Source organism: Crocuta crocuta, unplaced genomic scaffold (genome assembly GCF_008692635.1).
Source record: "Crocuta crocuta isolate KB4526 unplaced genomic scaffold, BGI_CrCroc_1.0 scaffold140, whole genome shotgun sequence".
NCBI lineage: Eukaryota > Metazoa > Chordata > Mammalia > Carnivora > Hyaenidae > Crocuta > Crocuta crocuta.
The window spans coordinates 7,790,889-7,862,977 of NW_027527775.1; the positions used below are offsets into that span (position 1 = coordinate 7,790,889).

General features: G+C 42.5%; 1 long non-coding RNA gene across 7 annotated transcripts; it reads right to left on the bottom strand.

Moving 5' to 3' along the window:
- Positions 1–28,545: 28,545 nt before the first annotated feature.
- LOC144238865 (uncharacterized) lies at positions 28,546–53,063 on the bottom strand. 7 transcript variants are annotated; one of them, XR_013337242.1, is made up of 5 exons: positions 52,949–53,063; positions 35,791–36,107; positions 34,999–35,163; positions 34,556–34,638; positions 28,546–29,575 (listed from the first exon to the last, which is right to left on the bottom strand). It is a non-coding gene; the product is annotated as an uncharacterized LOC144238865 (long non-coding RNA). The 7 variants fall into 7 exon arrangements; XR_013337235.1 differs by lacking the exons at positions 34,999–35,163; positions 35,791–36,107 and adding exons at positions 34,187–34,223; positions 52,430–52,556; XR_013337243.1 differs by lacking the exon at positions 52,949–53,063 and adding an exon at positions 44,292–44,359.
- Positions 53,064–72,089: the final 19,026 nt, after the last annotated feature.

The window sequence follows — 72,089 nt, forward strand, 5'->3', positions numbered from 1 at the left end:
CCCTTAGGAGTGCAGCAGGACTGTGGTCTGAGTGCAGGATTCAAGCAGATACTGGCATTCCTGTCGGCTGCCTGCTCAAGGGAGCACTGTGCTTGGAGTTTAGGCTATAATTGCCAAGTTCCTGGTAACCCACAGTGATGCTTTATCTCGAGAAATAAAAATAATTAGATTTTGAGAAGTAGTTAACAATTACATGTTGTCTCTGCGGATAAAATTTCACTTCATTTTCCAAACCTATCTTAAGAGAGCAATAAGCACCTTATCTCTAAGATGCATTCGATCAGCCATATGCAGTATGCATTTTGTTTTCCACAGTTGAACTGGGGGAACATTGGAAAAGCTTTTTTAAAAAATCCCCAAATGCATGTGGCTGCTGATGTTGGGAAAACGTATGTCAACAACATCTTCTGCCTTCTATATCCAAGACATTTGCCATAAAACACATAAGACAAAATCAGGGAAGGCCTGAGAAGGAAATGGATGTTATAAGGGATTCAGTTGCAGAAGTCATCCTGGTTCTGGCTCTAACTTGGGTTTGACCTTGAGCAAGTTGCTTAACTTCTGTAGTCCTTTGTTTCTTCACCTGGAAAATGAGAGTCCACTGGCACTCTAGTTGAAAGAAAGTCTATGATTCATCTGTGGCCACCCCACCTTTACCCCCACACTCATCAGGGAAGCCCTCATCAATAATGAATATTCACTTGCAGGTCAGCTCTGTGTAGAATCACGTGTCCCCTCGTTGGTCTGCTTCCAGTTGAATTAAAATGCCACTGCCATCTAATGATACACCCAAAGTCTGGAGAGGTCAGAGTTGATGACATCCAAGGTGCTTTCAAAGCTCAACATTTCTAGGAAGGGACCCATCAATATTAATTAAGTGCTGGCAGATCTCAGGATTCCTTAGTTCTTCTAAAAAATGTGCAAGCTCACTCATCCTGTGTGCCCACAAGGAATTTGGATCTACCTGCAGATCTGGTTACTGTATCAGTTGGGCCACATCCAAAGGCCACTACACTCTGCTTCCTGAATTTCAAGTGTGTTCTTACTGAACTTTCTGATGAGTGCCTAAAGAATTAAGTGAGCTCCTGACCAAAACCATTACAGCCATTGGCTAAACTGGAAAAAAGTAACATGGTATTGCATTATTACTACCCCTGAGTGGTAAAGCAGCAATCAGGGCGTCCTGCAGGCCCACACATTTCTTTGAATGTTGTGCAGTGAAGATCTGTGAAAGGACCCACAGAAGCTTCTGGACTCCATCCAGAGATGAACACCCCTCATAGATGATATTTTTGCATCAGGGAGGGGTGAGCTCTCAGCTCTTTGGTCCCTGGACTTGTCTTCTGCTTCTCTGCTTTCTTTCCATTCTCATTTCCAGGGCCTTCTTCCTCTGTCCATCTGTCAAAGGCCGGTATTTCTCAGGGTTCTGTCCTTCCTCTTTCTTTATGGCTAGGGTATTTACCCTTCCAAGGCTCGCCCATTTTCTGGACCTGGAAATGCTTCTGTTGCTGATCAGACCTGCACATCCTCCTGGCCTGTGAGCATCCTCACTGGGAGCACAGAGATGAGGCAGCGCTGGGGGGTGGGGATGAGGCCACTTGCAATCAAAACTTAGCAAGCAGCCCATCAGCCACCTTGTTCTCCAAGCTCGAAACCTGGATGCGCTTCATACTTCTTCCCTCTTCCCTCTAACCGGTGACCAAATCCTTTCTGAGCCACTCTCTTTTCCCTGCTGCCACCTTCTGTCCCTCTCAACTGCTGCTGCCTTACCTCTGATGTTGTCACCTCCACCTGGCCCTCTCCACCGCCGCCAGCATGATCTTTCTCAAGTGAAAATCAGATCACGGATTCTTTTTGCCATGACCTTCCTTGGCTTTATAAGCTGAGTCTTTTATTTCTACCCCCAGAACCTCCTGCATCTTCCTGTGACTATTTCACACCCTGCTCTTTATCTGCGGCTACCCCTGCCTGGATAACCTCTTTCATTGTCTGTCTGGTGGCCTGTTATTTGTGCTTCAAGACCCAACTCAATTTGTGCAGTCTTTGTGAAGGCAACCTTCACTCCAACCCACCCTCTTCTACACACACGATTGTTCTTGCATCCAGTACTCACAGGGGTTCAGCTGGGTGCAGTTGCGGTGGCTGGGAATGCAGTTACCTGAAGACTCACTCACATGTTTGGTGCCTAGGCTGGGAAGACTCTCACACCTGGGGCCAGTCAAGAGGCATCTCTCTCTCTTTCTATGCCTCTCAAAGTGAGAATAGCCTGACTTCCCACACAGCAGTTCAGAGCTCCAGAGGCACAGGGAAGAAGAGAGGAAGGGAGGCAGCCAGAAGCCATATAGCCTTTTATGACCCACCCTCAGAAGTCTTGCAACACTATTGGTCTAGGCCATTGCAAAGGCCCATCCAGGTAAAGAGGAAAGGACGTAGACTTCACCTCTTGATGAGAGAATTGCAAGGTCCTAGAAGAGCATGAGGGTCTTGGAAATGTTGTTGTGAGCATTTTTGGAATATACCATCTGCCACTCCCTCTCTGTTAACAAGGTTTCATCTTACCATAAGTTGTTGGTTATCATCATTCCACTGAAGAAGCACCCTGGTAAATGATACCCTGACATACCTATGACAGACGGGCTTTGATGATGGAAGAGGTCATCTAGAGTCGCTGTGAGGAACGCAAGCACCCACTGAGATTTTTCAGACTCACCCATGGATGACATTCAGTTGCTTTCCACTTGGAACTGAAGGAGCCGGGGAGGCGTTCAGGCTCCCCAGTCTGTTCTGACACAAACTAGCTTTGTGGCCTTGGGCCACCCGTGGGTTGCTGATGTCCATATAAAAACCAGGGATGGACCTAAATCGTACATGGCACCATTCTGTGGTTAACCAGACCGGTATAAACCTGACGTTGCCATGTCCCAATAGTTACCATTAGAGATATTTTCCACTGGTGGCTCTTAACGTGGATTGTCTGTGGCCAATCTCCTCTTGGTGGGAACCAAAGGACCGTACGACTATCAACCATAGACACCTGGCCTCCCAAGACAGCAGCACCACTGGAGCAAGAAAAGTCTGAGGAGAGTAAAAACAGAGAAAAGACAGAGAAAAGGCAGACTGATCAAAGGTGTCGAAGTTGGCATTGGCTCAGCGTCACCAGTGCCAGTGACCTTGGCTGGTCTCCCTGGCGAGATCAGAAAACTTTAATAAACCCTACTTTCACTTTTCTCTCTCTCCTTTCCTCCCCCAAACAGCTGCTTCCCCACTTCTAGGTTACAATAGTTAATATAAATACACAAGGTTTGCCGGTCTAATGTATCCCATGGAGGGGGCCCTCGGGTGGTCAAAATTAAATCAGATTTTTTTTTTCTGACTTGGCTTGCGTTGATACTTGCCCCATCTGGTTGAAACAACGGGCATATTTTTCTGTTGTGCAAATGACTACTAATAAAAAAAGCTGAAGAATAAAAATCAACTTTGCATAAGCCCTTTGGTGGTTCAGAATTTTAGGGAAAAGAAGTACTTTGCTTACTGTCATCACTTAAAGCAGCAACATCGTGTGTACTTCGCGTCTTTACTTTTCTGCTGGACCCATACCAATGGAGAGGAAAATAATTGTATAGAGGAAAAGCCTAATGAAAATAGCTGAAGAGGGGCGCCTGGGTGGCTTAGTCGGTTAAGCCTCCGACTTCGCTTAGGTCNCTGAAGAGTAACAGCAGTCTCTACCAAGACAGCCTTGCAACGTCCATGATTTCTGCTCAGTGCTGTTGACAAGCCTGGCCATCCTCATCTCTCCCTGTGGATTACTCAAACAGGTTATCTTGTGCGCTTTCCAGTCGGCCATGTACTGGGAACAGAACCGCTAATAAAATGTTCTCCCCTACCCAGTTTATTGTGACCCTTTTATATTATAAAGTAATACATATATATTAAAGAAAATTGGTGGGGGGGAATCTAATATAACTGCTGGTAGCATTTTGATGTATTTTCTTCTAGGGCGCATAAAATATGTATGTGGTTGTAATAAGGCTGAATATAAAAAACTTTATCCTGCTTTTTTTCTGAATGAGGCCATTTTATTAAAGGCTAGCAGCTAGGATGCAAAAAAGGCAGAAGGAGGAGTTGTTCTGGAACATTCCAAAGTCCGGAGCAGGTTGATAAATCATTGCAAAGGAGGGCCATGAATGCTTTAAGAAATCACCTTGAAGGTTTTGTTTGGCTGTTATTCTGAGAGGTTCACCACCTCCCCTCCCTCATTCCTCACAACACAAAGCCACCGCAGAGCTGTCCAGGGGGCTATGAGCTAAGGATATGCTAACTATTCAGTCTTACCACCACCCACTTAGACGCAATTTCTAAGGAGTCAGCTGCTAAGCAAGCTGTCCACTCGCCTCCTCCCAAGGACACAGGTGGTATTACTGGGTTACAGGCAGAGTCCCTGGCAATTGGAGGCACTGGTTTTCTCTCAGTCCCTCTCTCCCTCTCTCTTTTTCTTTTTAAAGGCTCTAGTGCTTCCTCGGGAATGGTGGTTCTTGGAGGCTCTAGTCCTGCTCTGTTATGCCATTCAGGAGTGCCCGAAGGAGTTCTCCGTCTGACACTCAAAGAAGCACTTTTCCACTTTGTTCAGATAGCAGTTGTCAGCACATGAAATAATAGAAGCCCACAAATAACTCCTTGCTGTTGGGCTGTAGGCGACCCAGTCCAAACCCTTAAAACAATGCCAGGCCCTTGAAGCAGAGTTCAGAGCCTGTGAGGAGATGGCCTCCAGCGTTTCCGCCTGCACTTGGTCTTCCTCTGTAGTTCGCATTGGATTTACCTGGGTTCCAGTTACGTCCAGGTGTGTGACGCCCAGAACTTATGCAGTTCTGGGAAACCTCTATACCAAGAAGCAAATAAATGAATAAACAGGGTTCTGGAAGGGTCCCGGGCAAGTGAGAGGACCCTTTCCTTGATAAGCAAAATGCCAGGAGGACTTAGAGAAAACAAAGGTGATGTGAAAGCTCTCCAGGTTGCAGGGTGAAGTGTCTGAGTCCGTAGAGAGGAGTAAGAACACCAAAGGCATTTCCATGTTAGCCTTGAAACCTCTTAAAGGGCACAAGCTACATTATGGCCCCAAAGAGCTTATCTTTTTATAAGTCTCCGGGGCTCCCTGCTTCCATATGATGGGTACCCGCTGTGTTCCTGGTCTGAGGAGGGTCTGGACTGCTTTTGTTCTCCGCTGATATCACTGCAAACTTCCCTTCTGTCAGAGCTCCAAACGTTTGTGAGGTCAAACCTCACAGAGATGCTGTCCCCTGTGCATGGTTTCCTGCTGAGATCCTCACGGGCGGTACCAGTAAGGTGTTTATAATGGTGCCTAGCCTCTTGTAAGTGCTGTGTGTTTGTCATTATTATTCAAATAGTCCAAGAGTGGCTGACTTTGGTGATTTAATAAAAAGGGCTTTCAGTGGAAGCCCAGATTCATCCATCAGCCCTGAGTTCCCTTTCCCACATGGTGGAGATTGTGGTTTTCAATGTCCATCCACGAAGGGTACAGAGCCCAGGGGCTGACACCATATATTAACTAAACACGTGACAAGTCATCCAAACATATAGTCCAGAGTNGCTTGCAAACACAGTCTAGGCTCCAACAAGGCAATTCTTACAAAGCTTACCCTCCACTGAACATTTGCAATTTCCTCTCTGAGACTATCTGGGATCTCCTAGATCTAATGCGGCACAGTGATCGTAACATTTATTGGGTTCCTAGTATGTATTAAGGCTGTGGGCTAGGGAGGGTAAGGTGTATGAGATCATTACAGTGAGACCTAAATGATTGTATACCTATTAAGTACCAGGCACCATGCGATGTGCTTTAGGTCCACAAGCTTATTTTATGCTCAGAGTAGTCTTTAAGGTAGAAATGATTAACCCCATCGTATAAAAGGAGAAACAGAATTAAACAGGTATAATAGTTTTTCCAAGGTCATAGTCTAATGGCTATTGGAGATCAAATTCAAACTCTCTTCCCCTGCCTTAAACTATACTTCTCTTCTTTTTAAAACCACTCTGGAGTCTTTTCCCATCCTTAAAAAATTTTTTTTAATGTTTTAATTTTTGGGGGGGAGAGAGAGTCAGAGCATGAGCAAGAGAGGGGCAGAGAGAGAAGGAGACACAGAATCTGAAGAAGACAGCAGGCTCTGAGCTGTAAGCACAGACCCTGACAGGGGGCTTGAACTCATGAACTGTGAGATCATGACATGAGCTGAAGTTGGTCACTCAACTGACTGAGCCACCCAGGTGCCCCTACTTTTTTGTCTTTTTCTTAAGAATAGCCTACCTGACAGGTGTGAGATGATATCTCATTGTAGTTTTGACTTGCATTTCTCTGATGCTTAGTGGTGTTGAGCATCTTTTCATGTGCCTCTTTGTCATCTGTATGTCTTCTTTGGCAAAATGTCTATTCAAGTCATCTGCCCATTTTTCTATTAGGTTGTTTTAAGTATATATTTACCTGTGTAAGTTATCTATACATTTTGGATATCAACCTCTTATTAGCTGTATGATTTACAAATATCTTCTTGCATTCAGTAGGTTGCTTATTTGTTTTGTTGATTATTTCCTTCACTGTGTGGAAGCATTTTTAGTTTGATGTAATTTCCTTTGTTTATTTTAGCTTTTGTTGCCCTTGCCTGAGGAAATTGCTCCATGAAAATATTGCTAAGAGCTTACTGCCTATGTTTTCTTCTAGGAGTTTTATGGTTTCAGCTCGTACATTCAAGTCTTTGATCCATTTTTAAATTAATTTTGTATATGGTGTAAGATCATGGTCCCAGTTTCATTCTTTTATATATGGCTGTCCATTATTCCCAAGACCAATTATTGAAGAGTCTTTTTCCCCATTGTATATTTTTGCCTCCTTTGTCATAGATTAATTGACAGTATACACATGGGCTGATTTCAGGGCCCTCTGTTTTGTTCCATTGATCTATGTGCCTTTCTGCTTTTATGACAGTACTGTACTGTTTTTTTTTTTAATTTAATGTTTTATTTATTTCTGAGAGACAGAAAGACAGCTTGAGCAGGGGAGGGTCAGAGAGAGAAGGAGACAGAATCTGAAGCAGGCTCCAGGCTCTGAGCTGTCAGCACAGAGCCCAAGGCAGAGGCTTTAACTTGTGAACCACAAGATCACCTAACCGGCTGAGCCACCCAGCGCCCCAGTACTATACTGTTTTGATTACTATAGCTTTGTATTACAGTTTGAAATCAGACAGATGATACCTCCAGTTTTGTTCTTTTATCTTAACATTGCTTTGGCTATTTGGGGTCTTTCTGCATCCATTAAGATAATTACATGATTTTTTCCTTTGTTTTGATAATGTGGTGTTTCGTGTCGATTATTTGTAGATATTGATTCATCCTTGAATTCCTAGAATAAAGCCCACTTAATCATGGTGTATGATCCTTTTGATATATTGTTGAATTTGGCTTGCTAATATTTCTTTGAGGATTTTTTCATCTATGTTCATCAGGGATATTGTCTTGTAATTTTCTCTTTTGGTGGTGTCTCTGTCTGATTTTAGCCATTTATTTTTTTTTATTACGAATTTTACCGCACCATTAAAAAAAAAGAGTTATCATTACTCAGAATCAGATATGCCGGGAATGAGAGTTTTTTCCATTTCCCTTTTATTTCCACAATGTAATTTCATGCGTATTTTAAATGTGGTAAATATATACAATCATTAAAGATCATTTTTAGCAATGACAATTATTACTGATACTAACACAGTATCATAGTTTAGGATACTAGTATGATAGCTCTAGTATATTAACAGAGCCTACACAATATGCCAAATTTTTAGGTTTATGTAATTCCAGGCAGTTCAAAGGACTTTTGTGCATTTGAGAGATACGATTGTAATGCTGAGCAGTGCTGAGCTCTTGCTAAACTGGTATCGGCAGGGACAGGTTGTCACAGTTTTATAGTGTCCTGCTCCATTAGAGGTGATAATGCAGAATTATAAAGGGGAAAACGAGTAGGGGTTATGCTGATTCTCTTTAGATTAAGAATTAAAATGCCATTTATTTTGGAAGTGTTTCTCTGCCTTTGCCACAGGAAACCTGTTGGACTATAAATTGCTTAATACATTTTGCATGTCCCTGAGTGTTGGCTAATGTGCCAATCTGTTTATGTGAACATCCATTTACATGATAGAAATCTGCTCTGAGCACAGCTCAGAGACCAGACTCCCTGGTTTGGAATTACTGCTGAGATCCAAACAGCATCTGGGGGAAGATCTCGAAGGGACTGCATCTGGCTGTTTTAATCCTCTGCTTTGGACAGAGAGACTCCAGATGTAAAGACCAGTGTTTGGTGCTTGTGGAGGGTCAGACTTTCATGTTCTGCCTTTTTTATTTTTTTAATTCCAGTATCGTTAACATGTAGTGTTATATTAATTTTAGGTATACAATATATCAGATTTTTCATTTTCCACCACGAAGTGCTGGGGACATAGAGATGAACCATGACTTAATAGAAATGTTCAAGGATGGATACTTGCCCGCGGTCTGCAATAACAATAGCAACTTCATCCTATTTTTCCACTAAGGAGTGTGAGTTTTAGACATTCCTAAAAGCTAAAGAAACACATGGCAGTAACAATAGTCCATGAGTCAGGGTGGGATCATGTAGTTCTTTGAAGGATCTCACTTCAATTTCAATTCACTTTGCACTGTAATAATAAATGTTGGCCTTCGTGCAGAAAACTGATCTAAGACAAGCATTCTAAGTACTGTTCAATTGTTTTAACAGTTAAGTGAATGTGTGTGTGTGTGTGTGTGTGTGTGTGTGTGTGTGTATGATGGGTCAGCCTCACTACAGCTTGTCAGGAGTAGGTATATGAAGCTTTCCGTTTCTTTTTTTTCTTTGTTTTTTTAAATCTCTGTAAGATTTGCATGTCTGTAGTGAGTGAGCTGTTTGAAATATTGGACATAGAAGAGAAGGAACAGTGAAGCAGAATTTAGAGTCACGTATGAGCTGGGTAACTTTGGTGAGTGGCCTCAGCTCTCGGATCCTCAGTTTCTGATCTGCAGAATAAGGATGCAGGTTATCAGGAGGATACCATATCAAACTCCTAAGGCGGTGTTGATCACCATTTACCGAGGCACAGGAGCACATGGCTACTACCACCATGACACAAGCTAGAGATTTTCTTGCCCCCACCCCAACCAAACCTAGAGCAGGGAAACCTGGGCTCTGTTGCTTAGTTACCTCCTGTGAAGACTGTAAGAAAGTTGTAGAAACCCCAAAACTTACTTAGGGCTCAGCTTTCTCAGTAATAAAATTAGGCAGAGGGACTGGAAACTGTTCATGGTCCTTTGGGAGATAAATGTGTATGAGTCCAGAAGTAAACACCAGGAGATAACGGATGGGATCCGGCTTCCGCACCTTTGGGGATCAGAAGAGATAATGACTTAGCACTTAGCACTTTGGCCAATTGCTGGCTTTTCCCCAGCTAGTTTTCTTCTCCTCTCTGATTTTGACCTTCTGATATTGAGCTGTCAGGAAGGTGATCAATGATACACTTTGGAAGGCTTGTTTTGTCGATATAAGGTGCTAAAGAGCTACTTTTCCTTTTCCCGTAAACAAGTGCTTGCTTATGAGCCCAAAGGGGATTGAGAGAAAGTAATGTGCTCTCTGTTAACACACACACACACACACACACACACACACACACACACGGTGATGATACACTTTGAGACCGGAGAAAGGAGTTGCAGAGTGACTACTTGCGGCGCTGTACCTTACTCTTACTCCTTTTTCCTGATAACATTTAAATTCTCTTTCAAACTTTTTGTTTTTAACGACACCTCAGGGACCTATGCAAAGCTTCAGTAGTGCGACCTTTCCAGTACTTTGTCCTGGGTGCCTACAGTGGCTGAGTTTCCCATGCCTGGCCTTTCTAGGGATGGAAGGCAAGCATTGTGAGCATAATTAAATCGTTTCAACAGTGAAGTGTGCGCGTCCGCCTGTGCACGCATGTGTGTTTCCAATAACAATAAGTAGAGAGCAAATAATTCACCTTGAGCTCATCCTAAAGCGAAGGTTTACTCATGATTTCAGGAAGCAGATAATCCTTTGTCTAATTTTCTCCTGTGTCCATGGACAATGTGACCATCTGTTAGGTCATTTCAGCTGCGGTGGGGTCTAAAGAGCTGTTTTTGCTCTAACTCTGTCCCATCTACTCAGGGATATAGGAAAGCAAACTCATATGCCTTAAGAGCCACCTGGCCCAATGTCCTGTGTAGAGCCTGCCTTCTGACCGTGTGAGTCTGATGACAATCTCTCTCTAATGCCTCTAGAAGCTAAGACACCACAATCTTTCCTCATCACCTGCTGAAATGTTGAGTGGGAACTTGTGTTTTTGAAGTGAAAATCTGGAAGAGAAGTTGGGGTTTTTCCTAATACCAAAAAAATACACCTGACCATTCCTAAGCAAGTCGAGGTAAATGTGTGGATGGGTATTAGTATAAATATTGTGTCTCTGATAAGTAAAAAATAAGGACAGGGGAATAAAAGTTGTGGGAGCTTCCCAAGTAATAACCATTTTTAACTAAAACTAAAAGCTGTTGGGGGAAAAATGTAAAAGGCAAGACTCAACTGCCTTATTGTAAATCTTACATTTGAGCTGGAAAATCAATGGTAAAATTTCCCAGCAATCTTAAATCAGCCTCTTTAATAAAACCCTTTAATCTAAAATGCTCCCCACCCCTGCCCCTGACTATAGCATTTACAATAAGACCTTTTATTACAATTATGAACATAGGACACTGGAAAGGATCTTATGTTTGGCAAGAAAAACCGTTGTACTGTGCCCAAGAATTCTCTTATTAAAATGCACACACGCGCTCATACTTGGGATTTATTGGTCTTTTGTCTTGTTGCATTAAGTTCCTAAGCTGGTTTTTGATATTACTCCTGTGGCATTTTAAAGCTTTTGTGCTTAAACTGCACATTCTTCTCCAAGCACAGATATTTCAAGATGAAGTAGACAGCATTTTATAGAATTTCAAAGAGACACACTGGCTAAATGATGAATGAATGTATTTACTGTGTAACAGAGCAATAAAATGGGCCAAGATTTTTCTCCTGCAATCAGGTTTTATTTTTTACACTTCAATAATATATTTTAATATTTTCTTCTCTTGGGGACAGTGTATATGGAACGGGCTGCCTTTCCCCCTTACTTCTCTTGCCTGAGGGTCAGAATGACAGCTTGATGCCAGCAGGGTGGCACACCCTGGCTACTTTGCTCTCTGTGCCCTTGCCTGGTGGCTGGCACGTGTGTTACCGTACTTGCGAGGGCAGCTTGGTGGCTTTCCTTGAAGCTCTTCCTCTCTCTCCTTTATGTTTGAATTCCGTCCTTCAGCATCCATGCGGTAGTGGCTTTGAAACCCCAGCCTAATTCGTTCTGATCCCCTGAACGGCCCGCAGTGTTTCAGGAGGTAATCCTATGAATTGGTGTGAATAGCTCTAACGGGGATGATTGAGGCCTCTCATTAAAACACTCCATACAGTCAGGGAGGAGACAGGTGTCAGAACACATTGGGGCCACTAGAATTAGAATCACTGGGTATTAAGTATGAGCATTTTCAGCACTCCAGCAAGAATATAGAACGAGAATGCACTTTGCTCTGTCCGGCAACCTTGGGGTGGGGAGCGCTCAGTTTATTGCTTTGCTGTTACTCACCTTGGAAAGAGGAAGGATCGTCTGTGCTTTGCCTGGTACAGCAAAATCAAAGTAATATTGGCTTGAACCCCTACTCCAGACTGGGGTGAGGCTGAGGGGACCGGAGAGTATTAGCCACGGGTAGGGGAGGTTTCAACAGTAAGTGGAGTCCACAGTGGGATTTCTAGCGCAAAGTGGCCTGCCTTCAATTACCTGGTGACTGCTTTAGGCCTTGACAGACCCCCTGAGGCAGTCTGAGCAAAGAGGGGACGGGAACTGGGCCCCTGAGGATGGATGGGAGAGTTTAGATGGTGAGGAGCATCACTGAGGCATTCTAGGTAAGAAAGTGGCAACAACACAGTGGAAAGAGCCCCTCCCCTCCCCCCAGGAGTCAGGAAATCCGGCTTTTCTGTGTGTGCTCCAGCTTCTGTATCTGTGTATCTGTGCTCCAGCGTCCTGTGTGGCCTAGAGCAAGCTACATAACCTTTCTTATTTTTTAAAATTATTTTATCTTAGGGGCGCCTGGGTGGCTCAGTCGGTTAAGCGTCCGACTTCGGCTCAGGTCATGTTCTCACCGTGGGTTCGAGCCCCACATCGGGCTCTGTGCTAACAGCTCAGAACCTGAACCCTCTTTCAGATTCTGTGTCTCCCTCTCTCTGACCCTCCCCTGCTCAACCTGTCTTTATCTCTCTCTCAGAAACAAACAAAAAAAAACAACATTAAAAAATTCTTTTATGTTATTTACTTTTTAATTGTATTGATTTACTTATTTTAAGAGAGAGGAAGCACGGGTGGGGGAGGGGCAGAGAGAGAAGGAGAGAGAGTTCCTGGCAGACTCCGCACTGTCAGCACAGAGCCCAGCAGCAGGGCCTGAACTCATGAACCATGAGATAATGACTGAGCTGAGATTAAGAGTTGGACACTTAACCGACTGAGCCACTCAGGAGCCCCAGCTACATAACCTTTCTGAATTTTTATTTCCTCAGCAGTAAATGAAGCACTTAGAGGACTCATCCGTTCCAGAATTATGTTTTGAGCAGCTACTGTGCATCAGACACCATGTGCAGCACCGTGTAGCAGAGACGAGACTAATGCCTTCAAAGAGGGTAGTCTTCTGGGGGGAAATCCTAAGTCATCAGGAGCTCACAGCACTGAGAGTTCAGGTCTATAACAGGAAGGGCAGGGGCCATGAGAATACCTAGGAACAGAAGCTTCCCTGAAGCGAACTCATTTGAGCGAGACTAGAGAGGTAAGTAGAAGTCAGCTCGCAAAGGTAAATGGGGCCAAGCGTTTCTGAGCAGGGAGGCGACACTCCTGCTTGACTGGAACATAAAGTTTAACATGGTAGACCTCATACTAGGAAGCTCCAGAAAGTTCTATCATGAACATAAGTGCTACTAACCAGCTGTGTGACCTTGAGCAACTTTCTTTACCTCACAAAACCTAGTTTCTTAATCTGTCAAGTGAGGATAATAATGGCATGTACCGCACTGGATACTGTGTGGATCATATGGGATAATGTATGTCAGGCCCTTAGCCTAGTGCCTGGGAGGTAGTACATGCTTGAAAAACATTAATCACTGAATTATCATCGTTATTATTATATCTCCCGAGCCTCAGGGACCCTGTGAGTCAGCAGACTCCTCGCCACCTTCCCCATCACCGTGGCTCTCTCTGAGGAGCTGCAAGTCTCCATAATGCCAGCTTTCTAAGAAATTACCGTGGATTAATTTGTGAGCCGTTGTTTGCACTGGCTTAGCTTTTCTCCCTATTTCTAGGGTTACTGCTGTAGGTTGATTTCTCCCTAGTACTTTGCTGCATATTGCTCTACCTAGGAACTTGCTGTGTGGAATCCAGATAAAACATTGGTATATGCAGCTCTATCTCTGTGAATAATATGGGTTTCTTTCTCTATTATTTTGACACAATAACCGGTGGATAATCGGGACTACTGAGAAGCCCTGGAAAAATAATGTACTTCCTGCTGCTTACAATTATTTTGGTCATCGTGTTTCTCTTTGGCACTCACGGTGGAGCTATACCCTTATCCTCTCTCTCCCCTGGGTACAAATCTTCAGGAGGTTTGAAAGATCAATGTAGCCTTTGAATGTGTTCCTCTAAATCTTTAGTTATAGCAGAAGTCATTTCTAAGATCGCCCTACCCAAGAGATGAAACACTCAAAAAATCTACTTTTTCTGTAGAATGCATATTTGCTGAAAATTTGGCACAGTTTTTACTCAAGTACATGTATTTTAAGGAATTGCAAACGTGTGTTATGTTTGGGCAGTTTTGAGAACTGAATCTTATTAAAAACTTGTGGACCCTCATAGACATATATTCTGTTCTTCTCATATTTCCAGTCCTCCCTTCCCTGCCTCACCCACCATCCTCTGACCTTGAGCAATTCTTCCTTTACTACTGAACCACAATCCAGCAGCAACAGCAGCAGATCTGTGAAACACTGCACTGCAATAGCAAAAGGGATTTATAAGTGTTTGTGCTTTTTTCATCAGTGACTTGAATAACATTCATTTAGAATGATGTGCTATGGTTCAGTAATGCAGATCTGAAGGAAGTGGGGATTGGAACAGACTGATTTATCTGAGGCCACATGCTTTTGTCTAGAATCTAGATGTATGTGGAATTTCTTTAACCACGGACTACATGGTTTTAATACAGTCCTCACTTTCTCCTCCACCCACACCACTGCCTTCTAAATGACTTTGGTTAGACACAATCTATTAATCCTTCAACAACAGAAAGGAAAGCAATGGAAAACCTGGCAAAGTGAACTGTATATGAGTCAATGCTTAAACTATTGGAGGTGGTGGACATGTACAGGTATAAGGAAAACCCACTTTTCCACAAATTCATAACATTGAGTTTGCAAAGAAGTGTTTCTTAGTTTTCTTCTCTGATGTAAATTGAAATAAATATATTTAAGATATTGGATTGAAACATTGCCATAAAGAGAAGTATTGAAATAAAGAGAATAAATCAGTAACACAGAGCAGGGAATCACTGCCGTGGACAGTGGAATTAAAACTTCTTACTTGTACCCGAGCACATCAGAATCAGGTTAGAAGCTAATGAGGGGTGGTTCTCTTAGAACCCATCCTAGTGGGGGCCTCCGACTCAGAGCCAGAGCTCACTTCCTCTTGCGATCTCCTTTTCCATCTCTGTCCCTACTGACACCCCCAAGATCTTCCATTTTTATCACCGTCATGGCTCACGGGAGGTCCTGCTCTTGAAACTAGAAGCTCCAGGTGATATAGACAGGTCTCTCTAAAAGGTAGTACATAGCTTTTCTTTGTTTTCAGTTTCCACTGTGATGAAAAATTGGTGATGTTTTTGTGTCAAAGAACAAATAGAGCCATGGGTATTAAACTGGGTCTAGGTTCAGGGCATCTGGGTGGCTCAGTCAGTTAAGCATCTGACTCTTGATTTTGGCTCAGGGCATATCTCAACGTTCATGGGATCAAGCCCCATGTCAGGCTCCATGCTAACAGTGCACAGTCTGCTTGGGATCCTCTTTCTCTCTCTCTCTCTGCCCCTCCCCTACTCATGCCTGTGTGCCTTCTCTCTCAAAATAAATAAACTTAAAAGAAAAAAACTGGTTCCATGTTCTATGATGTTGTGAAAAGTTATACGTTTTTCTTTTAGAAGTTGGAAGAGGTGCTGTGACATGGATATGGATAAGCCTTTCCCCCTCCCCCATGTTATATGTATGACCTGTTCCCTTAGTTCAGTTCTACCCAATCCTACAGGCACCATGTCTCTGATTCTGTTCCAAGTGTCCCTAACAGTGTCCCCTAACAATTAGCCTCATTTGCAACTAATTGAGCATCTGTGCTTGGAATAAACATTGAGCTCACCTTTCATAGTCAAACAGATTGGAACTACCAACTGGATTAGTTGTTTTATGTTGTAATCAGTGTTACCAGGAAGCTTTTGTGAAAGATGGACATGTACTTGGACACAGATCTCTTACCCTCTAGAAGACTGTTGTTTTAAAACTTTACATCTGGAATCCAACTTGGAGATTCTGATTCAGGGGATCTGGGTCGGAGCCCAGGAATTTGTAGTTTTAACAAGTATCTCGGATGATTCTTATCATCAGAGAAGCCTGAAAAACACTGCTTTATTGTACACTCAACTTTCCTCTTTTCTTTTCCACCCCAATCACATAGGCCTGTGAAATGTTTGCCCCACAAGGATGCTATCTTTGTAATGAAGGTATACATTTCTACTGGCAGTTTGAATATAATATGGCAATTTTAAACCCATATAATGTTTGGGTTTTTAAAAATGTTCATTTATTTATTTTGAGAGAGAAAGAGAGCATGTGTGCAAGTGGAGGAGGGACAGAGGGAGAGAGAGAGAATCCTAAGCAGGCTCCATGCTTAGCACAGAGCCCAATGTGGGCTCAATCTCACCACCATAAGGTCATGACGTGACCCAAAATCAAGAGTCCAATGCATAACTGACTGAACCACCCAGGTGCCCCAACTCTTGTAATGTTTTTCAAATGGACTTTTACCAGTTCAGTCTTTCCATACACTTTAACTTACCACACGTTCCTTCATGAACTGCTAATTGTTGAACAACTTATGATGTCTTCTGTTTTTCAAATTGGATTTGAGTTCATTAGATAAACTTGATTCTTAGTACCTGTTCACTGTAGTGGTTGAAGTTCTTACTTTTTGATTTGTTCTTTTTCAGTTAAAAAGTTTTGAGGAAGGGGGAAATGGGGACTTATTTATGGTATAGAAGTTCAGTTTTGCAAGATGAAAAGAGTTTTAGAGGGGCTCCTGGGTGGCTTAGTCGGCTAAGCGTCTGACTTTCACTTAGGTCATGATCTCACGGTTCGTGGGTTCGAGCCCCGCGTCGGGCTCTGTGCTGACTGCCAGCTCAGAGCCTGGAGCCTGTTTCAGAGTCTGTGTCTCCCTCTCTCTCTGACCCTTCCCTGCTCACGCTGTCTCTCTCTCCTAGAAATAAATAAAAATATTTTTTAAAAATTATAAAAAAAAAAGAAAAGAAAAGAGTTTTAGAGATTGGTTGCACGATGTGAGTGCAAGCCTTAAGACTACTGAACTGTACATTTAAAAGGGTTGGGATGGTAAATTTTACATGTGTATCTACCATGTGGCCAGGCGCTATGTTAAGACCGATTTTACTTTTTTAGTTTATCAGATTATTGAGTCCTTAAATTACCCTGTTCCTATTACACAGATAAGGAAAAAGGAGGTCATTGAACTTAAAGGCCAGGATGGTCACTTATTGTAGAACTTAGGGTTCTGACCCAGCTCTGCCCAACCCCCACACTCGTGCTCTTTCTGGTTGTAAACTGCTGCCCTGACAGGTTTCCCTGACTCCTTTTTTTTTTTTTTAAGTTTGTTTATTTATTGATAGTGAGACAGAGAGAGAAGAGAACATGAGAGAGGAAGAGACAGAATCCCAAGCAGGCTCTGCACTGTCAGTGCTGAGACTGACTTGGGGCTTGAACTTACCAACCATGAGATATGACCTAAGCCGAAATCAAGAGTCACACTTAAACAGCTGAGCCACCCAGAGGCCCCTCCCTGACTCTTCCTAGAGCCTCAGAGAAGCATGAGTCATGTGCAGTATGCTCAGGCTGGATCACCCTTCCTCAGACACATCCCTGTTTAGTGTGCTTCTCCTTTGGAATGTCCCATCTAAGTCCCCCAATCTTGTAAGTTGGTAAGATTTAATGTTGACAAACTGGGAAAATTTAATTCTTACCTTTACCGAAATTTTTCAGGCATCAGGGACCCACTAAAGGGACTAGTTGAGAACAACAAAAACCTGGTAGAAATGACGTCTACACAGTTTACCAGTGCCCTAGCCAATACTATGTGCATAACCAATGTTTGTCAAAGTACCCTGGGACCCACTGACATGCAGGTGACAGATCTAGACATTGGGCATCACTGTGAAACCCTGAGCCTGCAGTGGCTGACAGCAATGTCTCTGTCATGTCCATGTGGACCTTCCTCTTGATTGTCATGGTTTTCTGTCACTGCTACACCTCCTGTCTGTTCCCTGCAGGTTGGAGTCAGAATGCTCTCATTGACATTATCAGAGCATTCCCCCTGACTGCAAAAACATCCCTGCATCTGAGTACAGTTGAATCAAGTTTAGAATGGAATGTCCTTGGTTTCATTAACTATATTTCAAATACTCTAGGGATGGCTTTCCATAATTTACTCCCTCTCCGATCTGTGCAAACGCCAGAACTTGTCCTACATACTTGCTGCAGTGCTATTTTCTTTTTGTCTCCTTTCTGTTTGTGCTGCAGTAGCGAAAGGGGTAGCCTGTTCCATAAAGAGAACAACTTTTAGAGTAAGAGCTTCCTGGACAATCTCCACTGGACAGAAAGATTCGACAAGTCTGTTTCCCTATAATCAAACATGACCTTTGGTTTCTATCCTCTTATTTTTTAAGTGTTTATTTATTTATTTTTGAGAGAGAGAGAGAACACACACAAGTGGGGGAGGGGTCGAGAGAGAGAGGGAGGCAGACAATCCAGAAACAGGCTCCAGGCTCTGAGCTGTCAGTGCAGAACCCCACACGGAGTATGAACCCACGAACCGCAAGATCATGACCTGGGCCAAATTCTGATGCTTAACTGACTGAGCCACCCCATGTTTCTATCTTCTTAGGATCTGTATCCTGCCTGCTAACTATTTTTCTACCCTGATTTCATCTTATACAAGCCCCTTTACCTCTCTGGGTCCCAGTTACTCCTTTATTAAATGAAGGTCCTTTCTAGCCTCAGCAGTCCAGCACTGCACAAAATTTCCTCTCTATTCCCAAGTGCATCAGCCCTGGTAATGCTTCTCTTTACTTTGGAACCCTTGACACTCCCTGCAGTGTTGACACAGATCCTTCCACGGCCTTTCCTACCAGGGCCCTGAACACATTCTGGCACCTTCCAGCTTTTTGGGGCCAAGATGACTGTAGCCTTCTTGATGGCGGTCGAGGTTAGAGCTTCATTTTAGGAAGCGGCTCAGAGTGACCAAATCTGAACTAGGGATAGACTGGGACTTGCCTCAGAGCGACTGATGTCTCAGGCGCCCTCACTACACAAGCTATCCCGATGTCCTCACTCAAATCCCTTGTCAAGTTCCTACTTGTAAAAAGAGGTTACAATAATCCATAAAAACCTAAACTTCCGTCATATAACTTCTGTCTTTTGCTGACAACCCATACTTTGCTTAGACAACTTTCTCTTCAGTTCCAGCTGGCTGCTGAGGAGTAATTTTTCCCCCACAGATTTTTAAGAAATGCTTCCTCAGCTAACTGAGAACAAGAAGGTATGTGAAATGCTCTCGTTTGCTATCTCAGTGAGTCAGTCCAAAATGTTAACTTAGGAGCCTTAATCATTCTGATGGAAACTTCAGAAAAATGATAGCCTATAAAGCCTACAGACCATTCCAGAGTAGGCAAGACTGAAAACAGAACCAACAGTCCTTAAAGACTTGTGTTGGTGATGGGTATACTTATGTCATAGGTACCATGATCTATGGGAGACATTCAAGATGGCGTCACTTAGTTACAGAACATTAGAGGTCACTTGGCCTTCATATGCTAGGAATGCCTGCAATAAATGAGCATTAAATTTTAAAAATCAAGTCTTATTTTCTATTGATGTACTTACTTATTGATTCCTTGTTGATTCTGCATTGGTTTATTGATTATGAATTTCCTTCATTCACATACTTATTTATTTGTTAAAAGGCATCTCTGAGCCATGCCTAGGCTCTGGGTGAAGCTCTGGCTTTAGAGCACTGAACACAGCTTGCATCTGAGAGAAGGGTAATAAGCTGACTAATAAATGAATTGAATGGTTACAGATTGTGATAAGTGCCATGAAGCAAACACATAACATGGCATAATATTAAAAGTCGAGCTAGAAATCATTGAAATACAAATTTGCCTACCCTTTTGGTTTTCCAGTGCTTTGGAATGCTTTGGTTTTCCAATGCTCTTTCCCATTGTGCCTCCAGACTAATAGTTCCCCAACTCAAGTTCAAATAACTAATTGTAAGAAAACAACCAAAAAAATGTCTAAGAGAGCTGCTTTTGTGATTGCTGATAAACAGGTCCCCTCACTAACCTACCTTAGCTTGTACTGTCCTTGCATTTTGAGATTCCTCAAAGTAGGTCGTATTTTTATTTTATCCACAGGATCCTTATTTTTTATTTATGTTTTTGATATATGTATAAATTATGGCTCCAGTGAAAAAGGGGGCTTACATTTGAATTTCCATTCAAATTCACAATGTTAGTTCCCTAAAATAACATTACCAGGAGAGATGAGAAACAGAATCAATCCACATCTAAACTATGGACTATCAGAGGATTTTTATGATCTCACCATGGCAAAGAAAGAACATCTTGTTCCACTGCCCCCTACCTTTCTGTTCTTTGTTCTAGCCTAGTTTTCCAGAACTTCCAGTTCTTTTTTTTTTTTCTTTAAGTTTATTTATTTATTTTGAGAGAAAGCACACGTGAGCGGGAGAGGGGCAAAAAGAAAGGGAGAGAGAGACAATCCCAAGCAGGCTGTACACTGTCAGCACAGAGCTGACTCACGAACAGTGAGATCATGATCTGAGCCAAAATTAAGAGGTGCGTGCTTAGCCAACTGAGCCACCCAGGTGCTCCCAGAACTTCCAGTTCTAATTTGGGGTTTCCTACTGATTGGTGGCTATTGAGCAAAGCAGTTACCTTTCTACTGATTGGTGAACACCAAGCAAAGCAATTGTATCTCTCCTTCACCTCATTTATATGAATTCTGCCTGGTTTAGATGGTCAAGACTTTAAAAATGCTATTTCTATGGCTTTCTGTTATTTTTCTGTATCAGAATATAAATTAGAATTGCTTGTGTATTTTAGTGCTGTCTTCAGTTTTTGGTTTTGCTGCAAGATAATTAAACAGTAATGAGAATTATATGAATAAAATTCAACAGTAAGGCTCTCCCCACTCCCCCCCCCNGCTGGTATTGAGGAAACCGAGTGGCTCCTTCCAAGTGGAAGAAAGACGGGAGATGTTTTCTATATTAACGAGCAGCCCTGCTCTCTAATTCTATTGGGAGGGATGCCCGTGGCATATGAGGCTGCATTATATTGGGTTGCAACATCTGTCACTGGCTTACAGAGCTGTTAATCTTTCATTTTGTATTCAGGCTTATCAGTATTCATTAAAAACTCTCCATTTGCGCAAGTCCTTTTGGGAAAAAGTACCCTATCTTAGTGTCTTACATTTTTTTTTCTTATAAAAAAAAGGTTCCATTTTAAACACATTTTTCACTCAGCAGCAAAGCAACATCTGGCAGCAGGAGTTGGGAACTTGTCGTGCATGCAGATGACCAAGCAGCTTGTCTCTAGAGGAAGTTTAGTGTGGGTGGAAGAGGGGTTCGAATTAAAATTTAAATTGACCGATTGCCATTTTGATTCCCCACCTGCAGGAAAACTCAGAAGCTGGTACAAATGGCATCCCATCAGCACCACTCAGGAGTCTTGCATATTTTTCTTTAGAGGTTGTACAAAGCCTCGAGTTGGAGCGCCTGGATCATTAGGGCAACATCACATCTATTTGAGAGTCCAGGCACACACACGGTGTCTGAAGGTCTAAACAGAAAGATAGGATGTCCTGCCCCAGCACAAATCTAATGATTTTCCATATCTGTAGCAGAAAACGAATACAGCAGTGACCCCTTCCACCGGCCCCACTTTGCAGCGCTGGTTATATTAAAAATGCAAGAAATGTGTAAGGGGACCCATGGCTGCTTATTTCACATTGATAAAACATAACTATTCCTAATGTTACCTATAGAGTAGCTACCATGTATTATCATACCTATAGCCTCTCAATGATTCGGAGAAGAATTGGTATATGCTGGATTCTTCCATGTAGGCAAGGAGATTAGAAGAAATCCAACAGATTTCTTACGAATTGAACCCAAAGCCAAAACCACCTTTGTAAGGAAATGTCACATATTGGGGCTAAATTAAAGCAATTTTCATTTAGAGGGACTGGAATGACTGGGCGTTCAAGGAATGAGAACACACAGAATAAACTCCTGGAACCTCTAAACTGCAGGAGAGAAGCAGTCTTGCAGGAGAAGTGGACTGGGGAGAGATGATGCCTGGGGAGAGAGAAGGTCCACGCTTGGCTCTTGGGCTCTCCCTGCCAGGACTCCTTCTGGTACTTGGAGGCTCTGTGAGACCGAGCAGTTGCCTGGGAACTAGAGTCAGGTTCATCCTTTACTAAAGCCTGGATTCTTGGGCTCCTTTCAGAGAGCGCTTGAGAGTTTGTCTGCCCCGCGACAGATTTTGGCCAGCAGAGTTTCCCCAAGTTGGGGATGAGACCCTGTAAGCCATATCCTGTCCCCTCCCCAAACCCCTGTCCCTCAGCATTCTCAGAAGCTTTCACTAGAGGCCTGAATCTAGTACCAGAAACATGTCTTCTTTGGTCAGCCTGTATTTTGAAGAGACTGGACCCCACCTAGGGTTTAGTTCAATGTGGCCAGAAAGCAAAAAGAAAACACACTAAGGAAAAAAGATAAGGATTTTGCTTGTCCCTTTGTATATGCTTCTAACTTTCCTTTTCCTCATGGCTTCACTAGTACAGGAACTTCTGACTTCATTTAATTGCCCCATGGCTATGACTGTGACCGTGACCATGCCCGTGGTGTGTATCACCTTGTCTGGACTCTTGGTCTCTTGAAGCCTCAACTACTGTCATACATGCTACAAGGTTTGGGGGTGTCACAGCCCAGCAAACTCTCGGGCTCAAAACCACAAGGAGAGGGCAACAGTGCATGAACACACTGTCTATCTCAAGAAAGTATTGCCTGGGGCATTGCTTTCTCTTTTTTTAAATTTCTTTTTTGAAATAGTTTGAGATTTAAAAAAATACAGAAAAATACCATATACCACTTTAACATCTTACGTGGTCACAGTGATCAAGATCAGGCAATTAACATTGATAGGATGTCATTACCTAATCTTTAGACATTCACATTTTGCTAGTTGGCCCATTAATGTTCTTCTTCCGGGGCCCAGGATCCGATCAGGAATCTCACCTGGCATTTAATTTTCCTCTCCTTGGTTTCCTTTAATCTGAAGTGGTTCCTCAACTTTTTCTGTTTTGTCTTTCATGACCTTGACACTTTCGAAGATGACAGGCTAGTTATTTTGTAGAATCCCCCTCAGTGTGGGATAGTCTGACGATCCTTCATGACTAGATTCAAGTTGTGCATTTCTGTGCATATATCAGGATGTTGGTATGTCCCATTACTGGTAAGGCTCACTTTGATTACTTGGTTAAGAGGACATCTGCCAGGCTCCTTCAGTGTGATTACTTTCTCTCTATTTTTTCCCTTATGGGGAGATACTTTGATATTAGCTTCCTTACGATGCTTACCTAAAGCAATTATTACAGGGATGTTTTAAAAGTTTTTTTAATGTTTAAAATTAAAAAAAATTTTTTTTTAATGTCTTATTTATTTCTAGGAGAGAGACAGCGTGAGCAGGGGAGGGTCAGAGAGAGAGGGAGTCACAGACTCTGAAATAAGCTCCAGGCTCTGAGCTGGCAGTCAGCACAGAGCCCGACGCGGGGCTCGAACCCACGAACCGCGAGATCATGACCTAAGCGAAAGTCGGACGCTTAACCGACTAAGCCACCCAGGCGCCCCTTAAATTTATTTTTGAGAGAGACAGACAGATGGTGAGTGGGGGAGGGGCAGAGAGAAGGAGACACAGAATCAGAAGCAGGCTACAGGCTCTGAGCTGTCAGCACAGAGCCCGACATGGCTCGAACCCATGAACTGAGAGATCATGACCTGAGCTGAAGTCAGCCGCCTCACCAGCAGAGCCATGCAGACGCCCAGGATGTTTTTAAGTTTATCATTCTTTCTATGTTTATTACTTGAAATTATACAGTAAGGAAGAGCTTCCTCTTCTCCCTTATTTATGTATTGTAAAATTGTTTATTTATAACAGTATAGGCTCATGAGTCTTATTTTCTTCCATGATTTATATAATTCGTTACCATTGTGGTTTATTTTCTTGTTCGGGTTACCCCCAGATTTGGCCTCCGGGAACCCTGTCAGAGAGGTTCCTGTGTTTTATTGACATGTTCCTGTCATTCTTTGGACACTTGCTTACTTCCTGACATATTTTGTCCTTTTGCTGCCTCAGCCCTGGAATAAGTTAGTTATTCAAGGAAACCTGTTCTTTCCTTGGAGAATATTTAGAATCTATGATCTTGGAGCTGATTGTTCTCATTGCTTTTGGGGTGTCATTCCATTTGGGCTCTCACAGCAGGCAGAGATAAGAAACATCTATATTATGAACACACATCTATTTCTGTTTCTTTTCTTAAAAATATTTATTTTAGGACAGATAGTGCATGTGCACACACACAAGCAGGGGAGGGACAGAGAGAGAAGGAGAGAGAGAATCCCAAGCAGGCTCCATGCTCAGCACAGAGCCCAACCCAGGGCTCCTTCTCCTGAACCACGAGATCATGACCTGTGCCGAAATCAAGTGTTGGATGCTCAACTGACTGAGCCACCCAGGCGCCCCTCTTTTTCTGTTTCTATCTGTGCACATATTAAAAACCATAAGTATATACTACCTCCAATTCCAATCCACACTCCTCCTTTCTTATTTGTAACTCTCTCCTCTGACAGTGAGAACCTAGTCCTCATGTATTTACATACCTGTCCAATTCTAGAATATACATAAAATCGTTTAACACCTCACCTTTGTAAGTGCCTGGATGTAGTTACAAAAGCAGAAATTATGTATGAACTTAAAAATATCATTTTAAAACTCACCTTTCCTTCCCACATTATCACCCTTAGTAACTCTCTCCAGTATAGCAAACTTTACCTTTTATTCTTCCAGAGACATTGCAAGGCTGTCTTATTTCTTACTTAGGATTCTGCATTTATTAGAAGTTTCTTTCAAGTAATTTTTACAGAGGCAGAGTTGGGCGTGGGATAACAATATGTCATTTTTTTTCTTTCTCTGATTTTATTTAGCATCCCCCAGGCAGACTGAAAGAGGACTGTTATCCAATCCATCTAATTTCTTTTAATACAGTCACCTTGTCTTTCATCCTGTTCAACTTCTTATATTAACAGCATAGGGAAACACCTGAGCTTCCAACGTGCAAAGCAAGGACTTCAGTCCAATTTCTAAAGAAGTTAGGGCAATGAAGAATGCAAAAGAGACCTGGAGATTTGTTGAGATTAACTTCTAGGATACTATCCCGAGAGCAAGAATGCTATCTCCATGTTAAAGGAAAAACAGAACTGACAAATGCAGCTTTCTCAGTATTCCTCTGAACTCCAGGACAGTGTTGCTACAGGACACACATTCCCGTATGGGCAACATTGCTGCCAATTTCATCATCACTGCAAAAGATATGATATGTACTAATATATTGTCAGTGTAGGTTTTGCAATGTAGCAAACAGCCCCCTGACCTCTGCTCTTTGTCTCCATTTCATTTAAGCATACGATGCCAGTAATAGATCTAAGCTGAGGCACATAACAATCCAGTTTTGTTGCCTCAAGAAATTCACCAAGGTCCTATGTTTCTTCAGTACAGACTTGATCATTTTCTGCAAGATCAGCTCTAGATAAAATAGGAACCAGTGAGAAAGACTTGATGGAATATACAAGCCCACCACCTCGTGTGTCTAACACATTCGTACTATATTTCTAACAGCATAAGGAAGTAAAATCAGTCAGCATGAATAGGTTTAGGGCTGTCAAAACAAACACTCTTCGATTGTTTCAAAAACAATTTAGCTGCATATCTGTTATAGGACTGACTAAAAAAATAAGTCATACGAAGGTATAAAATAAAGGGATGGGCAAAGATATACTAGAACAATAAAAATAAAACAGAATGGCAAGATTATCACACAAAGTAAAACTAAGAACAAAAGGATCTAAATGGGCCAATGATAATTAAAAATAATAAAAGATATAACCACACAAAACCCATAACAATCATAAAGCTTTATGCACTAACATAGCAAAAATGTATATTTTTGTATGTTTGTATATAATGTATATTTATTTTATGCAATGAAACTATTAGAAAGCTCATGAGAATTTAATAGATTTTAGTATTAGTGGAAGATATTACTATTACTCTTCCAGTGTTAAACTGATTAAGTAGTTTAAAAATAAATAAGACCATAAATGTTTTGAATACATAGTAAACATAATTGTAACATATAAAATTTTGGCCTTTACAGAGTTTTTCCAAATCTCTAAGTGAATATTTGCAAAAGTTGATCACGTACTAAGCCACAACGAGAATGTAAATAAAACCCCCAAATTAGTACTTTTCCAGGATACATTATTTGATTATAACACCATAAACTGGAACTTGACTGTTAGAAGATGACAAAAGTGGCCTAATAACTTACAAATTGAGGCAAAACTCTTTTTATCACACCTCTTGAGTAAATAAGGAAATCAAATCTAAAATTCAAATGACTCAGAAATCATAAAAGTGAAATAGCACACATCAGAATCTGCAGGATGGCTACGTCCAAAGTCAGACTCCCAGAAAATTCAGACTCAATTATCTTACGATCAAACAAGAAAAATGGAAAATTAACCAAAACTTAACTCAGAAAGTTATAAAAAATGACCAAAATAAAGTTGGAAAAATATGTTAATAAAGAATTAGAAGACAAAACCACACAGAGAGTTCTTTTAAATGTCAAGAGAAAAAGAAAAATAAAGTAAAATGTCAAGAGAGACTAATTGCTGGTAAATCTGGCCAAGAAAACACTTCAGAAGACATATGTATACAATGTTAAGAATGAGAAATCCAGATACCAAACCCTCTAAATTGGCAAAAATTGTAGATCAAATACATTATAAATATTTATGTAAATATCCTCTATACAATACTAGCAATTTAATCTGGCAGTCAAAGGAATAACATTTCATGATTCAAGCAACTTCTCCTTCAGGAGTTTGAGGATAGTTCAAAATTAAGAAATATATTAGTTATGTCTTAATTAATAGATGCCTCTGCTAGGCAACATCCCAGATCCCCCCGCCCCCCTCCCTCCCCGGTTCCCTGCCTTCTGGTGTTCACTTGGTGTCCCCTCCCCTGGAGTAATTTGCTTCTAACAACCCTTTAGCAGCATTGAGGGGGATGTCATTTATTTGATTAAATTATAAGATTCTCACTTCCCTCTTAGTAGCAGACTCACTCCCTTGCTGACTTTGATGAAACAGGTTACCATCTTGGGGAGGTCCATATGGCAAGGAACTGAGGGTGGCCTCTGGCCAAGAGCCAGCTAGGAATTGAGGCCCTCAGTTCAACAGTCCCAAATAACCCAATTCCTGCCAGCAGCCACGTAAGTGAGCTTGGAAGAAAATTTTTCCCCTGTTAAGCCTTCACATGAGACCCTAACCCTGACTGATGCCTTGATTGCATAAGAGACCCTTAACAGAGGACCCAGCTAAGCCATGCCTAGATTCCTGATTCGCAGAAACTGGGAGACAATAAATGTGTGTTGTGTTAAGTGGTTAAATTGGTGGTAATTTGTTATGTTGCAAGTGATAACTAATACCGAGGCCTAGTGATCTATGGATAAAATCGACTAGCCATCTTTGTGAAGGGGTGCTCTATTCAGTGGGCCTCATGTTTCCATAAAGGAATTTCTAACAGTATTGTGTCTGTCCTCTGTCTGTATTTCCTTTCCATGGAAATGTCTGGTGAGTGTTGAAGAAAAGACAGATCTCTTGCCTCTGCCCCTTCAGATCCTTCTGTCTTAGATGGGCTTACTTGCCAGGGAGGTTCCTTTCTGGAATGTTTTCCTCCATGTGGTATTATATTTACCAGGGCAGCTATACCTCTGTGGGGGAGGCTTGCCTTTATCTACCTTTGCCTGGGTGAGTTTATTTCTAGGTGAATAATTAGGGAGCCACCTGAGTCCTCAGATCTATGCCACATTCTCCAATGAATCCTGCTAATTAAACTGGTGTTAAGATCTGCATCAGTCTGATTCTTGTGTTCAGAACTAGTTCTAGACTTGAAGTGGAGAACAAGTAGAGTGATATTTGTTGGTGCTCTAAAACCCTTGGAACACCTAGGTGGTTCAGTCAGTTAAGCATCTGACTTCAGCTCAGGTCATGATCTCACAGTTGGTGGGTTCAAGCCCTGTGTCAGGCTCTGCATTGACAGCTCAGAGCCTGGAGCTTGCTTCTGAATCTGTGTGTGTCTCTCTCTCTACCCATCTCCTGCTCATGCTCTGTCTCTCTAAAAAATAAATAAACTTTAAAACTTTTTTTAAAAATAAAAAATAAAACCCCAATTAATGCTAATAAATTCTTATCATACTAGAAATCAAAAGAAGCTTTTTTGGTATGGCAATGAGTATATGGCAGAAACCAACAGTAACCATTGTATTAAATGGTGAATTAATAAAGGAATTCTATAAAAGTTAGAAACAAGGCAGGAATGCCCCCTGTTACTATAGCATCTAATCTTGTTATAGAGACTGTAGTCAATGAAATATGAGAGAAAATGGAGTACATAAAATAGATTGGAAAGGAAGACATAAACATGATTATTTTCCAATGATATATTTTCATTCAGGAAAAAAAAAATCCAAGATAATCAGCTGAAAAAAAATTGAAACCTGTAAGTATGGTCATTAAAATGTCAAGAAAAAATATGTACAAAACCAGTTTGTTTTTCTTCACACCACAATCTTCTGTTAACAATTTTAATGGAAAACAGATCCATTCACAATAGCAATGAAACCATCAAATACTCACAATATATTTAAAAAGCGATGTGAAGGGGCACCTGGGTGGCTCTGTCAGTTAAGTGTCCGACTCTTGATTTCAGCTCAGGTCATGATCTTGTGGTTCGTGAGTTCAAGCCCCCCAACAGGTTCTGTGCTGACAGTGCTGAGCCTGCTTGAGATTCCCTCTCCCTCTCTCTCTGCCCCTCCCTGAGTCTCACTCTAAATAAATAAATAAATAATAAATAAATAAATTTTTTAAAATGTGAAAAATGTTTTTGAAGAAATCTATAAAACATCTCTGATGGAAATAAAAAAGAAGAAAGACAAATGAATAGACAAGCAGCAGTGTCAGTGTCTTAAGCAACTCTAGTAGGACAATGTTTACCATATTATCTCAGTAGCTAAATGGAAAATCAAATAATAGCACCGTCAGGTTCTATAGGAAGTGCTCAGAAAATATCATTAATGTGGCATCCAAGTTCTAGATTAAATAAGTTGCTGAATTATTCAGCATTATTCAATACTCCTTATAGTTTCGGGGTTTGGCCCAGGCATATGTCATACCCAACCATTTGACAATGTTCAGTCTTCAGTGATCTCCCCTCAACCCTAAATGTCAAGACAGACTCGTCATTGCTGAAATCCTGGCACAAGGCAGAAATCATCTACTCTACGTACCTTCTTTTGCTGGAGAGTGGCTGTATAGAATTACAGGTGCAGTCAAAAGGAGGTTAACCAGATTCAGCAGACAGCATTTCCTCCCAAAGAATGTTTCCATCTGCAACCAGAGAGCTGACGAAGCACCTGTCCTTTGACGCATAGCACTTGTATAAATTAGCAACAGCTTGGGACTGCCTTGAACTGTCTGTAGAGCCTGTACCAGTTATGATTCCAGACTTTAGAAAGATGCCGAAAGTGTGTTATTCCTCATTTGGTAGGTCTTTGGGTTCCTTTAGGTGAAAATGTTTTGTTCACATCAACAGAGAGTGTGCCAGGATCTAAACTTCAAGCAGTCGAGACCCATGATGTGTAAAGGCTCTGTGGAAACCAAACATATAATAAATCAGGGGTTCCAAACACATTCCCCCGGAGTCATCATGACTCTGTTCTTTCTCTCTCTTTCCAATGAAATCTTTAAATACATCATGTAGCCTCTACCTTTAAAACATACTCTGAGTTCCAGCACTTCATCACTACCACTGTCCCAGCCTAAGCCGCCATTATTTCTTGCCTCGTTTAAACTGCAGGAGCCTCTAGCTGATCTCTCTTTTTCTACCAAAGCCCTATTCCTTTTAAATAAAAGTCAGAACACGTTGTTTCTTTGCTTTAAACCCTCTAGTGACCTATCCCTCTGCTTAGAACAAAAGCCAAAACCCATACAATGGTCCATAAGTAGAGTGATCATATAATTCATCCTACAAACAGGGACAGTTTGAGAGTAAAAGGGAGAGTTACCATGAATTATCCCGAACAATAGGCATAAAAAAGGCTATTTTAGGCAGATAAGATGTATGGTCACGCTGCCTACAAAGCCACTCCCTACTACCTGTCAGCCCTCATCATTCAGTAGTATCACTCTTAATCTTTCTCAAATAGGCCTTCTTGATGTTCTTTGAATATGCTAAGCACGCTCCCACCTTAGGGCCTCCGCACTTGCTCTTTCCTCTAATTAGAATATTCTTCCCTTGAATAAGTGCATGTCTTATCCTTTGCTCAAATACCCTCTTATTAGTGAGACCCTCCTTGACCATCCTGTAAATTACAGCCATCTCATTTCCACACTCCACTCCTATTGTTATTTATCCCCCTCACCCTGCTGAATTTTTCTTGTTTTATTTATCACCATCTATCATGTCAGACATTTATCTTTTATTGTTTATGATCTGTTTTCTCCCACAAGAATATAAGCTCTGTGAGAATGGGAACTTTGTTTTGCTCATGATTATATCCCCAGCTCAGAACAGCAAGTAGCATGTAAGGAACACTATATGAATATCTGTGGAAGGAAAGAATGTGTGGTTGAAGTGAAAAGACATGAAGAAATCATGACACACCTGTGAAATAGCATAAAATATTTATATTTAATCCCATCATATCAAGTAGGAACAACTTATTGGCAGAAAGTATAGACATATGATCTTTGTAACATCAAATTTTATAAACACATATGTCCATAAGCAACATCATCAACAAAAATCCAGAAAACTATTGAACTAAGAAAGATGGACTGCTTCAAGGGTTTCATGATCATGTTTGTCTGCATCTTGTTATTTGATTTTGTTCTACTTTAACTCCTGCAAGGATGGGTGTAGGGGGGAGGGGAGGATGGGCACGGAGGGGGGCACTTGTGGGGATGAGCACTGGGTGTTATATGGAAACCAACTTGACAATAAACTATTTGTAAAAAAATAAAAATTAAAAAAGATATTGGAGAAAAGTGTATCATTTTGGGCATCCTTTCCATTAGCTTGACTGAAGACAGCTGTTGCTAGACTTCAGTCACAGAACACCTTGAAATGTTCTGTTGACTTGGAGCTTAAGAACTGGTGTAATAGGAGTGCCTGGGTGGCTCAGTCGGTTGAGCATCCGACTTCGGCTCAGGTCATGATCTCACAGTTCGTGGGTTCAAGCCCCACATCGGGCTCTGTGCTGGCAGCTAGCTCAGAGCCTGGAGCCTGTTTCAGATTCTGTGTCTCCCTCTCTCTCTAACACCCCCCCCACCAACCGTCCCTACACAACANCAGTTCTATGTAAATAGTTCTTTGAGATCTCCTTGATTACACAGACAAGGAAATTAGGATCCAGAGTGGCTGTGACTTGCCTGAGCAGGTGACCTCCAATCAGGATGTACCAATTTGCCATTTTACAGTAAGTATCAGAGATTGCCCACATCACCACACTCTTGCTTATGTTGAGATTTGTGTAAATATTAGTTAGCCTAAAAAAGGCAATTGGCATCTCATTTGAATAACATTGTTATAATGTTAATTAATTTATTTACTAAAGAGACTGAACTTTTTTCCATACAAGCTTATAATTTGTGTTTTTTCTCTTGCGAATTTCTACTCATCTCTTGTGTCAATTTGGCTACTGTGTTAGTCTCTTTATTCTTGAGTTATCAGAGCCCTTCTATGTATAAGAGCTCTTATTATGTTGCTGGTGATCATTTGCCCTGAACTTGTGTTTCTGATTACTTTTTGATAACAGAAGAGGAGTACAGAATTTTTTGCCTTTGATTGTATATTTACAAATCTTCCCATACCTATGTGTGTGCGTGGTGAGGAGAAGTTTTCTAAATGTGTGTATGCATATCTTTGTTGCTCTTGTTGACATTAAGTGAGGCAAAAGTCATGTGGGTAATCATTTCTTACACACAACCACCTTGTGTCACTCAGTCAGGGAGCAGATCACACTGGCTTCCCTTGTGTGTGTGAAATGAGTGCTGTGGATCAGTAGGTATCCCACCATGGTCGCCCTAGTCTTTCGTGCTGGGAGGTAGCCAATCCCAGAAACAGGAGTGACGGGGCTTCTCCCTGCATGTTTTCTTATCTCCCTTATCATTGCCCCTTATCTTTCCATTATCCCATGCCAATTTCCTCTCCTTATCAAAATTTGGAACAAGTTTGTAGGAATTGGGATTGATTTGTCCTGACAAAAGGTGGCTATATACAATAGTGTAAGCTTCCCGAAGGTGGGACTGTATTTTATTTACTTTCGAATCCTCAAAACCTAAAATATGCTACATAAACTCTACATTATTGAATAAAGTGACATAATTTTGAACTTGAAGCAAATAAGGAATATCTTTGAGAGTACTGATAAGTACACACATAAGTATACTCGACAAATTTTAATCAAAGTTGAGAGTTTTGAGTCAGACATAAAATAAAAGTAGAAAATAAACAGTAGACTCAGATACAGAGGGAAATTTTGGAAACTTTCCTTAAAACAAATCAAAGAAAATAGTAGGACTTTTGGAGTGCTTCTGCTTTCTTTACTGGTCTTTAGATGGGACGGAGACCAGCTCATCCTGCAGGCTTTTTCTGGATGTCTGATGCTATCGAATTTTGTAGGAAAAGACTGAATGAGGCAAGATGCATTACAAGTTGATTGTTTCATCTCTGCAATGTCCTTTTTCTGTTTGAACATGAGGCTTCCACTTGTGGGCCTGGCCCTATAGTTTTCCTTCCCTTGGTAATGACCTTGGCCATAGACTGCAGAGATGGAAGGTTCTAGTACTTACATCAAATCCATTTTTACCGGTGACTCTGCTTTCCTTCGTGCCCAAGTCTGATGACTGGCATTTGCCCTGTTATCTCTTTCTCTGTATTACTTTTCTGTAAAACCTGGGGTTCTATAGTCTCTTTAGAAGCTAGACCCTGTACTGCTCTTCACAGGAGTCCTGAACTTCACCTTCTTCTCCACTCAAGGGGTGGTTGTATGCTTCCTGCTGCATTGCTTATCTAACAGCTGCCTGCTGGGAATCAGGAATCCCCCATGACTGAGGAACGAATAGCCATGCCTCGTGTCAATCAGCCAGTCCCAACACTAAGCACGCTGTTTGCCTGCACTGGGCCTCGACCTGGCTTGTCATGTTTTCTCTACCACGTCAGGCTGTTTCCCCAAGTCCTTCCCCAGGGGTCAGGTCCAGGCAGGTTGTGGCCCCTTACAAACTTCCCCATGTGGCCATGGCTAACTGGACTTTACTTAAACATGTTCCAAGGTGCCGCTGTGGCAAATAACTTCAAGAAACATTATATCAGCAAACAAAAAATGCTAATAGAGAGAATTCTCAGTCTACAATGACTGAGATGGTTTGCCTTTGGTCTTCATACTGAGCCCTTTCTATTTGCCACCATCTTTTACCCCATTTATAGCTCCTCCACTTCTTGCTCAAAATCTATTCTGATTTCATTGCAGTTCTTCTAAAGCTCAGTGAAAGGGTAAGTAATTTAGAATGTGTAAAGGATGACAGGTTGTTTTGTTTTGTTTTGTTTTGTTTTGTTTTGTTGATGAGGCAGGGAGAGATGCATCATGCATACTGACCACTGTGGCTGAGGACTCCCAGAACAAGATTCATCTCCTCCTAAGCAGGATGAAGCTGGTCCTATTCACCTGTGTGTCTGCAATTGTTCATGCCCCTTTTGTACTTATGAGCAATGAACTCTAGTTATTACAAGCAGAAGAGGAACTTATCAGCACAATATGGAGTAGCTAACAGAATTCATAGGGAGGATGAAGAATCTGGCAAGCACCAAGGGAAGTGGATGGCCTGTGCAGGCTAGACTACCACACATCGGCTACAGGCTGGGTCGGGTGCTGCTGTCATGACTACGGTTGTGTGAGTGCCACTGGACTGTGAATGCTGCCGGTGGTGCCACCAGGATGCATTATAAATTGTCTCTGCTCCTCGGAGTCACTGCTCTAGACTCAAAATCTTAGGCAAGAGTGAACCACAGCTGTAGTTTCATTGTACACCACATCCTAGCTTTTTCCCATGGAGGCTCACGCAAAGGGCAAACTTGAGTTAGGTGTTCAGATGCTGGGTGGCCAAAATATGGCATGTGCTTATTTCTCTTCTAGAAACTTGCTTGAGAAGACACATAATTCATTAGCTTTCATGAAGAGAGATGGTGAGAGAAGGCTTACTTTTCCAAAGCAGGGAGCCAAGCTGTGGTCTTGATCCCTGAGGGTCAAATGAGAAAGATGCCTTCACTCCTGCTCACAGGGGAACTGGGAAATAGAAAATCTATGAGTAAGAAGTAGAGGCCTTATGGGCTCTGATCCCAACTCAGCCATTTCATTGCTCAGCTAAGTTTATTAACTTCTCTGGACCTCAGTATTGTCACCTGTAGAATAGGAAGAATTAAATGAGATAATACTTTAAAGTCCCTAGTATAGAGTCTGGTGCATACTAGGTGCTCAGTTAATGGCCACTGTCATTATTACTGTTATTTTAATGTTTATTACTTCAGTCCATTTCTCTGAACCAGGCATTCCTGTCAACCCCTTCCCTACCTCCAGAGAGCCCGTCTGCGCTGCAGCCTCCAGACAGAGTGTCACCCTCAGGCGCTGCCCTCAGTGGCTTAGAATGTTGGTTCCTTTGTGGAGAAGAGGGGTAAGGTAAAAGGACAGAATGTTACTGACTGGATAAGTTAAAATATAATTTCTCTACTGGAACAGTGGGATAATTTGAAGATTGTGATCAGAAAAAGGCAAATTATTGGATGGAGGAGTAGACTCATTTTTTCTCTTTCCTTTTCCTCTGAAACTCACCCAAAACATGGAAAAACAGACACAAAAAGTCCATCTTCAACTTAAAAAAAAAAAAGAAAAGATAAAGAAACCCACAATCCCAAACCCATTTAGACCAAGTGGAAGTCATATGTGGTACTATTAGTAATATTTCTAATTGTGAATTAATATTATTAGTATTATAAAATAGTCATATGATGGGGCACCTGGGTGGCTCAGTCAGTTGGGCGTCCAACTTTGGCTTAGGTCACGATCTAGCAAGTGTGAGTTTGAGCCCCACATCGGACTCTGTGCTGACAGCTCAGAGCCTGGAGCCTGCTTCGGATTCTGTGTCTCCCTCTCTCTTTGCCCCTCCTCTGCTCATGCTCTGTCTGTGTTTAATAACCAAACATTAAAAAGAAATTTTAATAAAATATTCGTATGAGTAAAAGGACAGATTAATTAAATCAATTGACTTAATATAGGTAGCAAGTGGCAGAGAAAGAATTCAAACCTAGGTGGCCCAGTTCCATAGCCTAAGATCTCAGCCCAGGTTGTGATGCCTCTCTGATATGCCTCTCTTTGAACACATTCCCAAATTGTCTGAGTCAGAACCTTGAAAGGTATATCCCACAATTATTTAATTAGATGGCCAGGCCATGGAAAAGACAGGGCACATCACCATAGAGAACAGTTGTCAATATGATTGAACAGGAAGGAGGTGGAGGGGATGGAATAGCCATGCTGATGATCCTTTGTCCCAGGCCTGGCCTCATAGCTGGGGGGCAGTGCCGGTGTTAGGGCCAGAGCGGCAGGGCAACCTTACCTGATTCACAATGCAGAAGGCCTTTCACCAAAAGGCATAAAGGGCACTTTGTGGTGAACCAGACAGTTTTCCTGACCCTAGAACCCTGAAGAGAGATCTACCCTGGAGAAAAGGAGGCAACAGACAGGATGGAGGTGTTCGAGAAGAACAGCCAGAGCTGTAGCTGGGGGATGACCATCCCACCTCATCTCACCTTAAATTTTTTTTAAAAAAAGAAAGTGTTGAGATGTAGGACAAGGTCATGGTCTTTAACATGTTTGAAGGCATTTAGCAGCTGTCTAATTCCAGACTCTACATAAATCAGCTGGTCCCCGGATATCTTCACTGCATGAGAAAAATTATCATTTGGTGCAGGAAGGATGCAAAGTGGGAGAACATGCATGAAACATATTGGGATCATTCTTCGCCAGGTTGTCCAAACAGCATCTTCTCAATTTCAGGTTCTCAAAAACTTACCCTTAAGTTCCATAAGTGGCTCAATTCGCACAAGGAAGCTGTTTCTCTCTTTACCTGGATGAGAAAGGCAATGAAACAGAGTTGGAGGGAGTAATTTAGGGAGCCTCATGTGTGTATATACTTGGCATGGAATGAGCTTGAGTGTGAGAATTGATACCTCACATCAAGAGAGACTTCCTAAAAGTTGTGAAGATATAATCCCCGGCTCTCCAGGGTGGCATCTGAGGGTCATTAGGACACCCGAGTTTGCTGGCTTTCTTCTGCTCTTAGAAATACTACACTGCTGCTCAATTAACTTGAGGAAATAATGAATACATTAACTTCATTGTTCTAAGAGAGCTCCTATGGGATGTGTTCCTTGGCCGAAGCCACATCACAGGGGGAAAGCTGTTGAGTTTTTCCTTAGGGTATAGACTGAGGTTGGGTGTGCACACATCCAGAGACTGCCAGGTGTCAGTAAAGGCTCTTAAGAGTGTTGCTGATGTTTATTTAATTAGAAACTAGCCCATACATGACTGAAAGGCAGGAAGTTGAAATGGAAAGGACTGGAATCTACCTCATGCTCACACTGACAAGCTCAATATCTGCTCTCATCTAAATGGCTGACCCCATGAGATGGTCTGTGACTGGGTCAGTGACATTATACCCCAGTGCCTCTCAGTAATTATTACAGTTTTAATTGTGTCTCTCTCAGATTTATATGTTGAAGTCTTAACCCCTGTGAATGTGACCTTATTTAGAAATTGGGTCATTACAGATGTGATTAGTTACAATGAGGTCACACAGGGCTAGAGCGGGCCCCTAATGCAGTATGGTCAGTGTCCTTATACAAAGGGGAAACTTGGACAGAGATCCACAAACAGAGAGTACACCATGTGAAGATTGGAGTTACGTGGCCACAAGCCAAGGAATTAGCAGTAACTAGGAGAGAGGCCTGGAATAGGTCCTTCCCCAGTGCCTTCAGAGGGAGCATGGCCCTGCTTTGATCTTGGACTTGCAGACTTCAAACCTAAGAGACCATAAATTTCTGTTGTTTAATTCGCATAGTTTGTGGCACTTTGTTATGGCAGTTCCAGCACACCAATACTCTCTGCCTGGCCCAGAGAGCGATGGCCATTTGTTTAAATGAAAGGATAAAGTACTGTTTTGCCCCTTAGTAGCTGTCAGATCCTAATGAATGACATTTATTCCACAACATGAGATGGAAGAAATGCCTTACTAATTGTATTTCTTTAAAATCAAATGTATTCTGCTCCCCATCCCACTAGGTTGGCAGTAACTTCGATGGCCTATACCATCCAGAACCTTTAGAGAAGGCTTTTGCTCTTTGAGCACATGGAGAACAGAGACTGAGCTTCTCACTTAGGCTCGTATTCTCAGCCTCTCCAAGAACACGCGTGGTCCCGTGAGGTCTCGTCATCCGCCAGCCCACGTGACGTAGCAAAGTTCAAGCGATACTCACAACTTTTTTTTAAATAATTTTTTAAGATTCTTTTTTTTTTTTTTTTTTAATAGTTTATTGTCAAATTAGTTTCCACATAACACTCAGTGCTCATCCCCACAAGTGTCCTCCTCCATGCCCATCCCCCCTCCCCCCACATCCATCAGTCCTCAGTTTTTGTCAGCATTCAAGAGTCTCTCATGGTTTGCNTGGGGATGTGTCAAGTAAGAAGTTGCTGCGGTGGAGGTCAAGGAGGCTGTTTCCTGCTTTAAGATTCTTTATTTGGGAGAGACAGAGATAGTTTGAACGGGGGAGGGGCAGACAGAGAGGGAAAGAGAGAGAAGATTCTTAAAACTTTTGAGACCAGGTCCTCACCTCTTCTGACCCCCTGCCGCCAAATGCTCTTTGTGCTTCAAGAATAAAATCTCTCCTTTGGTCTTAAAGCTTCTCTCTCTTCTCACCGAGGCACTCACCTCCTCACCTCCCCCTACCCTGAGACATCTCAACTAGCTTAGGCTTTCTAAGATCAAAACCAGCAAGCTACGCTTTAGCTTGGCAACACAAACCCTTCTGAGAGAAGCAAATGCAACAGCTGGGCCACCATCTTCACTGGGGATGGCAAAATTCAGTATGAATGAAACTCAAATTCGTATGTGCGCTAGATTGTGTTATTGTTCCCAGTGGTTCATTCTCTCTTTCTACAAAAGGGTTAGATATCCCCACACATTGCTGTGATTGCTTGTGAAATATATATACACTTTCTGTCCCACTGATGTCAGCCTTAGCCTGAGACTTGATTTGGTTAATGGAAGATGAACAGACATGATATGATAACTCTTTTGAGCACTATGTTTCCATTAGCTCCCCTTACTTTTTCCCCGTGCTATATTTGGAACATATAGAGCCTGCTCCTTAAGCCTTGATTCTTATTAAAAAGACCCATAGACAACTTGCAGCTTATGCAGAGCTATGGGCTAGAGCCAGCCCACAGCTGATGTGCAATATGAGGTCAAAAGAAGTCTTTATTGTAAGCTGCTAAGATCTGGGGGCTAGAGTTGTTTGTAATCATGATATAATCTAGCCAAATCTTACTAGTGAAATGTCTAAATAATTATCCTTTTACATTGGGAAAGGTTACATCTTTTTTCTAAGTCTCTGTTTCATTACATGTGAAGTTGACTGGCTGGGTCACATGTTATCTTAAGTCCTTTCCAGTTCTAGTCATCTAGGATTCTAAGGCAATGTGACCAGCTTCCTTTCTCATCCTGGGACCACTGGATTCATCCATGAAGGCATCTGCTATCTTCTTGCCCCTCTTCCCCTCATCCTCTTCATTCTCACATCAATGTCTATGACAAAACAGGGAGCCAACATAATAGAGTAGTAAGAACTATGGCTTAGGTCACGTACAGACTCAGTTCAAATCGCAGCAACCAATTTTTATGTTTGTCCAATTGATTAAGAGATAGGTTTACCTAACTTCTATGAGCTTTCATTTTTCTATTTGAAAAATGGGAATAATGCTAGGATTTGTGATGATGGAGCAGTATACCTTTTAATATAGCGCTTGTCACATATTAGGTATTCAATAAATGTTAACTTCCTCATCCTTACAAATGCCTCCAAGGGTTTTATCACCCAAGAGGATTGTAACCTAATAGAAATCCCAAAGGAAGGAATCCCCAAAATTAATATCAGATATCAGCTGTAGATTACGGAGGTGATTTAGGAATTCCTGAGTCCCACACATTAAACAAAGGGGGAGATTTGGCATCTAACGCTTTCACTTACTTTCCAGGCTCAAGCTCACTGTGACTAGGGTGGAAAGGTGTCATTCTTTCATGGAGATAAACTGTGAAGAGTTGGGAAAATAATACATTTTCTGCAAGAGGTCCACACTCCTTTATTAAGGAAGCCTAGAAAACAACGTAACTCCAGAAACAGGGAGTGGTGAAGTAGGTCGAATGGTATGAGAAGTTGAGTTAGATGAAGTCAGAGAAGTGACCATTGGGTTTGGAAATACGGAGGTCTTCCGTTTCATCAAGAAGTCATTCTTCTAGGCTGACATATTAAATACGTATTAATGTGTACTTTCGGTGCTAGAAGCACAGAGGAGCCATGCTATTGTTAGGTTCCCCCTGAAGAGCAATTTTACTACTTCTGTATTCTGAAGACGAAGCAGATTAAAGAAGAGTGATGCTCTGGAGCAGCTTGTGGGTCCAACAACCAAACATATTTGGTTATAAAAGTAGAAAGTGTTAAATTGATTAAGCAAGGGGACCATGAGACTGAAGTTGTTCTACTACCTTAGCCTACTAAGCAAACAAAAATGTGTAAATGCCTCAAGGTTAAGAAATTGAAACCTAAAGATAACCAGTCACAAACAGCCAACTAGGTCTTCCCAAATAAGGCAAACACTTGCACTATAGCCGATCAGACAATTTCCTTGCTTTTAACAAAGGTAACCTGAATTGTGGTTTGTCCGATCATAATTATGCACATTCTTGGGGAGGAGTGATTGGCTAAACAAACAGCGCCCATTATGCCTTCTGACCAAATTAGTTTGAGTTTTTCCAAAGACAAAAGAAAACATTGGCCAATAAGTTTGCATTTCCTGGAAGATTCTTGACACTTCTTCTTCCTATTAGTCAGATTTTCTTGGGCCATCCCTCACATTTCCCCCAGACCCAACTCTTTGCTTGTTTGAGAGAAATCTGTCCATGAGTTTACAAAGTTGGGGGTGGGGATGGTGCCTAGTGAAGCAATAACAATGGTGTGGAGCTCAAGTGCTGACTCCACGAATTTCCTGCTTGGAGCTCAAGTGCTGACTCCATGAATTTCCTGCTTGGGGTTGAGGACAACCACCGGTGTCATTTTGATATTTGGCAAGGTACCCGAAAAACCTGAAATTTCCCCATGTGATTTACATCTACTTTGACATTTTTAAAAGAAGAGTTCTTTTAAAATGTAAATCCTAACCCTTTGATTTTTTTTTAAAAAAGATAGTTCACACTATCAGGGATGTAAGGATATCTTAAAGGTGTTTGGGCTCAACTATTAAGAAAAGTAATAAAAATCTCTACAACCCTGACAAGTTTAGCCTACCTCCACATATATCTGGAAATGAGGGAGGTCACTGTCTCAGTACCTGAGGGACAAAACCAGCTTTTGACTAATGGAAATCTAATTTTAAGAAGGTCCCTTCTGATATTTAATTAACACTTGTCTTCTAACTTCCATTAAGTTATATATGCCGGGGATGATATGTATGCATATTAGTCAGTGTTCTCTAGAAACAGAAACAATGCATGTATAAGAGATTTATTATAGGAATTTGCTCATGCAGTTACAGAGGCCGAGAAGTCCCTCAATCTGCTGCTGTCTGCGAACTGGAGAGTGGGGAAAGCAAGGGCTTTGATACAGTCTGAGTCGAAAAGCCTGAGAAGTAGGAGCTCTGATACCCAAGAGAAAGAGACAACTTTCAGGTCAAGAAAAGCGAGAATTTGCCTTCCCTCTGCCTTCTTGTTCTATTGGAATCCTCAATGCATTGTCTAATGCCAGTGCACATCAGTGAAGGTGGATCTGTTTTTACTCAGTCTACTGATTCAAATGCTAATCTCCTTTTGAAATACCCTCACACATACACCTCCAGCAATAATGTTTAACCAGCTATCTGGGCCCAGCCAAGTTGACGCATAAAGTATAGTAAGAAATATATGTCACTTTATTCCTTGGCTCCTGTCACAGAGCTCCTAAAACCCTTGGAATTTCCTGAGTGATAGGAGTGTTTTTGTTATTCATAGTGAGCCCTTATCACACCTGAGTTTAAGCTAATGAGGTGACTTAAGTTGGAAACTATATAGCTGCAGGATGGGGGTCCAAAGGCCAAGCCATCATTAGTGGGTTAGAGCATTAAGCTCCATCATCCTGACCCCTGGGGAGAGGAGGGAGGGAGAGGTGCAGATTGAGTTCAAAAACCAATGGCCAATGATTAATCATGCCCATGCAATGACACCTCTATAAACACTCATAAATGATAGGGTATGGGGAAATTCCAAGTTGACAAACACATCTATGTGCCAGGAGGGTGGCACACTCCACCTACAGGGAAACAGAGGCTTCTACACACAGGGCCATTTCAGACCTTCCCTATGGAACTCTTCATCTGGCTAGTCATTTCTATCCTTTGTAATGAGTTGTAATAGTAAGTATAGCATTTCCCTGACTTCTGTGAGTTATTCTAGCAAATTATGAAAGCTGAGGGGAGTAGTTGTGGGAACTTTTGAATTTTTAGCCGAGTTGGGGGAAATGTGGGTAACCTAGGGACCCTGTACTGGCATCTGAATTGAGGGCAGTCTTGGGGGGTTGTATGCTAACTCATGGTAGTTAGTGTCAGAAATGAATTGAGTTGTTGGACTCTCACTTGGTATCCAGGGAATTAGAAAATAAGATGAATCTACTCCATCTTTTCTATGAGAATCCTTTGAATAGGTCAGACATCTTTAGTTCTTCCAAATTCTCATGAGATACTTGACCAACTGCTTATCATCCATATCATCTTTCCTCATCATTCCTCAGAAACTCTGATTAGTCAAAGTTCATCCTAAAATGCTATATTTATAATTTAGCCTACTTTTCTGGTTGTGGCCTAAAGAGGACATTATACATACTCTAGACAGGTTATTAATTTTATGCTCCTTGACATGGACGTGCCTTGAATATTTGTCTGTTACTTGGAGTCAGGTTGGAAAGGTTGGCTAGTAGCAGCTTTGGGCTTCTTTATTGCCCAAATCGGTTCAGTTCTTGCCCAATCATGAGCACCCTACCCAGCGAAAACAAGTCCGATAGTTAACAGCACCAGCCTCCTTGAAAATTAGTTAGTGACCCTCAGTTATAACTCAAACATGTCCTCGGAAAGCTCAGCTCTAATATGGTAATGAACTGATCAGGAAGCATCAAGTTCAACCACTTATTCTGGTAAATGACTTTTTCTCCATCTTTTTACATATTCTACCATATTGAGCATGTAGTTTGGAGCCCTGGACACTGGCATGGTTAATGTACATTTTAATCCAGCTTTAGATCTGACCAGTTATTTTCTGTGTTCTAGGTTACCATATTGATTGTGTCAATTAAAAAAAAATCCTGTCACGGTATGGCTCTTAGGAGACTGTGATTAACTTAAAAACAAGTGTTTGTTTTTTTTTTTTACATGAGTTGTCAAGACGAGCTCCCTCATTTTCTACTTATGTTCTACTTTTATGAGTCTGAATACAGGATTTTGCATTTAGCCTAGGTGATTTTTATTTTGTAAGAGCCAATTACTCATTTTAGTTTCTCAAAAAAATTTTAATTTTTTTAATGCTTATTTATTTTGAAAGAGAGTGCATATGTGCATGTACTTCTAGTTTCCCTCTATTGTAACTGGATCATTAGAGCAAAGTGGGTTGGGCAGGAAGCAGTGGACATTTTGATACAAGGCCTGGTGTGTTGTTGTGTGAAGGGGAGGGACAAGAGGTAGCATTGAACAGCCAGAGAGCCCCACGTGTGTGAACCTATAGAAGCCAGGGGAGGGCAAGAGATGAGAGACAGTGTCTAGAAAGACAGAGAGAGGAACCCAAAGTAAACAGTAATTTGCTATAATTTCCATATAGCTTATTATCCCTGCTAATGTCTGGATTGAATGAGAGTTAATCCATATGGCTCACCTTACAGATTTCCCCTGAACCCACCCAGTCAGAGAAGTCTAGGCTGCTTTAGTCTGGCCTGGTACCTCCTTTACTAAGCCCACCCATGCTTTGCCAGCCGAGGTAGAAGAAAGAAAGTGGAGACTCGTGCCCTATTGTATCCCCTCCTCCCTACCCAGGCGGAGCTGACATTCACCATTTGGTGCCCAGTGTGTGGTTAGCGTGCTGTCATTAGAATACAGAGTGCAACATCAAAATCAAGCTACATTTAGTTTAGCTACCCGCGAGCACTATACCCCTCTCTTGAATTTTTAAAGTATGAAAGCAACCAGGTTAGACCTTAGAGTGAATGTTCCACGTGTTTCCATTAACTGTCAATTCTCACGCAAACAGGAGGTATTAATACCCTTCAAGATGGTAGCCATGAGTATGGCAGAGATTTCACACTGGCAGCCTGAGGGTTGAACATGACCCCCAGACATATTTTGTTTGGCTTTCACGATGCTTTAAAAAATTAAGCCAAACTTGGGAAATTAGAACATCTTACATAAAACTCCTCTGACTTTGAGCTTCCCTTGAAGACTCCTACAGTAATACTGGGTCAGTATTCCTGCAGGGTAACAATGAGCTGGAGTAGAATAACAATAACCCCATTACACCAGCCTGTGCCAAGATCCCTGGGCATATGCAGAAAATGCCACCCAATCCACACACTGGAGTTGTCTAGTTGGCTCATGGAGTCACCTATATTCACTCACATTAGGTCTTCCTGATTGGAAAGCCAAAAGGAGTCTGCCATCAAGAAAGTGGGGTAACAGGTTTCTTCAAGATGGTTTAATGCCAGAAAGGTTTAAGAGTTAGGTGAAGGTGGAGGTTCTAGAAGAGAGAGAATGGGGTCTTAGCTCCTAACTGGATGTGTTTCTAAGAGGTACGGCAGAAGAGGAGGAGGGCAAAGTATAGAGTTGGGGTGAGAGAGTTGTTACTCAAATTCAAGTTCATCTATTATTCACTCCTGTGGCCTCTTAAGAAGAGCTAGGGCCAAGGAAACCTTGTTAGTCACTAACCAAAAACCATGCAAATGTTTCAGTTTACTTACATGAGCGGACTTACCATTTAGAAGGAGGTACTTTCCCTACGAATCAAAGGAAAAGACAGTGTAGCAATAGCATCAGGTGTGGGTGGGGGAGAATAGGTTGCACAATGGCTTGCTGGCCAGCCACTGAATGGAGGGATGCCCTGCTTTCTGAGGGACAAAGGGCAGGCAGGTCATGTCCCCATTGCTCACATATTCCAAGGTCCAAAGAGCAGGTCAATACAGTGATCCTGTGTAGAAGCCTGGGACAGAAAAGTGAGAGAACGTCTTCCTTGTTTAAAACAATCATCCCCTATGGTATTCCACATACTTGGCTTTTATTTTAAAGCAACAGAATTTAAAAACAAAATAGCCGAAAAGGAATGGTAACTTGAACGCAGCAGCAGCCCTTTACATTTTTTTAAAGCAACTTGGATAAAAGATATTGCTTAAGAAAGACCTGAGTTTCCTTCAAATTCCTGAGGTGGAATCTAGATAGCTTTTATAAACTTGAGTCTACTCCGGTTGCTGATTTTGGCCTAGTTTCCTTATAGAGAAAGAAAAGACTTTTGAAAGTCTCTCGGTCCACGGTGTGTTTTCTCTCCTTAGCAATGTCTAATTCGGGAGGCCAATTTTAGCCACACTGGGCAGGTTCCTGAAGAAGGGTCAGATCTCACATGTTCTGTAATGACCAGTTTATGTTGAGGACCAAACCGGACCCTTTTAAATGACCATGTCCCTAGCCAAGATCTAGTTTCCCACTGACAGTGGTCATAGTGTGAGCTGGCCCATCAGGTCCTATGTTTATTTGCCTAGTTGTTTGGAGTGGGGACGGAGCTGAAAGACCTGATAGAAACTGAGAAATTGACTGAAAATTGACTTGCGTTTTTTATAAATGTGTTCAGTGCTTTTCTACTGAAACCCAAATCTAATAAATGCATCCTAAAACAAACCAGTGAGGAACAAACAACAATGGCTAGTCCGTTCTGTCCTTGCCTTTCATTCTCGAAGTTTCTCTTGTCCATTTTCCTTGCCCTGAGCTCAGCCTATGAGGATGGCTCTGAATTCACATCTCTCACTGCAGCCTTTAATTCTGAAATGGTTGAAATTTTCCTCTAGAGTCCTACACAGGCAGTTATATACCATCACCTTACTGTCGCCTTTGCATTGCTCTGTAAGTTTCATGCTGTTGTTTATCTTTGAACCTGTGTTTATATTGTCTGCTCAGCTAAACTCTAAGCTCATTGAGATTAGCAGATACAGTTTGTACCTCTGTGTGTTGGCCACAGCTCTCTGGACAGTGCTATGCACATGTTAGGTTCTCAGAAACAATTTTTTGAGGGAATGGTACAGTGATTGATTTGGAGCACGGAATCTGCCCCAAAGGGTGATTACCTTTGCTCCTGTTGAAGTAAAGGGACTGAGAGATTTATTCAAACAGTAACTCAGAATCAGATTATCACTTGCCTAGCGCGGGTCTTCTAAGTCCACAAACCCAGTAGATGGTATCCTTCACAAGAGTACCATAGCCTACCTTTGGCTGGTCCTGTGTTCCCTTACCTAGCACCCCTCCACCCCACCCCCACACTCCCACACCACACACATACACACACACCATGTACACCTCTCTGTTTTGCTTCTATATTCTTCCTTGTCTTCCCTTCTCTAGGAATATTGAATTTTATAAAAGTTAAACTCAGTGTCCAAGGTCAAACCCATTGAGGTGGTATTTCCCAGGAACCACAAATGTAGGGAGTGGATTATTAAAAAATTGCTTTTAGTATTTCTAAATAGTTACCTGTAATTCAAGAATACCAAGGATTTATGCATCGTATACCTTTTATACTAACATAAATGTTATGAGCAGCTTGAAGAGCCAAGAAACCAGAGGGGAAGGGAAAGTCTGTTACATCATGCACATACACCACCCGGGGCTGTCTGGGGCTCTCAGAACAATGGAAGCAATTGAAGAATTCGGCTTAAGTAGGTGATCTCTTACATCTTTACAAGGCATCTCCTGGAATACCCCAGCACTGGGATTTCAGTGGGTCCTGAGACTTCCTTCCTTTGGCATGATCTTCCCATCATGATGGGCCATGGTTCAAAATCTTTACATGATACATGCCCAGGCAACTGTTGAGTTTTTTCTCATTTTTTAAAAATAAACTTGTTCTAAAAGGAATGTTCACCACCCTTACCCCAAATCCATTATTATTTAAAAGTGCCTATTATGGGCTAAATGGTGTCCCATCTTCCCCCAATTCATATGTTAAAGTCCTAACCTCTAGTCTCAGAAGATCCCTGTATTTGGAAATAGGGTTTTTAAAGGAGTAATTAAGGTATAAGAGGTTATGTTGGATGGATCCAAATCAACATGACTGGTGTCTTTACAAGAGGCTATTGGGACACAGCGATATTCAGCAGGAAGACCGTGTGAAGACACAGAGAAAAGATGGCCATCAACAAGCTAAGGAGAGAGGCCTTAGAAGAAATAACCCTGTTGATCTTGATCTTGGACTTCCAGCCTCCAGAACTTTAAGAAAAGAGATTTCTGGTTCTTTAAGGCACCCGGTCTACGGAACTTTGTTGTGACAGCCTGAGCAAACTAATACAGTGCCCCTACACATTTTCTCAACATCTCTGAGAACAATATTCCTCTAGCAGGTAAAAAGTACCCCATGAGAGAATATACCCAAAACCACAAGGCTGTAACAATCAGACTTTTCGAAAGTCCTATACAACACTTTTCTCCTCCATTCTTTATTTTAAAAAATATTTCAAACAACAAACGTGGTTCCTGTGGAATACCAGTTCTGAAGCCCCGCTTCCTATTATAATCAACTAGAGGGGTTGGGAAGAAAATGACCAACGTCAGCTCCATCTCAAGAGGTTCTGAATGATTGATCTACGTTGGGTGCCAGCACCCCACCCCAACCTAATGCATAGCTAAGGGTGAGAAAAATTGCTTTAAAAATCAGCTCATTAGAAACACACTGAGAGTTGACAGATTACAAAGCCAAGCCTTGTATTTCTATCTTTGGAAAGACTCAGACTTCATAAATCCTTTTATATCGCCCCACCAATATAAATTATACTTCTTAGTCCAAATTTGTCTCCATTCTTCTAGTCCCCCAACCATCAGGGAGTGGCTATTGCACCATTTAGTGAGAACAGAGACTGTTTAGTAATTTCCTCACCACTGATCAATGCAAGTTACAAAATGGCAGAGTTTTAGGGAGTGCTTAGAAACCTCCCAGTTTCAGGGAGCATCTATGCCTAGAAGAAACCCCATTTGGACAGGCATGCTCTGCATCGCCCTAATTAGCAACATAGCAACACAAGCCCTATGGAGAACTGGCCTAATTTGGCGGAGCAGTGCTGAGAGCCAGTTTGCTGGAACTTGGCCGCAGGTAAAAGTGCGATGGATGCCAATTAGCTGGAGTTGCCTTCAACCCGTGGCGGCTTAGTGGCAGCTTTTGAATGTTTGTTGGTTTTTCATTAAAGATTGATCTGACTCTGTGGATTTCTAATGTCCTTTTATTTGGTAAGTCAATCCCAGCTTGGCAGTGGCACAGACATAAGACGTTTAAAAAAAAAAAAGTCTTGGCAGAAGGTAACTTTCAAAATTCAGCTGTAGAGTTCCAGAAGAGAAGGGCAGGAGGGGAGGCAGCGTAAAGGAGGCTGGTGGAGAGAGATGCAAGACCCTCCCTCAAGACTGAGAGTTGTGACTGCTCATGGGCTCCGGGTGGGAAGGACGCGGAGAGAAGAGGTGATGTTGTGCTGTTGTTCCCAAAGGACAAAAGTCTTGATGCTACCCTTTTTTGACAATAGCTTTGAGGTTACTCCCTCAGGTCTATTAAAGAAAGGAAAGTAAGCAAGAGAATAGTTTGGCCCATTGGAGAAGGAAAGAGAAGTTATAGCAGTACGTTCACACTTCATTTTGACCTTCATTGCCAGAGGTCACTGCCTTGCCAGGCCAAATTTCTTATACTGGACTCTTGAATACAGCAGTATCCCCTTATCTGTGGCTTGGTTTCACTTTCTGCGGTTTCAGTTACTGCCCGGCAACCACTACCAGCGGCAGACGCTCCGCCCTGTAACATAGCGTCGGAAGGTCAATAGTCACCCAACAAACACTACGACACAATGCGTACATCACTGACATCACTTCCTTTCCTTAAGTGGACATTTTATCAGCTCACATCATCACAAGAAGAAGGGTGAGTGAGTACAAAAAAATATTTAGAGAGAGACAGAGTAACGTTTATTACAGTGTATTGTTATAAACGTCCTATTCTTATTGTTGTGAATCTCTTACCACGACTGATTTTTAAGTTAAATTTTATCATAGGTATATATGTATAGGAAGAAAACAGGGTGTATAGATATACGGTTTGGTGCTATCTGTGGTTTCAGGCACCCACTGGGGGTTCTGTGATGTATCTCCCATGGATAAGGAAGACTATACTGTATTTTGATTGGCTAGCAAGGTAACCCGCTTAACCAATCAGATTGAGCCCCTCTGGGGCAACTCCAGACTAGCTGGAAATCAAACTTCACGATGGGCAAAATTCCCACTGTCAATGTATCTTGTATCTAAGGAGGTATCCTGACTATCATTTCTGGCAGGAGCTAATAATGAAAGTACTTGCTAACAGCCTCATTGATAACATGCCCCAAGTGGGACGCCCTTCCATCTGTTAGCGCAATCTTGCTTCTGCGGTAGGAAACTAAACTAACTGCCTGGGGCTGATAATCTAAGCAGTGATATCACCTGCCAATATGGCCAAGGGCACAAAAAAGTTTATGACTCTCAGTCTAATCCTCTAAGGTCTGAGTAGTGCTTTGTTTAGTATGGCTCATGTTCTTACAGCTTGAAACGTCCTGCACCCGGGGATTCGACAGTAGTTTCTCTTAACACCAGTCTCTATTAAATCACTATATGTATACATGTGTGTACATATATATATCACTATATACATATGTATCTTAATATATATACTTGAAAAGTTAATAATACTATGTTAATTCTACCCTTATTATATATAATATATATTATGTGTAATAGGCAGGACTTTTTAAAAGTTGCTATAAATGTACATTTACTTATCTAAAAAATAAATACCCCCAACTTGAAAACTCCTGTTCTCAGAGGTTCAACAAGAGAGTCTGCTGGTGCCCTTCTTAACAGGGTCTTTGCTTGCTGTTCCCTCTGCCTGAAATGTGTTTCCCCCATGTGTCTCCATGGCTCACTCTCTGGCTTCTTCAGGTCTTTACTCAAAAATCACCTTCTCCCTGATCACACAATCTGAAATGTGAAAGCTTCCCTCACTGCCCTGATTTCATATGTTATATTTATTTCTCATTAGCACTTACTACTAGCATGCTGTACATTTTGCTTGCCTTTTTTTTCAGTGTTTATTTTTGAGAGAGAGAGATACGGAGTGCGAATGGAGAGAGGCAAAGAGAGAGGGAGACACAGAATCTGAAACAGGCTCCAGGCTCTGAGCTGTCAGCACAGAGCCCAACGTGGGGCTTGAACTCACAAACCATGGATCATGACCTGAGCTGAAGTGGAACACTTAACCGTCTGAGCCACCCCCGTGCCCCACGTTTTGCTCATCTCTTACTGTCTGTCTTTGCCTGCTAGACTACAAACCCCACAAAGACAGGGATTTTGTGTAGCTGACACATAGCAGGCAGTCAGTACACATTTTTATCAGTGAACAGAACAGTCATATATTTATTGAAGGTATGCTATGTTCAAGCTCTTTGCTATGGGCGATACAAAGGCCTCTAAGACAGCCTATGGCCCCCAGGACCTCACTCACCAGTTTGCAAGAAAATGAGGGCTGAGAATATAAAACAGTTATGGCAAGTACCAAACGAATGTTCCAGAGAGCAATACAAGCAGACTTCAGAGGAGAGACACCAGGAAGGGCGTATGTGGCAAGAGAGGGCACTGTAGGTAGAAGTGGGCCTTGAACTTGATCTGAGGAAGGTGTTAGATAAAGGTAGGAGTGGAAGGGTGTCTTAGGTGGGGACTGCCTCCTTCAATAACTTTGCAGAGAAGACACTTGGCTTTGTAAGTGCAAGAGCCATGAGGTGTGCTCTGATTTGCATCCCAGCCATATCTTGGGCTTGTTGCCACCTGGCCATCCTCAAGAAAATGTACATAAGCACCTTACAAGTGTCCTCGTCACCTCCAGGCTGGGCAAGGTATATAACTGCTTCTTTAACATTTTTTTTAATGTTTATTTTTGAGAGAAAGACTGTGTGCGAGTGGAGGAGAGGCAAAGAGACAGGAAGATCCGAAATCTGAAGCAGACTCCAGGCTCTGAGCTATCAGCACAGAGCCCAATGCAGGGCTCAAACTCACAAACCACGAGATCATGACCTGAGTGAAAGTTGGACACTTAACTGACTGAGCTTAACCCAGGAACCCCGTATAATGACTTCTTTTGTCACCAAGGGGAACACTCATGCTTCCCCAGTGCTGGGCTCCTCTGGAGTGAGTGTATTTTAGGAGATGGATGGTCTGATTTAGATAAACAGTATACACAACACAGGCCAATTTATCCTGAGACTTTATCTCTATTATTGAGTTAAGAATATCTCATTTAAAGGCATTTCTTGGTAGCGAGAAATTCAGCATCATTAAAGTTTACGGATAACTAGAGTCTTTTTTTAAAACCAAAGCTTAAAAACCTACTGGGTGCATCACTTGTGGAACTGAATTATAAAAATACAGAGGTGTCTTTAAGGGATTAAGGCTAACTGGATAGTGAGTTATTACTAATGCCCCCTGGGCTTTGTGGGTGTCTTCGTTGTACACATGTTGATAGCCTTTTTTTTTCCTTTTCCTTTTCCTTTTCTTTTCTTTCTTTCTTTCTTTCTTTTTTTTTTTTTTTTTGGTATCTGTCATCATTTCGGCCTCTGAGGTATCATTTCTCATGCTCAGCTTGTTTCTGATTATTTGTGGACTGGGAATCCCAAAGAAGTCAGTTATCTTAACTATCATTTAAAAAGAACAGAGGCATTGATCAAGGGTCTTTGGAGCTCTTTGAGCAAAGTGTGTGCCCTTCAGTGCCCAGGATGTGAGTCATCTGTTTCCATTCAACCCCCATCTTCTCCTCTGTGGTAGTCACCCAGAAGCCCCTTTCCTCAAATCCTGATTTTTAGCTGTTACCAAGATGAATGAGATTGTCAGGTGGCTAATTTCTGGACATGTGAACTATTACTATAGTTTTAATCCAGTATATCACAAAGAAGTAAGATAGATCCTTTACTGTAACACACTATCTTCAATGGCAGGTTCCAACTAAGAAATAGATTTGAATAGACAATTTGTACTTTATATCTGGTATTCGAACCTCTAGCATTTCCTGTAGTTAGTTATCATATCTACAAGTTTCTGCAAAACTGGTAAGAATTGATCCATCCAAAGGTAACAAGGTACCTTGAAGCTACTCTTTTTTTAAATTTTTTAACTTTTTAAAATTTATTTTGTGAGAGACAGTGTGAGTGGTGGGGGGGCAGAGATAGAGGGTGTCACAGGATCTGAAGCAGGCTCCAGGCTCTGAGCTGCAAGGGCAGAGCCTGATGTGGGGCTCAAACTCATGAACTGCAAGATCATGACTTGATCCTAAGTTGGATGCTTAACTGACTGAGCCACCCAGGCTCCCCTCCTTGATGCTACTCCTAGGGAGAGATGGGGTATGGTCAGGCAGTGGAAGCAAGGTTGATGGCTGAGTGTCCAAGGCCTTTTATAAAAGCACTAAGGAAGATTCTAACAGCACAGAAAGAGTGAGACTGAGGAGCAGCTGGGGTAAACCCATCGTCATGGGTATAAGGGAGATTCAGGATAACAGAACATTAGTATGGACAATGCTTTGGTGAAAGGAGTTGCCACTGGTAAGGTGACTTCCCACAGAATGGCTGCTGCATCCTGAAAGAAGGGAGAATAAAGGCACCCTGGAGCCCAGTGCTGGTTATCTGTGGCAGTGCTGTTGGTTATATGTGCTTATCAGCTGGCACAGAGAACAAGTGACCTTGACACTAGGTTCCCTTCCTGCTGAAGTCAGCCAGTTTTGCAAATGGACAGGGAGACAAATGTAGACTTATTTCATAAGGATTCATGAGAATTGTCACCACCATCTTCATGATGGAGCATTACCTGACACTGATGTTTGGCATGGTGCGTGCTCCGTGCTTTTGTGCCAAGGCCAAGTAGAAGGGAGGCATGATTCCAGCCTTCATAGGGCCCACAGTCAGGACCAGTGACGGTGTGATAGATTCCCTCACTGATAAGACAGGGATAAGATTGTCACAAAAAGTCCCATTGTTCCTCAGCTTTGTGATTTAACTTCTTTAATGTTTATTTCTTTATGAGAGAGAGAGAGACAGACAGAATGTGAGTGGGTGAGTTGTAGAGAGAGAGGGAGACACAGAATCAGAAGCAGGCTCCAGGCTCCAAGCTGTCAGCACAGAGCCCAATATGAGACTTAAACTCATGAACTGCGAGATCATGACCTGAGCCAAAGCCAGACTCTTAACCAACTGAGCCACCCAGGCACCCCATGATTTAACTTCTAAAGACTAGCACTTAAATTACTAGCCTCAAATAAATCATTTTAACAAAGAGACCTAAAATATAATGGCTTAGATAAGATAGAAGTTGATTTCTTTTTTTTACCTTACTTGGATGGGTGCTCCAAGTCAGCAAGTCTTTGTCCCTGTGGTGATTCCGGGACCCAAGTTGCTTCTGTCTTACTCTCCATCATCTAAGCCATTTTCCTTGTCTATGTGTGTTCCAAGTTCAGATTGTAGCCAGCAGGAAGAAGGAAGAATGTGGAGAGGCATGCTTGCCGGATGTTACAGGCTTGTCCGGAAATAGCACACTTCCTTCTATTGGCTGGAATGTGGTCACATGACCACCCTTCCCTACAGCGGGCCACAGATGATGCAGTGCCTGGCATGGCTGCATGCGAGCCACCACTCATCGCTGTGCTCGCTGTGCGAACATGCGGGACTGGATTTTGGTGAATAAGCATCACGTCTGCTTCACCCTACATGCTGATCTAGGGGTTCTTTTTCTCTCAACTCTACAATATGTTTGTAGAATTCAACAATTTACTATCCCTTTATGGTGGTTGTAAGTTAGCTCTGCTTAGTTTTCTGAGACTTCTTTACATTTCCTTTCCCAAATCCCTCACTATGCCCCAATTGAAAACATTAAAAATATTTTTTGATGGTCAAACTTTAAAAAAAATGATTTAGATATTTTTTAAGGGCAGTTTTAGGTCGTGGCAAAATTGTGGGAAAGGTAGAGATTTCTCATATCACCTTGCATTGCCCCCCATTCTCCTCTATTATCAATACCCTCCACCTGAGTGATATATTTAAAAATATTTTTTAATGGTTATTTATTTTTGAGAGAGAGAGTGCACACTGGAATGCGTGAGAGCATGTGAGCGAGGGGAGGCAGAAAGAGAGGGAGACAGAGTACCCAGAGCAGGCTCTGTGCTGCCAGTGCAAAGCCTGATGTGGGGCTTGAACCCATGAGTCATGAGATCATGACCTGAACTGGTGGGATGCTCAACTGACTGAGCCACCCAGATGCCCCAAGAGATATTTTTAACAATTGCCGAACCTACATTGACACATGATTACCCACAGTCCACAGTTTACCCTAGGGTTAACTGCCGGTGTTTAGCATTCTATAGATTTGGACAAATGTATAATGACATGTCTCCATCATGTCGGTGTATTTCAAGGTAATTTTCACTGCCCCAGAAGCCCTATGTGCTCTACCTATTCATCTCTTCCCTCTCCACCCCCTTTGCCCTTGTCAACCACTGAGCTTTTTCCTGTCTCCACCATTTTGCCCTTTTCAGAACATCATATAGTTGGCATCATACAGTGTGTGGTCTTTTCAGATTGTCTCCTTTCCCTTAGTCATATCCACTGAAGTTCCACCATAGTTTTTCATGGCCTGATAGCTGGCCTCCTAGAATGGGTTAGGAATACTTCTTTTTCAGGACTTTCATCCTGTGTATACTGCCCATGTGTTCTCACATGCTGTCTACTTTATCCATTAAAGCTCTTGGTATATGGATCATATTGTTTTAAAATCAGAGTCTGATATTTCCAACATCCCTGCCATGTCTGGTTGTGATGCTTGTTCTGTCTCAGTTGCCTTGTCGTATCTTCTTTGTTTAACACTTATTTTTGAGAGAAGGAAAGCACGAGTCGGGGAGGGGCAGAGAGAGGAGGGGATGGCGGATCTGAAGGGTGCTCTATGCTGACAGCAGCAAGCCCGATGCGAGGCTTGAACTCATGAACTGTGAGAACTGTGCGATCATGACCTTCAACTGACTGAGCCATGCGGGTGCCCCTGCCTTGTCATTTTTTCTTGAGAGCCAGGCGTGACGCACTGGGTGAAAGAAACTGCCGTTAAGTAGACCATCGGTAATGTGGTGCTGCGGTGTGGGAGGAGGGGAGTATTCCACAGTCCCATGATTAAGAGCTCAGTCTTTTAGTGAGCTTGTGCTAAATTCCAACTTTGCAAGTGTTCTCTGATTTTTTTTTTTTCTCCTCACTCCCCTATCCCTTAGGGGGAAACAGGTTGTCTGGAGTGGGCTGCAGTTGGATATTTTCTTTCCCTCGTGATTGTTTGGCTCTGATGATACCCAGTAGGTTAGGCTCTGGTTAACTAGTTTCCCCTCAGGACAGGTCTTGTTAAGGAGAACAGAATGCTTTTGCGTGTTTGAAAATGGTTTTGTTCCCTTTCCGCGTTGCTAGAAGCACAAGACCATTTTCCCCTGGTATATACTGTGGGAACTTGATCGAGCTCCTTGAGTTAAATCTCATAATATTGCGAAGGCTATGACTCGGTCCCCCTGGAGTTTTTAACTTTCAAGTGCTGTCTGCACTGAGTCTCTAGCACCTCCTGTGTTATAGTGCACGCTCTCCTACCCCAGTACTGGTCGCCGGGGCAGTTTTTGCTGGCAAATTTCTGCTCCTAAAAGCCATGACCCCTGTATTCTCCTGTCTGTCTCCCCAGTCTCCGGCGGGCAGGCGGGATCAGTGGTTTGCGCTGGGTCCTTCCGTCTCCAGCAGATCCAATAAGATTGGTTACATTTTCAGTCTGCTCAGCTCTTGAGTTGTTAGTGTGGAGTGGACACTTCCAAGCTCCTTACAGGCAGAACCAGAGTCCAGAAAGAGACTGCCTCCAATATTTAAGAGAGAAAATACACTTTTTAAACTTTAAGTTGAATGAGGAAAGATTCTTGGGAGAATATTCCAACGTTTCTTGAGGTAGTCGGTGTTGCACATCTAGGGTTGGAGTTGTCAGACTTTAAGACAAAAGAGTGACCTATAGGAAGGGAAAGAAATTCTAGAGGCTGGAGAGAAGGAAGACTGAGAAGGGAAGGGAATGCACAGGCAAAGTACACGAACTCCTCACAAAATGGGATGTCTACAGGAATATGAGTTTTTATTCTTTAAAAAAAATTTTACATTAAAATGTATTTATTTATTTTTGAGAGAAAGAGAGGGAAAGAGAGAGAAGAGCATGAGCAGGAAAGGGGCAGAGAGAGAGGGAGACACAGAATCCAAAGCAGTCTCCAGGCTCTGAGCTGTCAGCACAGAGCTAGATGCAGGGCTTGAACTTGTGAAAGGCAAGATCATGACCTGAGCTGAAGTCAGACCTTTATCACTTGAGCCACCCAGCCACCCCTAAATTTTTTTTAATTGAGATATAGCTGACATATAAAATTGTATTGGTTTTAGATGTGCAACATAAGGATTTGATATATGTATATATTGTGAAATGATCTGCACAATAAGTCTAATTAACATCCGTCATGTTACACACATAATTACAATGTTTGTGATGAGATCTTTCAAGACCTCCTCTCCTAGCAACTCCTCTCCTAGCAAATATACAATGTTGCTAACTATAGTCATTATGCTGTATGTTACATCCCTTATTTATCTTATAACTTGTTTATCTTATAACTGAAAGTTTTTGCTTTCTGACCAGTTTCACCCATTTCACCCACCTTCCCACCTCCAGCTTCTGGACAAGTACCGATTTATTCTCCGTATCTATCAGTTCATTTTTTAAAAGGTTCCACGTAAAAGGAGATCACGTATTTGTCTTTCTCTGACTAATTTCACTTAGCATAATGCCCTCAAGGTCTATCTATGTTGCAGGATTACCTAGCTTTCCATGGCTGAGTATCCATTCTTTACACCACATTTTCTTTATCCATTCATCTCTCAGTGCACACTTATATTGTTTCCATGTCTTGACTATTGTAACTAATGCTGCAATGAACAAAGAGGTATCTTTCTGAAATAGTGTTTTTGTTTCTTTCAGATAAATATCCAGAAGTGGGTCTGGGAGTTGGTATGGGAGTTCTATTTTTAATTTTTCTTTTTGAGAGAGAGAGAAAGAGGGAGAGCATGAGTAGGGGAGAGGGGCAGCGGGGGGGNAGAGAATCCCAAGCCTGGAAGGGGTGGTGGAGGGGGGCTTGATGTCACAACCCTGGGGTAATGGCCTGAGCCAAAATGATAGGGGTGGTGGAGGAGGCTCAATGTCACGACCCTGGGGTCATAACCTGAGCCAAAATCAAGATTCGGACACTCAACAGACTGAGCCACCCAGGCGCCCTATTTTTAATTTTTTGAGGATCCTCCCTGCCATTTCTGTAGTGGTTACACCAACTTACATTATGACCAACAGTACAAAAAGGTTTCCTTTTCTCCACAGCCTTGCCAACACTTGTTATTTTTTGTCTTTTTGGTAATAGTCATTTTAACAGGTATGAGGTGGTATCTCATTGTGGTTTGGGCCTGCGTTTCCCTGGTGTTCTGTAATGCTGAGCACTCTTCATGTACCTGTTCGCCATTTGTATGTCTTCTTTGGGAAAATGTACATGCAATTTCTCTGCCTACTTTTAAATAAGATTGCTTCACCCCCCACCCCCACCCCCGTCTTGAGTTGCATGAGATCCTTATATATTTTGGATATTAATCCCTTATCAGATGTGTAAACATTTTTCTCCTATTCAGTAGGTTGCCTTTTCATTTTGTTGGTTTCCTTTGCTGTACAGGTTTGTTTGTTTGTTTGTTTGTTTGTTTTTTGATATGGTTCCACTTGTTTATTTTTGCTTTGGTTGCCTTTTTTTTTTTTTTTTAATTTGAAATAGAGAGAGAGAGAATGAGCAGGGGAGGGGCAGACAGATGGAGACAGAATCTGAAGCAGGCTCCAGGCTCCGAGCTGTCAGCACAGAGTCCGATGCACAGCTCAAACTCACAAGGAGTGAGATCATGACCTGAGCCAAAGTCAGATGCTTAACTGACTGAGCCACCCAGGCGCCTCTTGTTGCCTTGTTTTTATTCTTTTGTCTGCTTTTGCCCCGTTGTAATTGACTCTTCCTTTGTCCTAAAGTCAGGGCACTGGCTGCTTTATTAGAAAAGTAAGATTCATAACACAAGTTCAGCAGAAGAGTCATGAGGAAAAGTGCTTCACTTTAGGGTTGAGACCACCAGGTATGCTCCTTTTCAGTTTCAACGGGACCCATGTTAATATCATGACAGATATTTAGAAGGATCAGATGACAGTGGGAGATTCCTCCCATATAAACCCAATCTCGCCAAGATTTGGAATCTCGATTAGAAAAAGGAGATTTTAAAAAAACCAGTTTACCAAAAATATTTACATTCCTAGGTGACAGAGACTTTCTTATTCTTTTCTTTTCTTCTGGGTTCTGACCACATGGGAAGGAAAGGAACCTATTTGGGGACTGTTAGTCCTGCAGCCGCAAAGGTTCTTGCTCTCTTCTTGATCGGCTCTTAAAAGCCTTTGGGTTACTTGAATCTTAAAATTAATCCATGTTGTGCAATGTGTAATCAATCAGGAAGATTTTTCAGTGAAGATACCTTTTGGGAATTGGTTTATACTTTTTTTCCTTTCTCATACAGTACAATTCCATAGTTCCGTTCAGCCCTCTCCTAACACACAGTCTCAAATCAGCCACTTGCCGTTTAGCAAGTGTTTTCTCCTGTCCTGTGATTTGCTTCAGTTACATTTAAAATAGACTCTACATGTGTTCAGAAGGTGTGACTAAGATTCAAACTCAGCCCTCCTTGGCCTGTTCACAAGGGAAGTTTTGCCGTGAATGATGAATTGCAAAGTAATAGCTGAGTAGAGCCAAAATAGTCAATGCAATTACCCTTTGGTGCATTTTTCGGGGCTAATGATATTTAAATCAATTTGAGTGAAAAAGAAAAATAAATGTCAACCCAAATACCAAAGTGTGAGTAACCTACTGTGAGATTACTAGAATTACAAGCAGTTCCCTGTGCTCTAAGATTGCTCTCAGAACCATGTCAATATGCTGGTCCTGTGGTAATTAAAAAATCTAAAAAGCCGATACTTATTTCGTCCAAGGCACAAATGTAAATCCAACTTGGACTGTGAAAAAATTAACACCAAGTTCTGATTTTGTTCAAGCTGTGGCAGTTAGCAATTATTCTTAAAATAATATTTCTATAAAGCACTTTCTTCTAAAATTCAAAATACTAGACCATCATAATGGAAAGGACTTGAGACACTATCTAATTCCTTTATTCTGGAGATTTGGAGGCTGTGGCTCATTAAATGGCCACACTGTGCCTCTTCACTGGGCAATGATCTTTAAATTTGCTTATCTTGATGTCTTTGTCTTAGATAGTGTCCCGATTCTCTCTCCTCCCTCCATTCAGTGGTAAAAGAGCACCTCCCTCAGAAATTACTGTCAAGTTTGGAGAAAGAGGAAATCTTAAATTTTATAAATCATAATGTAAATAAATGTTGAATAAAAGTCCCCTTGGATTAATCACAAAAACGAGTCAAGTGAATTCCACACAGAGACATCTAGGCCATAACATCTGGTCTTTCAGGGAGGCCATATTGGCAGAACAGCTTCTGTAGGAACGTGATAAGGGTTTGCAAGATGTTCAAAAAGACAATCCAACATTGGTGGCCTTAGGATGCAGGAATACCACAGCCTGTGGTACAGGAATAAAACAAACCAAGAGAAAGTAGTATCCATAGTCCTTTCAATAGGAAAGCCAGAGCCATACCAGAGAACAGAGATGGAAGAAATTGGATTCCAAAGACAGGAAAATGAAGGACATCAGCAAAATGGATAAGGGAGGTGACATCAAAGATGACTGGATATTGTCAACAGGCTGGGAGTGAATCAGGCACTTGATCCCAAGCTGTTGGAGTCAATGGAGTGGGCCAGCTGGTAAACCTTTTAACCTTGAGGACTATGTAGGGACTAATAGAAATATCTCGGTCCTAAAGAAGAGTCCCACTTCTGGCCACGATTTGTCTTGCTCATTTATTTGTGTAATATTTTAGGTACTAGGCAATAAGACAATGAATAAGACAGACATAGTGCTTGCGCTCACAGTCCACCAAAGAGATAGATACCAAACACATTACTACACAGACAAGTACTTGTGTTTGTGGCAAAAGTTATGAAAGGAAAACACAGCATACAATGAACATTTATTAAAGGGGAATCTAACTTTGCCTGAAGACAATGGGGAAATTGTGGTGTCAGTTTTTAAAATGGAAACGAATAGCGAGTGGAAGTTGGCTAATTTGCATACTGCCTCTATAGATGTGCCTGCTGTCACTGTTCAGTGATTCAGGGGAACGTGCACCCCTGACTGTGTGTCCCAGAACCCAGTGAGGAGGACACCAGCGATTCTGCTGGGGAAGCCAGAGAACACAAGAGAAGGTGAGCGCCTGATACTGTTGGACAACAAGCAAAGATGAGGCTCCATCTCACCTCCACTTATAGGCTGCGAGGAAATAGGTTGCTGAATTGGAGTCAGGCTGCAATTCATCATGAAGTCAGTGTCTGTCGGACCTCCATGCCCTCATTCTGATTCCTGACGTGCATTTTGGTTTCCCTAGTACTGAGGACTTCTGTGCACCCTCATTTCCTAATTCTCAGATCCAAGAACCCAATTTCTCCCAACTGTTCCCAGAACTTCTGGCTATTGCTCACTTGTGTGTTGGATCTTTGCTGGAAAGGCTCCAGACTGAACAATGTCTGGGGTTCTTATGAGGTAATAAGTGTATCTTGCTTATCACAAACATGTAGACGGACCCTTCAGGTTTTGACTTATCTTTGGATTCATGCTCCCATGGTCAACCCTATAGCTCTGCAGAATTACCGCCAATGCCCATACCTGTAGGATCAGGTGCTAGAACATTAGCCCTGGCCACCTAAACTAGATTCCTTAGGACCTCACAACTATGTATGACTTGTCCCATAGTCCCCAAGCCCTGCCCCTAGAATGAGGTCCTGATGAGGCCCCTGTTACTGGTGAAGGCTGGAACGTCAGAACTGGTTGACCAGAGTCCACAGAGTTCCACATGAGGAACCATCTTGGTGGTGTCGAATATTCCTATAATGTCCCCTGACTCTGAGATACCTATGTATGCACGAGAGGGTATGGAAATAGACCGAGGCATTCCATCTGATGGTAAGCACGGCAACAGGCAGCTGAGGCACCTGGTTGTCCAAATGCCTTGCTCCACCCTAAGAGAAATACACAATGAGGGACGGTCACTCCACACTGTTTGAAACACTGTGTACAACAACACATCAGATCCTATCTGGAGCGTTGTGTGCCATTTTGAGCACAGCATTGAAAAGGAGATTTAGACAGACTGAAAAATGTAATCAGATTAGCGGAAGGGCCCAAGATTATCCGTGTGAGCATAGCTGAGGCTGAAGGAAATAGGACATTGGGCTGGAGGAAAGGAAACACAGTTGCTTTCACTTGAACTGTCACAATGGTGAGCAGAAAACAAAAGGAAGACAGATCTTCCAATCAACACAAGCAGAGTTTTCTAATAGTTTAGTTTGACTAGATCTTTGCAGAGATGGGAGCTCTGCAAGAGGAAGAGCTTCCTCGTTGTTGCAGGTGTTTGAGCTCAGAAGGGGTAGCTGTGGGATGGAATAGAGAGGGTCCAGGCAATGGATGGGTCCTTGGACTAGACGATCTTCAAGACTCCTAGTAACCCTGGGATTCTAATTCTTGACTCTTCTGGTCCGACCCAACAAACTGCCACTCAAACCCCAATTCCAATGTTTTCCTGGGCATTCCTGACAATCTAGCCAAGAGAGTTTGCCTCTGCAGAAAGTCAACTGATACTGGTAGCCTTGCCACGAGCTGAGAGTACAGTGTGAGGACTGCCTGGGCCCTGGGATGTGCAGACCAGCCCCCTCTGCTGATGGATCCTGGTCTCCAGGGGCCACACCGAACACCAAAGACTCGTTTGTCATTGGTCCTTTGGATTAAACCCAAATGGATGCACACTTCAGGGGCACACTTCTTCCTATATAGGTGTTATTTCCAAATGAGGCCTTGTATTCTGTAGAGACTGACACTTTACCCTGTTGAAGTGCCTGTCTTGAGCTGAGAATAGCCACTGCCTACTCTCTTAAAGTGGAAAATGTATTTTCTCAAAGATCATAAGAAGTGGTCTCCAATGTGTTGTGCCTCAAAGGTGTGTGCAAATGACTGAATCTCTTTAGGCTCACTGTCCTCATCTATAAAATATTTACTTATTTTCATGATGGACTCATATTTTTTCCCCTAGGGGTCAGGTTCTAAAATGAGCAAGTAAGCAGAAAGCAAAGTTAGTTAGGTATGTCCTTGATGAATGCACTTGAAGCCAGTACTATGTGTCAGAGACCTTTCTCCAAAGGTGATCAAGATAGTCAAAGTCCCTGCTTTAAAGGGGCCCAGCTATTTGGTGCAGGGGGACAGTCCTCATCCTTCTGTGAACATTAAGCATTTCTCATAGACTTAGGAGTGAGCAGGAATGATGAGGAAAGGCCCCTCCAAAAGGCACAGCATTTCAGTGGGGGTCTGAGTGACAAGAAGGAGCCTCCATGTAAAGATTAAAGGACAGAGCATCCAGGCAGAGGAAAGAGCCGGGATAAAGCTCCTAAGGAGAGAATGAGCCAGAGTAAGGCAGGCTAAGGGGAAGCAGTCCAACCTAAGGCTGAGCAGTTAGGTGGGGAATTACATCATTTAGGGCTCATTTGTTTTCCAAGTGTGCTGGGAGGGTTCTGAGAAGGGTAAGGATGTGACTGAACCTCCTTTTCAAGTTCTCTCTGGCAGCTGCATTGGGAGGGATGGGGAGGGAAATACAGAGACCAGGGAGGTGATTTGCAGCAGTGCAGGCAGGAGGTGCTGGCATTTCGGACTTGGGGCAGTGGTGAAGATGGGGAGAAGCGGCAGGCTGGAGGGTGAGTTGATGGCGGTGGGTTGGGTAGAGTTTGGGAGAAAGAAAGAAATCAAGAATAACTCAAATAATTCTTTGCCACTAAATCCAACATAGGTTGCTTTTCCCTCCAGTGCCCGTAATGTTTCTTTAATGAAACAGCTGGTAAAGTAGTTGTCATCTACTGAATGGGCCATACTGTATGGGAGAAAGTGTGTTTCTCTGAACACTAGAATCCTTGGGAGCTGCTCCCACTCTGAGAGGCCCCCAGGACCCAAGACCAGTGATTTCATGCACTGAGGGGCACATGGGCCGTTAAGTGGGATGGCAGGGGTCCCATGGTATCCATGGTATGTAAATTTATTTAAGTTTTCTTTCAGTCTCTCTCTTTCTCTCATTTTAAATTAAGATCAGTTAAATGTGCCTGATAAATAAACAGTGACTCCACCATAATGAGGATCACACCTTATGTTCGATATGTCTTCATTAGGACTCTGAAATCCTTGCTTGATACCTATTAGCCAATATGTGTACCTTTCCTTCTTTCCTCACCCCCACCCACTTCTTCCCACCTGCCCCGAACCAAACTTACCTATTCAAGCACTCATTGTCTCAGAAATCAGCTCTCAGATGTTTAATCTTCTACAATAATTCACATCAGATCATTAATGAGTGGCCATGAATCCTTTCCAAGGTAAAATAAGTAAATCAATAAATCTGTATTGTAACAGATACCTTCTGAAAACACCAGGTTTCAACCAAAAGTGGAATTCTAGTAGTGGAAATGTAGGTGTTGTGGGATTGCTTCAGAAGAGGTTTGTAGGGAAGGAGATTTTTGGTACCTGCATCTCGCCCCACATGTGGCACTAACAACCACATTGACGTGGATATAGCAGACATAATAGTCCCCATCGTTCTCTGAGAGCCACGGCCCCCCCCTGCCTGGGTGTGTGGAGGAAATGCCCTGGAAAGGAAGAGAACCAAGTGATGGTTTCTTAGGAGAAGTAAAGCCCAGGTAGGAATGGACATTTGAGCAGAGCAGGGTAAGTAAGACTGGCAGACCCGAGGCCCCCAGTGGTGAGGCTGAGCCTCTGCGAAGGTCTAGGGTTCCAGCTGACCAACCTGTTACTCTCAGTTAAAAATCAGTCTGCATATTTTCTTTCACCATCCTTCCATCCTCACCCAGCCCTTGGAGAGGACAAAGCTATTCTTCTGGTTTTTAGTTTGTATTTTGTTAACTCACTGAGACATGCTGTCTGTTCATCTCCTCATGTGTAGGGTGAGACCAACACCCTCATCCTAGTATGCGTGTTACACAGATTACGTGAGGTTCCCCACCATGCTGGCCTAATGGGGGAATTCAGTGAACATTGGGCTCCTGCCCCCCTATCAAAGACCCTTTGACTAATTTCTTTTTTTTCTTACATAGTTTATTGTCAAGTTGGTTTCCATATAACACCCAGTGCTCATCCCCACAAGTGCCCTCCTCCATGCTCATCACCCCCTTCCCCTCCCCCACCCCTCATTAGCCCTCAGTTTGTTCTCAGCATTCAAGAGTCTCATGGTTTGCCTCCCTCCCTCTCCCCAACTATTTTTTCCCTTCTCCTCCCCTATTGTCCTCTGTTAAGTTCCTCCTAACCCTCCTATACGTGCAAACATATGGCATCTGTCCTTCTCTGCCTGACTTATTTCACTCAGCATAACACCCTCGAGTTCCATCCATGTTGCTACACATGGCCAGATTTCATTCTTTCTCATTGCCATGTAGTATTCCATTGTATAGATAAATCACATCTTCTTGATCCATTCGCCCTTTGACTAATTTCTAATAGTTTATTCATGCAGAGGCTATTTATTGAGCATGTACTGTGTGCCAGCACTGATCTGAGTACTACAGAGGTAGCTGTGAACAAGATTAAGTTCCTGTCTTTGCAGGCCTGGCATTTAGGAGAAGAAAGAGGCAAGGACCTGATAAGCACATAAATAACAAAAACTCAGATAGTCAATGAAGATAATCAAATAGGGCAATGAGATGGGGGGGTCGCAGAAGGGCTCTCTGGCGTGATGAAATTTGCGGTCAGATCCATTCATTTCTGGTGTAGAAAGAGTTCTCTCCTGTCTCAGTATTGTGATTTACTATACCCCTTATCACATTCAAATAAAACTTTCATTAAAACAGAAGCTTAGAGAGTGAATATTTTAATTAACCGAATTTTCTAGCCCAAAGAATGTTAACTCTCAAGTGCTCTTTTTTTTTTTACACTATTGTTTGAGGCTGTTTATAAATACTAATGTGTTTGGTTCATGTTCCTGATGGACCAAATATAGTAGAAAGAAGGCTAATGAACTAAAAGCTTCTTGTAAGATCTGAAGATCATTCTTGGAATCTTACTTTAGTTCTTCAGATATTGATGTTGTTAAAAAGAAGGTTAAGCCAAATTGGATACTGATTCCAGTTATAACCTAGAAGTTCTTTTTAAAATAAATCAGTGAAGGGACACCTAAAGTGGCTCAGTCAGTTAAGTGTCTGACTCTTGATTTCAGCTCAGGTCATGATCTCACAGTTGTGAGATTGAGCCCCACATCAGGTTATGAGCTGACAGTGTGTAGCCTGCTTGGGATTCTCTCTCTTTCCCTCTCTCTCTTCCCATTTCCATGCATGTGCATACACACTCTCTCTCAAAATAAATACAAACTATTTAAAAATAAGATAAAACAAATCAGTGTTACCTTCTTTGTATCTAATAAGCACATTGTAGGGGAAATCATGAAATATCTGTGTTCTCCTGGTCCTCTTCTTTTGAGTTCTTCATCTTTTTCTTCGTCTTCTTGACTTATCTCCTCAAGCATCCAGTGAGTTAATATTCTGTTTTGGTTGTCAAATCCATGGTCAAAGAGGCATCTGTGCATAGGTTAGAAGAAGTGATTGACACTAGCTATTGTATTAGTTTCCTCTTGTGGCTTCAATGAATAACCACAAACTTAGTGGCTTAAACAGTATAAATGTATGCTATTATAGGTATGGAAGTCATAAATCTGATATGAGTCATATTTGGCTAAAGTCAAGGTCCTGGCCAGGCCCAGGCTGTGACCCTGTGGAGGCTCAGGGGGTGACTTCACTTCCTTGCCTTGTCTAGGTTCTGAAGCCTGCCTGCGTTCCCTGGCCCATGACCCCTCCCTGCATTTTCACAACCAGCAGCACGGCATCTGCTAATCTTTGACTGCAACCCCCGCTTTCATGGTCCCATTTCCTCCTGTGATTCTGATCCTGCCTCTTGCCTCCCACCTCTAGCAACCCATGTAATTACATTGGGTTTCCTGGCTAATCCAGGGTCACCATCTCATCTCATGAGGCTTAATTGAATTTTTGTCCCTTTTCCATGCGAGGTGGCATTGTGACAGGTTCCATTAAGATGTGGACATCTTGGGTGGTGGAAATGGTTGCAGGGGCATTATCTGCTTTACTAGAGCTGCCATACATCCAGGAGGGATTTGTTAACAGAGGACAGAGCCAGGATTCAGTATTCAAAACCAGTAGGGTTTCCCATAAGTGGTAAAGTGATACATGTAGTCACTAATCCTCCACAACTGACCCCTTACCAGGCCATGTTCCAGACCAGTGGTCATGATTTGAGATTGGAAATCTTAGCATCTGGGTCCAAGTTGCATTTCCAGAGCAGGCTGATCAGAGGGCTCAGTAGACCCTGAAGTCCCCAGGGGACACATAGGGTTAAACCCAGGACCAGGCAGAGTGACGGTGTTTCTGGGGTGGCCATAAGGCTCCCTGCATAGTTTTGCACAAGGAACCAGAAATTAAACTTCTGGCTTTGATCCCGTAGAGCCTTGGAGCACTGGGGAGGTGACCACTTTATACTGAATGACTACTGGGGAACCATGTGTGGCAGATGGCTTGTTGAAGACATTGAGCCAAGACAAAGCAGCCCTTGAGTTCCTGGGAAACCTGGATTTTCTCTCTGTCTATGGCCAGTGTAGACCAGATTTCCGACTCTGCCTCCTCAGGTAAAGGACCTGGAAAAAGGAGCCACATGTCACACTGGCATGCTGTGTGTGTGTGTGTGTGTGTGTGTGTGTGTGTGTGTGTGTGTGAAATGACCTTACTTTAGGGATGAAAAAAATACCTCTATGTACACTTTTAGATAAGAATGGCCCTGTGGTTAGTTATTCAGGCCAAAGTCTCTCCTCTCTTTTTCTTATATAATCAAATCAAATATAGTTTAATCCGGAAACCAGGGAAGAGGTAATAAGTGAGAAAACTCCTTGCCCAGCTCCCAACTTTGGGAAGAACTTAAAAAAAAAATTCCAGTCTTTTCATTCATACAACAATCTCAAGTTTCCTATTTGAATATGCAGCTTTTCATAGATTATAGTGTATCAGTTCTTTGAAAATATCCACTTTCCGTGTATTCAATTCACAGATTTATTTTTTTAATTGACTGATGGACCTTTGTAAGTTTATAATGGCTTGTGATTGTAAAGCAGTTTCTGGTCTTATTCGGTTTATGATTTAGAAGAGGAGACCAGTGACTTTGAGTTATAGAGCTCTGGGCTCTTGAAGTGAGAGTCTTTGATGTTTCTGCCACAAAGGGAAAACCCCATGAGACGAGATGATATCTGGGAGAGTAGACACCTAGACACCCAAGCATTTACTGGCTGAAGAATAGTAAGAGCGTTGTTTGCGTTCCAGGATAGCCCGTCGACAAGACATGAGCCTAGGGGGCTCTCTTGGTGATGAAATTTGTGGTAGTGTGGGATAGAGGAAAGAAGAGCTCCTGGATTCGAGATCTTCCCATGTATCTCCTAACACCCTCGGGACAAGAGACTCAGATGGTTAGCCTGGTTTTTCATGGTCATTGATGGAATCACAGACTAACTCAGAACTTAATCATCCCATGCTGGTAGGAGACAAACAGATGTAATCTAGAAAATGCTGGGATTGGGGCACCCGGGTGGCTCAGTCAGTTAAGCATCCAACTTCAGCTCAGGTCATGATATTACAGTTCGGGGTTCGAGCCCCATGTCAGGCTCTGTGCTGATGGCTCAGAGCTTGAAGCCTGCTTCAGATCCTGTGTCTCCGTCTCTCTTTGCCCCCTCCCCATTCATGCTCTGTCTCTCTCTGCCTCTCAAAAATAAATTTAAAAAATGCTGTGATCGATTGAGAAATATGACCTATGCCTTACACAGAGAACAATTTAAAGAGAAATTCTAATATAATGTATGTGACTTTTAAAACTAAAAAGAACATAAGCTCACTTTCTCTTGAATTATAAAGCATTTCAGGGCCTGATAGCTACTCCTGTCCATTTATGAAAGACCCAGAGTCAAGCTGCTCCACTTGGTTAAGCCTTTTCCTCCCACATAGAGAATCGAGATCTTAAGAGAATCTTCATTACCACCCAAGCCTCAGTGAAGGAAAAACCAAAGCGGCATTTCCAAGTTGACACAGCTAGTACGTGGAAAGCCAGGAAGAAAACTCAATGCCTCTAGTCTCAGGCCCTTTTTTTGTACCTTGGGACCATTTATAACCTTGGTTAGGTTGTGCCCTGGCCCTGGCACTGTTCTGGATGCCGAAGATAGAGCAGCAGGCAAGACAGGGAGCTCACGTCTTGGTGGGGAAGACAAATCACAAATGAACGAGAGCATTCTGGGTGAGTACAGGTGCTATGAAACAAGAAACGACAAGAATGTGATGTGAGAAATCAAAGGCCCAGGCAGGAGTAGGGAGTTTAAACTTGACATTGTCAAAGCCTCTCTCTGAGTAGAGACTCTTCAGCTGTTCACTGGTGGATTCGTAGACTTACTCAGAACCCACTTAAGAAACACCGCCATCCAACCCTGGTGGGAACTGTGTTGTTCTAACCTGTGGGATGTTGTGATTTTTCTAGATACCATCTGAGTCGAGGTCTATGTGATGAGAAGTTGCCAACCACTTGGTGACTTGGGAAAGAGTCTTCCACGCAGAGCAAACAATAGCAGGGGCCCAGAGGTGAGAACAACGGAGAGACAAAGTCTGGTGTGGCTGTGGTTTGGGGACAGAGAGAGAGAGAGAAGTAGAGAGAGGGAGAGGGAGAGACAGAGACAGAGACAGTCACGGTGGTGAAGTGAGAAAAGTTGGCAGAGTCCATAACTGCAGAGGCCTGCAAAGGCCTGCGAGCTATGGCAAGCATTTTGGGTTTGAGTCCATTACACAGTCTAGAAACTTTGGAAGGCATTAAGCGGCAGAGTCACAGGATCCGTTGTGTGTTTTTAAAAGCTTGCTCTGGCTGTCGTGGGGACAATGGATGGGAAGGGGCATCGTAGAACCGGGAGACCAGCTGGGAGGCAGGAGGGAGAGTGTGGGCAGAGATGGCGGTGGCATGGGCCAGGGAGGGAGAAACGGAGATGCAGATATGTGAAAGCTTTAGGTGTTTGTTGGAAGTAGCTGATGAATGTGAAGGAAAGGAGAACTCAAGGAAGCCAGCAGCTGTCAAGTCCTGGGGGGAGGGGGAAGGGGGGCGACAAACAGTTGCTTTAGTGGGGAGTGACAGGTTCAGTAGCTACGGCAACTTGAGGTGGCCTGGTAGACGTCTATTTCTTTAACATTCTCTTATTTAGTCTTACATTTGCCCCTATTTGTCTGAATTAAATGAATTTCCTGTGTCATGCTCTAGAAACTCCGCTCAGCTTCCTGCCTGTGATTCTTGGACATGTTTTGGTCATTCTTTAATGGCAGCAATGATGTGATAGACTCAGGAAGATGTGCCCATTTCCCACTGTGGACTGCCCCTCCTGGTCTCTGGTTGTGCCCAGCTTTTCTTTCCCTGGATAGCCCACCAGCAGGCATCTACACTGCAGGTGGAGAGGAAGCAGGAGGGCCGGGTAGACTTAGAAGACCCACAGACAGAGAGACAACTGGGCCATAGACCCCAGCATGTGACCCGCAGGGGCTTGCATTGGGTGGCCAGCATGTGGCCTTTTTTCTATTTATGTTGAAAGAAACGGTACACGGTCAAAGAAAAGAGACCATATGAGATGAGATGCTTAGTGTGGAGAAACTTGAAGTCAGGGGAGAAAGCCAGCAACTGAATACCTTTCAGGAGAGAGGGGAGAAGATCAGGAGTCCCTGTGCAGCCAGTGGGGAGAACCCAGAGCCGAGTCCATTGCCTCGAGGATCAGCAATCGGGAGAACTTGAGTCAATGGATGATACGGGTTAGGACTATGAAGAGGTGTGGGCTTCCCAGATAAGCAGGTAGCAGAGACCTGGGCTGGAGGTAGAGGGTAGATTTCAAGGAGTGAACAAAGCAGCCCAGGTTTGTTCATTTTTTGTAGTTTTTTCAGTGCCAACTAGAGCAGTCTCTAAAGGCAACTGATCTGAAATCATCTGTGTGTATGATTTTTCTTCAGGGACCTTTGTTTTTTTAATATTTATTTATAATTTTGAGAGAGAGACAGAGTGTGAGCAGGGGAGGGGCAGAGAGAGAGAGACAGAGAATCCAAAGCAGCCTCCAGGCTCTGAGCTGTCAGCACAGAGCCCGATGTGGGGCCCGATCCCATGAACTGTGAGATCATGACCTGAGCTGAAGTTGGACACCCAACCGACTGAGGGGTACCCTCCTCAAGGATTTTTATATCGCTGATATTCCTAGTATCATCACATAGCTGAAATTTAGCACCTACTCATTAATTTCAGTTGTGAAATGGTAAAGAGCATGGGCAGGTCAGGGAGCCTGGGTTTGAATCCTGGCCCTGCTATCTACGAGTTGTGAATCTGGACATGTTACTTAAATCCTCTGTGCCTCATTTACCTCATCTTTAAAATGGGGCAATGATAGTCCTTGCCACAGAGATTGTTACGTGGATAAAAGGAGTTAATACAGGTTAAGTCCTTGAAGTAATTCCTGGCACATATTGAGCCCATTAAAATACCATTTCCTAGAGAAAAAGGACAGAGGAGAAAACCGGGCAATACACTATAGCTCCTTAGCCCCCCAACCTCCTTGTGGGATTGAGGAAGAGGCCACAGTGAACCACAGGGGACTTTCGTCATGTCGTTTTGGCACTCTGGCATAAATGATCTCCTACACAAGGCTGAAGACTCACTGCATTGTCTCTTTGCTATGCTGGAGGAAGGGGAGGGTGGCTATGTTAGTCATTTACACAGCATGTGAAAAATACAAAAACAGCAACACCATGTCCATATGTGCCTCCCCAAAGTATTGCTAAGCAATTCACCATGCTGGAGACCTAGGCAGATGGTGAGAGCCCTTGAAACCCTGCTGTGAAATATCTGGAGGCTTTATGGATTCATAGCATTAGGAAAAAATCCCGCATAGAATTCTCCAATGCCTGACCTTTACCACTATTCCCTTTGGTTTATGCCATTTCTTTCCTGAGGAAACAAACTTTAAAAATTATTTTTAATATAATAAGCCGAATTATCAATTCATTAAGGAAAACAGCCCCTTTCTAATTAACAACTGTTCATGGGGAAATAGCTTGCTGCTGCAGGGCTAGATAAATGCCAACTGAAGCTATGGAAATTGTGCCAGGAACAGGGTCCAGTTCAATTATTTTGTCCTCGCTCAGCCAAATAATTGATATCTGATTATTTTCACCTGGTGGGTGTTGATGGAGAGGGAGTGATTTTTCCTTAGACTGGACCAGCATCATGAACAGCATCTGGATGGTGGCTTAAGAAACAAATAAGAATGTAGAGGGTTGGCTCACTGGGAGAACATGTCCCCCGACGAACCCACCTTGGAAAATGGGGACAAGCCAGACATCCCCACTAGTTCAGAGCAGAGACTGTCCCTGGTCACCTGTCAGTCTTCTTGCTGAGAGTCTGTATCTCCAAATTAACTTCCATGACTTTGAAAAAACTCTCCAGTTTGAGAGCCCGAACCCAATGAAACTACTTTCCACTTGGCAAAAAGAAACAAGGTAATGATTTCTTTCTCTTCCTGTTAGCAGAAGTAATGACAGTAGCAATGAACGTTGCTTCAAAAGCCTATCTTTAATGATTGACTGAGTGCTTCATTGCATTCCGTTTCACGACCTTGATAGTTAAATAGTTATTTAAGGAAGGGCTTGTAAGTGCTGTTTCTTCATATTCAAGAAGCTCAGGGGAAAGTATCCTTCAGATGCCCATCTCCAGAGTGAAGTGGAGATAATCTCTGAACAATCCTTTGGATTATTAGGCAGTCTAATCCCAGTCCAGGGACCTGGGATTTCAGCGCTAGCCTTGAACAAAGCAGTGGATTATGCAGCTAATTATCATCTCACGTACAAATAAATTCAAGCCATTCAAATCAGCTTCTGTTCACAATTGCTGTTTGTTTAACTTAAATAATACCATAAGACTTATTGATTTAAACATCCTACTCGCTAGAAAAGTCTCCATAGAAATAAAGCCCCAAGTGTCAAGCAAATACTGAGACAAAGAAACATCAAAGAAACACCTTGCCATATGGGATATTTTCTCGGAGCCGTCAGATGAGCACCTGACAGCTGCTGAGCTCTGTCTTGTTT